The sequence below is a fragment of the Manacus candei genome, unplaced genomic scaffold (assembly GCF_025592945.1).
Source record: "Manacus candei isolate 608988 ecotype Guabito, Panama unplaced genomic scaffold, ASM2559294v1 h1tg000072l, whole genome shotgun sequence".
Lineage (NCBI taxonomy): Eukaryota > Metazoa > Chordata > Aves > Passeriformes > Pipridae > Manacus > Manacus candei.
The window spans coordinates 2,768,314-2,840,402 of NW_026138120.1; the positions used below are offsets into that span (position 1 = coordinate 2,768,314).

The 72,089-nt window shown below is 36.6% G+C and overlaps 2 long non-coding RNA genes across 2 annotated transcripts; one reads left to right on the top strand and one right to left on the bottom strand.

The window, feature by feature from the left end:
• Positions 1-10,735: 10,735 nt before the first annotated feature.
• LOC127480289 (uncharacterized) lies at positions 10,736-26,139 on the bottom strand. Its single transcript, XR_007907821.1, has 3 exons — positions 25,573-26,139; positions 13,537-13,659; positions 10,736-10,781 (listed from the first exon to the last, which is right to left on the bottom strand). It is a non-coding gene; the product is annotated as an uncharacterized LOC127480289 (long non-coding RNA).
• A 123-nt stretch (positions 26,140-26,262) lies between these two features.
• LOC127480290 (uncharacterized) lies at positions 26,263-39,082 on the top strand. Its single transcript, XR_007907822.1, has 4 exons — positions 26,263-26,421; positions 30,055-30,165; positions 37,051-37,169; positions 38,355-39,082. It is a non-coding gene; the product is annotated as an uncharacterized LOC127480290 (long non-coding RNA).
• Positions 39,083-72,089: the final 33,007 nt, after the last annotated feature.

A 72,089-nucleotide genomic window follows, 5' to 3' on the forward strand; every position in this document is an offset into this window, starting at 1 on the left:
ACTCCTCTCCCTGAGCAGCAGCAGAAACAACAACTGACCATAACACCCATTCCCTGCCCCTCTGCAGTGCTGGGGAGGAGGAGGGAGAACATGGAAGGAAGGAGGGGTGGGGGGAAGGTGTTTTTAAGACTGTTTTATTTTTCACTCTTTGGCTCTTATCCTGTTAGGAATAAATATAAATACTATTCCCACTTTAAGTCTTGTTTTGCCTGTGAAGGTAATCAGTCACTGACCTCTCCCAGCTCTTATCTCTACTCATGAATTCTTAGCTGTTTTTTTTCTTTCCCCTCTGTCCAGTTGCAGAGAGAGAGTGAGAGAGAGGCTTTAGTGGGTACCTGGTATCTGGCCAGGGTCAACCCACTACGATGAGCTGCCCCAGTTGCCATGGCACCAAGATCTGCCCCACTTGGGCTGGTGATGACTCTGCCCGAGTGGCATCATTGCAGCTTAGCCCTCAGCTTATGGTTGTCCATCCCATGGGCAGCAGCTGGACTTCACAGTATCCATGCTCACAGGAAAACCTCAGAATGTTTGCACACAGGATTAAAAGCAGCTCTGAAAAGCCTTCCAGGTGAGACAGTGGTACTAGTGGGGATGTGCACTCTTTTCCCCAGAGGAAGGTTGTAAGACTTTTGCTGTGGCAAGTGAAAAGACATGTTGGCATGAGGATGGTAACATCAGTTTTGCTCCAGAGTCTCTTTCTTCTGTTGCGATAGGTGAAATCACTCTTAGACTGGAAACCGCTGAGACATAAAAAACATGGTACAGACTTCCACAAAAACGAAGTTCTGACTTCCTTGCCCTTGTTTACTAGGGAAAACATCATGCTTTCAATTCTTTCTAAATATGTAATAGTAAAACTCTAGGTTCCCTGGGGCAGAAACACTCTTTCATGATGCTTTTGCATAGTACCTTGCAAAATGGGACCACACTCCCATGTAGTCTGCAGGGAGTACTGTAACAAAATGAATAAGTAATGCTTCCAGGAAACACATCAAACATAGAATACACCGCATCACCTACTGCACAGAACATCAAAACTGCTAAAAATGTCAACAGAATAAACTTGCACAGTGCCCTGGCACAATGTAACATGGAAGCAAGCAATACAGTTTCCTCAAGAATGTTGTAAATGTGTACTCTAAAGCACTGAAAATGGCATGTGTTGTTTAGCTGTAATAAAAAGTAAGGCATGGCTTTTTAGTAGTGCATTATTAAATAGGTGAATATTAAAAAGAGACATTTTTATGTAGTACAACTATTGCAGGTATCAACTGAAATCTAAATCTTGCAAATGTACTTCTATAAAAATTAAATTTGAATGAGTAAGTTGTCTGTTTGTAGGTACTTAGTAATGTTCTCTAAATTATAATCATATTTCTTTAATTATGTTTAAGAAAGAGTTTGCTACAAAGAAAGTATTCTGCAATACCAAGTACTCCATCTTGGTCAATTATTCCCATGTGAGTAATAAATCCTCCATATTTGCCAACTCAGCCAACAGATATGCTTGACTGAGTCAGGGGAATTGATAGCCTCTTTGTAAAAAATCTATTACATACCAGATCAGCATGTCCATAATCTCAGGGTTCTGCATCAACTCCTTTTCTTCCTCTGAAATGACCTCATGACTGAAGGAATCAGGCATTTTATGGGATTGGAAAACAGAATTTACACCAATCTTTGTTTTGCTTCTTTTTCTGCAAATTGCTGACTAATATCTAACCTTAGGAAACTGCAGGAGAACTCTTCCCCTCAAAAAAGACCAGGGTGATGATTTTTAAATTGCCATCAATCTCTTTGGTGACAGCCCTGAACACCAGTCATTTAAACCTAGACTGCCTAGAACAGAAAGCCACCATCAGCACAACCCATATAATAAGCAACATGTTGTCTGAAGCATTCAATAGTATCATAAATTATGCAAAACTCATCCGCTGCCACACAAAAGCCCTCCATGAGTGGGAGCTTTTGCTTAGTTCTCTCTTTTGCCATCCCCAACTCTATTACATCTAGATAAGGTTGCTCCCCAAACAAAATGTTGAGAGTTATGAGAAGGGGAACCTGATTTTTAAAAATAAGTAAGCCAAGATACCAAAAAAGAATAACCTAAGACATATAATTAATAGAGTCTACTATTAGTAACATCCTTTAACCAGGAAAGCATAAAGTCCTATGCTACCCTGAAAGGGCAACCTCTGATGACAGAAGTTATTGGCGTTTTCAGCTGCGTAGGCTTTATCACATCTACTCTACTTAGTAAGTGTGACGGACACTTCATGTCAGGGACTTCGATGTCATTCAGGCTGACGGGGTTTAGAGATGATATATCTTTCTTGCTTTGGTTGGGAACAAAGTGCACAAAGAAATTGTGTGGTCACACTCTTCAAAGTTAAATGCAGACCAGAAGAAAAAAAAGTTAATGTGCCTGACTGCAGTATTTGCTCTTAGCATGCAGTTGCAAGGCTTGAAAGTCCCGTTTAAGTATCTCTTTTTTAAGATAAATACCTATTAAGTAATGTATATGCACAAGCTGAAGTGTTAAATGGTTTGTTGAAACCTATTAGAGTACACAAGATGATAAACATAAATTATAGCTAATATACTGCACCAGTGATTTTTAAACATAAAAATTACTGACACTGTAAAAACACACTTGAGTCATCGTAGCAGCATAATAGCACTAATCCATGTTTATCCAACCGTGCACTTTTCAAAAACAACACAAACCTCTAATAAATGCTTTGGCTTCACCTTGACAACTTATATGGGTTATTGCCTCGTTCATGCCTGGATAACCATGTGTTATGACTTAAATGTTCTTTAATATCAATTTATGCCTTGAAGAAAAAGAATTGAATAACATAGTGTACATATGGTTCAATTTATTACAGCAAAACAATCATTTTAGTTTGAAGATATTTTCTCATGGTGCATATCATAGAAATCTTATTCAATAGAGCTCTCAATAAACCAGATTTTTTATGTCACAATAAATGAAACTAAGGCAGCTAATTGTTGCTAAGATTCTAAATAGATGAGTCTATTTGGCTTTCTTGTCAATCAAGAAATAAATTCCTTAACACTTGTATTTCTGGATTCTAATGTCTCTAATTGGATTTTACACTATCTGATTAACGATGTAGTTTATAGACTACTGTAAAAAATGTGATACTTAAAAAGTGGAAGAGGAAATTGTGGGCTGTCAGCATTTATGAAAAAGGCCAAGACAACATTGAGTAATTTAGTATTTTTGCAAAATGGCAACAAAAAGCATAAAACCTGGTCAACGATGCCTCATTTGTGGCACTCTTGTTGTGTGTCTGTGATGCAAAAGAAGACCCTGGAGTGCTATTCTGAAGAATATTAAAATATGTACTAGTCTGTACTGAAAATGGGTTGCAGTTTTAGGAAATTAAAAAATTAAAAAGAAATCCAAATTTTAATTTAGAACCAAAAGCAAAGTATGAGCCTTAAGTCCAGCCGCAAAATGGTCATGAATAAAACTCTTACAGAAACAGGTACAAGCACAAGGCAGAAAGAATGCCACAAAATAACCTTGTTACTTCTATAGTACCAGTTTTTACTGAGAGTCTCATTTTCATGAACTTTCCACATTTTCCAGAGATGTTTCTGGCAATCTTTCAGATAGAAGGATTTACTCACATATGGAGAGATGGCAATCCTTAAAGAATTATGGCTGCAGATATGCAAGTCAGTTTTTTGTCATGTCATCACTATTATAAGGTGAAGCAGATTGGCTAGAAATTCATTTTAAACCATGATGACAGTAGAAGCAGCAATGGCTGTGAGCACTACAGCTCTTGTTATGATGAAGATTTTTACAATATTCAGGTCTTAGAATCATAGAACCATAGAATTGTTTAAGTTGGAAAAAACTTGAAGATTATTCACATTGTGAAATATTCACCTATAGGTCACAAGCTCCTGCATTCTATCTATGCAGATGTGAATTTAGAAAGCTAAGGGGAAAAAAAGTTAGTTCAGCTATTTAGAGTACTCCAAATTCTACATCTTTCATACTTCAGAAAGAATTTCAGTATCCAAATTTGAATAGGTCACTTATCAATATACGTAACATAGTAAAACTCCAATTTGAAGATGGAGGATGTCCAAAAGAAGTAATACCTCAGGTTATTCTGTAAGGAACAGGTTTGATTTCTAAGGGTTACAACCATTGAAAATCCCATCCAAAATAAAATACTGGACTATGCAGCTCTCAGTAAGTAAGAGATCCACTTACTGCAGTACAGTTATGTTACTCCTTGTATTATTATTGCAATTAATATTTTTTTCCTTTCTCTTCAGTATCAAGTATGACCACTTGTCAGACCTCCTCTGGTCCATTTTGGCTGTTACTCCCTGCTGTCCAAGTCCCACAAAGATGGCCTCTTGTGCCCCGTAGCCAAAGGTGGGGAAGGCTTTTCCCCCAGGGTGGCCTAGCCAAAACACAAAGAAAGTAAAATACAATTAAACAAAAAATTAAAGTAACAAGTCAAATAAATTAAAATTAAAACTTACAGTAAAATAAGAAGTAAAGTAAAATTTTAATGTTAATTAAAAAGTAAAGTAAAAACTAAGGTAAACCAAAGTAAATATAAAAGTCAGACAAACAAACAAAAAACAGCCCACCAAAGAAATACATAGAAACCAAAGTAAACCAAAGAAAAATAAAACATAAAATCAAAGTAAAACCAAAAAAATAAAACCAAAGTAAAGCCAAAATTAAATAAAGAAAACAGAAGTAAAAAAAAAACAAAACAAAAAAGTCCTCAAAACTAAAACCCCAAGGTAAGGCTGTAACATAAATAGAAAAATACAAAAGTCAAAGTATGACAAAAATTAAAAAAACAAAGTAACCCAAAATTTAAAACCCCCACCAAATACAAGGTAAAGCCATGATGTAAAACAACATATAAAAATAAAAAAACTCAAACAACACAAAGTAAACCAAAATAAAAGAAAATAAACACCCAGTGTAAATCAAAGAAAATAAAAACCCCACAACGAAACAAGAATAAAACCCCAACATAAAACTCAATATTTAACCTCAACATAAAACGCAGTGTAAAACATAAAAACTTCCAATAAGTAAAACCCTAACAGAAAATAAAAATAAAAAAGTGAGCCAAAGTAATATCAAACAATAAATAAACCACAATGTAAACAAAAGTAATCTGAAATAATTCAAATTAAACAAGAAACCTCAAATAAAATATAAAACTCCATGTAAAACAAATAAAAATAAAATCAAGCTGAAAGCAACACAAAAAATAAAAATACCCAAACAGTAAATCAAAATAAACCAGAGAAAACAAGTCAACAACTCCCATGCCAAAAAAATAAAGTCCCACCATAAGACGACAACCTAAAACCACAATATTAAGGGAAAAAAAACAAACCTAAAGCAAACCAAATGAAAATATAAACTGAAAGAAAAAAGAAAAAAAAAGTAAAAAGTAAAACCATGATGTAAACCTAAAAAAATTAGAAAAAAAACTAAGAAAAACAACAAAAACAAGAGAAGAAAAAAGAGAAAACTAACCCTAAGTAAATCAAGGTAAACAAAAGTAAAGTAAACAAACTAAACAAAAAATAGAACCTAACCAAAATGCCAACGTAGAGCCTCAATGTAGAACCCCAACATTAACCCCTAATGTTAAGCAAAAATACAAAAAACAAAGTAAAACAGAGAACAAATAAAATCAAAGCCAGGAAAACAAAAAAAGGAAAGAAAAACCTGTAAAGCTCCAACATACAACACCAAAAAACCCCGAAACTCAAACTAAAGGAAAACAAAAATTAAAAAGCTAAAGGAGTAAATCAAAATAAACAAAGAAAAAGTAAATTCCTAATATAAAATTCCAATAAACCCCATCAGACAGTGAAATGCCAACAAAAAAACCCAAAAAGCACAACACAAAATAATAAAAAACCCTACAATAAGTAAAACACCAATGTAAAACCTCAACATTAAATCCTTATGCAAAACCTGATGTAAAACAAAAAATAAAAACCCTGAAGTAAACTGAACTGAACAAAAAAAAAACAAGGTAGAAGTAAAACCCCCATATCAAAACCTGATATAAAATCCCAACATGAAAATCAAAAAAAAAAAGTAAACCAAAACTTTTTTCAAATATGAAGTAAATGAAGAAAAGAAACAAGAAGACCCCAATGTAAAATAAGAAATAAAGGAAACAGAAATAAAATAACTCAAAAAAAACAATAAAGTGAAACAAAGTAAAAGAAAAAAACTAACCTAAAACCTCAAATTAAGTCCCCAAAGTAAAAACCAAGGTAAAAGTAAAAACTAAAAAAGGAAAGCAAGCAAACAAAAAATCCCATGAAATTAAACCAAAGTAAACTAAGCAAAAATAAGCAAAAAAACAGAAATAGTAGAACTCCAACATCAAACAGCAAAAACACTGCAACAAAGTAGAATAAAAAAGAAACACACACCAAAGTAAACAAAAATAAACCAAAATAAAATACAAACCACAGTGTAAAACAGTGTAAAACAAACAAAAAACCTAACAAAGTAAACCAAAATAAAAAACCAAAAACCTCAAACAAAAATTATAAGCTCAAAATAAAAAACTAAAGACCCCAAAGTAGGACCCCAACGTAAAACAAAATACAATAAACTAAAGAAAAGCAAAACAATAACCCACCAAAGTAATCCAAAGTAAACCAAAGTAAACAATAAAACACAAATAAAATGTAAAATCCTAATGTAAAACCCCAGTATACAACCCCAACATAAAATGTAAAACAACAACAAAAAAAAACCTAAACCAAAGTAAATAAAACAAGCAAAAATAGAACCCCAACATAAAACCCCAACCTAAAACCCCCATGTAAAACTCCAACGAAAATAAATAGTATAAAAAACCCCAAACTAATGTAAAACAAACAAACAAAAAAGTAGAACAAATTAAGCCAAAGTAAAACAAAAATAAAGTAAAATAACAGAATCACAGAATGGGTGACATTGAAAGGGACCACAGTGGGTCATCTGGTCCAACCCTCCAGCTTAAACAGGGTCATTCTAGAGCAAATGACACAGGATTGTGTTCAGACAGATCTTGCGTATCTGCAGTGAGCGAGACTCCACAACCTCTCTGGACAACCTGTTCCAGTGCTTGGTCACCCACATGGTAAAGAAGTTCTTCCTCATGTTCAGGTGGAACTTCTTGTGCATCAGTTTCTGCCCCTTGTCTTTTGTCCTAGTAGTTGGGACCACCAAGAAGAGTCTGGCTCCATCCTCTTGACACTCTCCCTTTGGATACTTACATACATTTATGAGATTCCCTCTCAGTCTTCTGCAGGCTAAACAGGCCCAGCTGCCTCAGCCTTTCCTCATAAGAGAGATGCTTCAGTCCCCTAAACATTATAGACCTCCACTGGACCCTCTCCAGGAGCTCCATGTCTCATACTGAGGAGCCCAGAAGTGGACACAACACTCCAGGTGAGGCCTCACTAGGGCTAAGTAGAGGGGCAAGATCACCTCCCTGGATCTGCTGGCAATGCTTTCCCTAATACACCTCAGGAAACCATTGGCCTTCTTGGCCACAGGGACACACTGCTGGCTCACGGACAGTTTGTTGACCCCTGAGTCCTTCTCCACAGCGCTGCTTTCCATCAGGTTGACCCCCAGCCTGTTCTGGTACAGGGTGTTATTCTTCCCCAGGTGCAGGACCCAGAATTTCCCCTTTTTGAATTTCAAAAAGTTCTTCTCTGCCCATCTCTCCAATCTGTTGAGGTCCCACTGAAGGGATGTACAGCCCTCTGGGGTATCGGCTACTCCTCCCAGCTTTGTGTCATCAGTGAACTTGCTGAGGAGGCATCTACCCCTTCACTGGTGAACAAGTTAAACAATACTGGGCCCCATATAGAATCCTGTGGGACGCCACCAGTAATGGGCCTCCAGCTAGACACTGTGCCACTGATTACAACCCACTAGTTCAGCCAGTTCTCAATCCACTTCACTGTCTACTCATCTGGTCCACATTTCCCAAGTTTTCTTATTAAGATATTGTGAGAGATAGTGATGAAACCCTTGTTGAAGATGAGGCAGACAATATCCACTGCTTTCCTCTCATCCGTCCAGGTAGTTTCATTATAGAAGGCAACCAGGTTGGTCAAGCACAGTTTACCTGTAATGAATCCATGCTGACTACTGATTACCTTCATGTCATCAGTTTGGGTAGAGATGGCCTACAGAATGAGGCACTCCATCACCTTTCCAGGGATTGAGGTGAGGTTGACTGGCCAGTAATTCTCTGGGTACTCCTTCTTGCCCTTTGTGAAACTGGGGTGATATTTGCTCTCTTCCATTCCTCAGACACCTCTCCTGATCTCCATGTCCTTTTAAAGATGATTATGAGTGGCCTAGCTATGATGTTTGCCAGCTCTCTCAGCATTGCATCAGGGTCCATGGACTGGTGGATGTCGAGTTTGTTTAGGTGTTCTCTGACACAATCCTCATTGACCAAGGGAAAGCCTTCCTCCCAGCATTCATAAACCCTGTTCTCCTGGGTCAGAGATCCCTGAGGGCTGGTCTTAGCAGTAAAGATTGATAAGTTCCACTTTCCATACACTTTAGGTCAATAGAGGTAAGTCACTAAGCATAAGATTTACAGCAACCAACACAGTGACAGAGAAAAGAGCTAAGGCAGGCCATAAGAATCTTGACAGTTGACGTCCTAAAAGTATATTCCATCTGCATTTGAGATAGAACTACAAAATAGCAACCTCTAAAAGTAATGTAATTTATGAGTCAATTCCATTTTTTTCTCTCTCTTTCTCAGAAATTCATCCAGCTTCTCTTATAGGAGATAGTGTTAGGATACTTATCAATTTTCAATGCATTTATCTTCACAGTATCCTTGAGCTATAAAATAAGTATAATTACTCACACTGTACAGAGAAATTAAAGGAACTGCCACAGTTATTCGAGAAGACTATGACAATGTAATAAAGTGGTTTGCTCTATGAGCATTGACAAGAATCTGAACCAAATTATTGCATTTTTTCTGCCTCCTTTTCCACATTCCATGCCTCAGTCAATTTGTCTATTCCTTTTGGGAGAAGAAAGAAAGGCAATCAGAAGTTCAATTGGAGAGATCAAGAGTATTGCATGGAAAAAAAGAACACAAGGAAACAAGTTACTTGAAAGGAGTTTAAGTGAAAGGAAATTTTGATTTCCTTATTTTAAAGAAAAAGACAAATACAGTACCAGGTGAGGAAGATTACACAACAAGACTGAGTGCTTATGGCTGTAGATTTATCTACAGAGAAACTACCTGTGGTCTGTGCTGGCCTGCTACATGACTGAGGAAAAGAAATGACAATAAAGAACATCATTAGCTCAGTGGTGAGCCGGATATATCAGCTACCATGGGGCAGTGCACTTGTTATCAAACAACATTCTTCTGTCCCTTCTTAATCCCAGGCTTCTAAGAACTAGGATAACTTCAGTGACAGCTACTGCTTTAAATCTTTGCCTTTTTACATGGTTTGTTTAAAGACTTTATTTAATGACAGCTTGCCAGTCATAGTTTCACATTCCCTGAAGTTCCTGATGTGTTTTCTGTTACTCTCACATTTTACTGAGATTATAGATTTCTGTCTCTGCAGAAAAACCATTTTGTAGCCAGTTCATTTTGTACTCTACAGGACCCAGAAATGTGGGTGACTTTACAGCCTAAAGAGGAATATTAGAATATAATAATGAAAATGGTAATGAAAATGGGACATTTTTTAAAAAAAGGAAAAAAAGGTATTTTAAAAGAATGGTGAAAGGTTGTTCTGGCACTATTCCCTTTGAACTATGACATTCAGATAGTCATCCTTTTTTTCTTTAGGAAGATAGATTGTAAACCAATTTTATATTTTTGTGAAAACTAAAATAGGGATGAGAATGTTAACAAAGCCTATATTAAGATCTGTATTGCATGTTTAATAAAATTACTTCATAAGATTATGTTATAGTAGAAATACAATTTCTATCTGTGTATACAAGTAAAAGAATTTATTTGCTAGTATTTCTTAATATTTTGGTTTTTAAAAATCATTGTCCCTTTTCTATGTGCAAAATAGAAATACTGACAGGAATTTTCAGTACAAGGGCTGCTTATCATTTATTTTACATTAAGAAATCTCTCTCTTTGGGGGTAGTTCCTGAAGCTGGATTTCTCCCTAACGTTCCTCAAAACAACCATTCCCAACCTAACAGGTAATACTTAAGTGTGCCATAGTAGAAAATTACTTAATATTAAATACTACACAATTATGACAGCAATGGCAAAGTAGATGAAGGAAGAAGCAAGAACTATCTCTGATGTGATTCATTACTTTTGGCCTACGAAATACAGCTTCTAATTTTTACTTGGGATTTTTGTTTAGAATGAGCTTTCCTTGACAAAAGATGGTACAATAGTAGAAATACAGAAGACCACATACAACCTCATTTCAGCAAAACACTGTGCTGTAACCACAATCTTCACACTTCTGATGTCTGCTTTTACTCTTGTAGCTTCACTGCAACTCCTTTTCTCACACACTGTCTGTCATGACAGACACAAATCAAAAGCACACTTAGTTTATCTGCTCCAAAACAGGTGTGTTACTCTATCTACAGCTGTTGTAGATGACAGGTGGCATTAAAAAAAAAAAAAAAAAAAAAAAAAAAAAAAAAAAAAAAAAAAAAGCCTGTTTGAATTCTTCTGCAGCTGCAGAGGATGTGGGACCAGATTCTGACATGGAAAAAAAAAAAAAAAGTAAAAAAAAGTCAAAATTCATTTTACACAAATTCAGGGGAAATTTTTCTGGTGATTAAGAGAGACTCTGTTACCTTTATATCACCTTTACTTTCAAGTCTCTCTTGCAAGTAACTTAGCCAAATAAAAGGCATTCTGAATCTTCTGTTGGAGTATGTTCAACACAGTTATTAAGTCTCACATTTTAGCTCCCTGATAGTGGCATTATTCAGCAACAGTCATTTCTTACACCAGATTAACTCATCCAGACCCAAGTCTTTACCTATTCTTTGTGTGTGGTCTTCCAGAGGAGTCTTCTCAGAGGGCAACTAGGAAAAGCTATACTGCTCAAAGCCTGTTACGTGTGAAAAACTACACCTTACAACACGCCATTGCTTCTCTGCTACTTGGTAGCAGGGTACCTCAAGGAGCTACCTGGTTTTGCTGAACAGCCACACTGATAATAAGGAGATACAGCACAACAAAACACGATGTGAATGACACCCAAACTAGGAATATGGATCATTTACTGGTAGAATTTACTGGTACTGAAGACGGCTACAGTTTTATACCACCTTGTGGTAAACAGAAGTTATTGCAATATTCAGGAGTACATTTTCTTTACATTCTTCAGAGTATCCATGTTTTGAGGCTGTTTAGCCTCAGGACAGGTCCTTGACATTTCAGATAATTGAAGAAAAATCTCAAACATAAAAATAAATTCAGATGCTACCACAGCTTTTGTCTTCACTCTATCCTCTTCATCCAGTGACCTACACAAACGTAACAATAAAACCACTTGCAAGATTTAGTAAGCTTTCCCAGGCAAAAAAAATGTAGTTCTTCCTCCTCAGAGGGAGTCTGGACATTTAATATACAGAGAATAGTATAAAATCAGTTCCGAAATATACCTTTATTTTATTATCACCCAGGTAATCCCACGAGCTTCCCTTGCTACATTTATGTCTTATTCTCTTCAAGAATTAAAGTACAAATACAAAAGTGTCTTTTCCATTGTTTTTATTTATTTATTTATTATAAACTCTATAGAATACTTCTAAATAAGAACCATTCTAAATTGGCGCAGAGGACCGCAAAATGTTTACTCAGAAATCAAATGTTTAAAAGAACATTTTAAATCAGGGAATTACTCTTACGTGAAAGGGAAAGGAAACAGAGCACTCCGTTGGGGTTTTGCTGTTTCTAAGTTCAGATCAGTGGTGGGAACAGAGGCTACAGGGATTTCTGAAGGCTGAAGAGGAAGATTAACAGTCCATTGTAATACTGTGTTAACATTTGTTCCAGAAAATGGTAATTTTGTTTCAGGTTCAAAAAGAACAGGAAGTGTATTTTAAAAGGATATTTTGTATTCTTGCTGACTGGAGTAAATTTTATGTCAACCACAGGGCTCTTGAGTGTAAAGGGTTATAACAGAAAGACTGAGACAAGTTTAATTACGATATGGCAGAGTTATAAAGGAAATAAGTAGTATACCACATAGAAAGAAAAAATGGAGCACTTCTGTAATGAATATGACTTAGCTGGATAAGAGAATCCTTAGTATTTGCTTATTCTTTTCCCAAATTTGGTGAGTTGTGGAATGGACTAAGAAACATGGGAAGTTAGACCCCATTTTGCAGATGTGTAAAGCACTATAAAGGATATAAAAACATAATGGGACAAATTTTTTCAAAACCTCTGATTTAGTAGTAGTGAGCTGAGTTGTTCGATTGTGATGAAAACATTTTATGGTTTTCTTTGAACAAACATTATTTACACAGGGATAAGAACTAGCCCTTTCAATGCAACCATTTTATTTTCTTTATATATTTGATTTTTTCAGTGTTACTACCAACATGAAATTGAAAACATGCTGGGTACATTCTGACTGTGCAGGGGGAAAAAAACCCTAAATCTTCTGAAATGCATACAAACTAAACACAAATAACTGTGTATGATGTGTCATTTCAGTCATAGCTACCAACATACAAGAGCATTAATGTCATTTTTAAAAATTCACAGTAGATTTCTGTAGAATCTTGTGATCACACATAAAAATCTGTTGTATAAATTCATTTAAAAATATCTAACACTTCTGTATGTTCTTGTGGCTTTCTATTAATTATCTAGATTGCAGTAGTTCCTAGGAATCCTTGCAATATAATTCAGACTTTGGCCAGCAGCTTCACTTTTAGTAACTTTTGTCATGTTATTCTACTATAAATGTGAGCATTAAATACTCCATTTGACAAAGTCTAGTCCTACTTTATGTTGCCTTTTCCCCCCAGAATGACTTCAAACACTAAACTGGCACTGGAATATTAATCTTTTTGCCTATGTGATAAGAATTCAAGCTCATAAGAGCTGGAAAACATCTAGAATATAACAGTCACAGGTGTCAATACAGTCAGTGTAATATAGGTAGCTATTAAATTTGAAAAGAAGCTTGCTTGATAAGCAAACTAATATAATTTTATAGGTTGAGTTTACACAAGAATGTTTGCAGTTGAGATCCATGCTGCCTGTTTTCTGCTGTCCTAATTATTTTATCTTTTTCACAGTATGGTTCCCTCTAGTGATTCTTGTAAGGAAAGAGGCTACCTGATCCCTTAATCCAGCTTGCATTTTATAAAAGAAGATCCAAATTAGTTTTGCTTACACCAGATGCTTTATGTGCAATTGGGTATCCGATAGTGGTGACTGAAATATGAAACAGGTAAATTCAATGATCTCCTTTGAAAGAATCTCTTACCTGGGGGAGCTAGAGTGAAATGAGTTGTTTGCATAGTTGCTGCCACTGTGCAGTCCTGTCTCCTCCCCTTATGCAAACCAATGAATGTGTAAGCTGATTGCCAGATATCCCCAGTGCCAGACTCTGTAACAAGAAATGCAATGAGTATTTGACGGAAGAGAAGCAAAATCAGATTTAGCAGACTGGTTACAGCAGGCAAAAATGTTAGCGAATGAACATATTATTCCTACAAACTTGAATGTGCTATGGTAAGAAGTTTGTACAGGTAGCAGATTACAGAAACAGTAAAAAGTACAGTTAGAAAAATATACCAATAATTAGCTGTGCCAATGACTTGCTGTGTGGCCTTATGCAAGTTATGCGACTTCATATTATCTTTCAGTTTAAAATGCTATAATATTTTGCCTAAAGAATCATATAAAATATTTGAATGTCTCATTATTTATAAAAATTCATGTACTTCTATATTTAAAGAACATATGCATGAAGAGATACTATGAATGAGTAAAAATCTGACGATTAGTCAAACTACAGTAACCAGATCCCTGCTTAAAGAAAACAAAACTGTTGAATATACTGGTACTTTTCTATATAACCTGGTGCATTTGGAAAGTTAGCAAAACTCAGGTAGAAGTTTTCATGCAGTCACCCTGTTTTGAGAGATGAGAGCATTGAAGCCCTTTCATACTAGTCACTCTCAGTACCACAGAACAGTAACTGATGTATTCAAGTTACTGTTATGCAATCAGAGCCTATAGGAAAAAAGTGTGGCAAGAAGACAGCAAAGTTACCCTAATTAATTTTTTGTTAAACATTTCCTATGCTTCCACAAATAGTCAGGATGTAAATACTCAAGAGACATGGCTATCTACCCCAGATAATCAGTAAAACACACGCTAAATATCTAAGCCCACATCCCAAGTGATGCAGCCCATCCCAATGTCCTTCTCCAATTGTTATCACAATTTCAGTGGCCAGTGAACACTGAGCACACTTTGGAAATCAATATATGAATGATGAGACATAGTGTGATCCATATTCTCAAAACTGCTACTAGAGTCATAACTAAAGTGCCAATCTGAGCTTTCATGATTACTTTTCTTCCCACTCTGCACTGTTCCTGGACACTGGAGACACTCATAAGTCCAGAGAGGTTGTAAGGAGGTAAATTTAATTCTTCTGCCTACTCCATGTTCTTCTTATAAATGTCCTTCAAAGCTCTTTTCTTGCTACAATTATACTCTACAGGATCAATTTGCTGCAGGTAAAATCATTTCACTCTCATTCTGTCTCATAGGATTCCACCCGCTGGAGGGCCTCCTGCCTTCACAACCTGTGATTTTTCTACTCTGGACAATACTGCTATGTTGCCCAATAGCTGTGGACCCAATCTTGCATCCAGAGGTGCACCTCACCTTCAAAACCCTCCTGCAGACCTTTCTTTATCAGTTACAGCTGCCCTCCTCATCTCATCACACTTCACATTATAGCAGAGTCAAGCAGAAATGGTGAAAAAAACACTTCAGCTTTGAGATGTCACAGGTCTGTTCTGTTATGAAGCAAGAGCATAGGTTTTAACCATGAGTTTCTTACCAGAGGTAAAACAGAAAGCACAGAGGAAGAGATGATTCCTATGAAGGAAAGAAAGACAGAAGAAAGAGGAAAAATCAAGAATAGGGCTTTTTTTCCTTATACTCTTAAGTACAGAGGAATAGGAGAGAGCAGGCCAAGTGGTAATTTTCCCTAATGCCAAGGGGCAGGTACGAAAAAAGTTTGTTTGGCAAAAGATAGCTTTACTGAACACACTTACTAAGTGAGCAGCCAGTTACCAGGAGTTACCTATAGAGAACCACAGGACTCTGTGGTTAGATTGGGACCAGACATTCACATCCCAGACTGAGCCCTGGAATCTGGCACATCTCTCACAGACCAGACGCTGAGATGTGCATGCTACTGTCACAGAGACAGCATTCAGAATTTGGATTGCATTCTGTTCACAGTGCCCTGTATTTTGCTAGAAAAATAATGAAGATTTTTATGTATTCACAAAGGGCAACATTCCCAGGATCCTGGAGTCTGTCAATCTGCTAATGCCAGGCAATAATCTGGCTATGTGATGAAAGTGTGACAAGGATGACTGCAGCAATGTCTCTATGCACTTCAAGGAAAACTGTATGTTAAAAATATGCTGAGGAGCAGATATGTCCTCGAAGAGGCCACAGGATCTCTGCATGGCTATGATGTTCACACCGGGGGTCATTGAAGGTCTCAGCTCTGACACATAAGAATATAAAGCACAGAAAGACAGGTCCATATTTCTACCCAGCTACACTCCTTCATCTCTTCCAAACTATAAGTGGGGTAGGAATGTATCAGAGTAAAAATACCATCTTATTTCCAGGCTATATCTCTAGCTTGCATACATCCATTAATTCCTGCCTTCTAATACTTCCTTCATTGGTTCTCTTTTCCTCTCACCAATAGAAAACATCTACCCTGCTAACCTTGTCACTCTCCTCGCTAGATCCCTCTGCTGTATACCATCAGTTCCTTTCTAAGCTATGTGGTCAACTGCCTTATACTGAGCTATTTCTAAAATCCTATGAAAAATCTGTCATTTTCTCCAGTCTTTCTTTACTCAGATTGTTCACTGAGTCAGCCAACATACATTTGGGTCCACACGTGACACAGATCTTTGAATGTCACTGACACTGCAGGACATTCAGAATGTTTTGTTGTATCACAGCTCCAATAAGTGTGGCACCTTAACAAGACATTGTAAGAGCTTGTACAGATATCTTAAGCACTTGCAGTGTAACAGACAAACATTGGATAAACAGCTAGTGCTATCAGCACATTGCATTAGGTGAAAGGGGTTCAACAGAAAACATGGAGACACATTCTAGACTTTGGAGTCCACATCCACGATCTCCTCAGCAGAAAAATTCAATTCTCATTTATACAGACTTTAAAAATTCGAGTATTTTTTTAGTACAATAGTACAATGATTATTTACAGAGGTCACAACTGAAAATATTACAGTCAAGCTCCTCCTCCAAGATCTTCTCTAGTGTAATTTATACTTTTTCTCCGTATTCCACACAGATTACTGTGCTAGAAAAATAACTTCTTTCAAAGAGAAAAGCCTTGGAAATACTCTCAAATTTCAAGGAAGTTTTAATGGAGTTGTTTCTTCATGCATGCAATACTGTGGTAATTAATTATATGCAATCTTCTTTAAAAAATATTCAAAATGCTTATCTCCTCCAATTATTCTCTCCATGTTACCTATATATGATAAATGTTACAAACCCACTAGGAATATCTAAGCTGAATATTTTTCTCCTATCTACTACTGGAAAAAAATGTTACCTCAATGAACCTATCATATTTTCTGATACAATGACTGAAATGCAATCTTAAGTAATCTCTGTTCAAAAAGTGGTGTCTCCATTCTTTACTATCATACATCATCACTTTTTTGGGTAGTCCTCTGGCAGCTGTGAACAAAGCCTTCCAGCATTTTATCTATTTTCAATCACAGTAGGCCGATTCATTACCATCTCTAGCTGGAGTTTTAACTGTGCACATGATAGATAATACAAGAGTTTGCCAGGAAAATGCTGATTTTCCATCCCAATTTTTAAAATTCCTACTGCAAAAACAGTGAGTTCGCTTGGGATTTTTCATTAAAAATATTCTTGTCTTTAGTCATTGGGAAGGTTTTTTCCTATAATTTCTCTAAATTGACGATACTAAGAAAGAGATTTTGACTTTCATTTAAACTATTCAGAAATAAGAATAGGCGTGTGGAAGATCAGTCTTATCAGGTTCTCCATGTTTCCAACAATAATTCAATGAATTGTAAACCAAAGCAAAACTACATTTTTCAATTTCTGTTGAGCATTGAGGTAGGTGTTTCATTAAGATACACCATTGTAGACATCCCACAGGCAAGGACAAAGAGTAAGATCACTGCACTTGTATTTTCTTGTACTTGGCCTGTATTTGATACTTTTATCATTAAGGGAACCTTTGAAGAGTTAAGAGAAGAAGCCCTTGTACTCAAGTTGTCAAGGTCCTTGCCCCAACTAACTCTGGAACAGAAATTCTAAAATTTAAGTAAAAGCAACAACAAAAATTAAAATACTTCTTGCTTTGCAGAATGAAACTAATCAGATACATCAAAGACTTCATAATCTTTCCAGGTTCCTTACTGAATAGTTGTCTATGAATATGGATATCCCTATCTGTGTAAATGCTACAAGGTATGGTTGAAATTTAAATGGAATTCCAGGGTACTTTGTGGTTATCTTTCGACAGGAGAAAGGAATCAGTGCTAGAAGAGATCACTGAGAAGTTACACGAAGCCTGTAACAATCTTGATACAGGTTTTGGTACTGACCAAATATCTTTTCAGGTGACATGGGGTGTTTGGTTTTTGCTTGTCCCCATGGGAATCGGTACTAAAGACCTCATTCTGCTCAACTGAAAGAATTTTAATTGAAGGCAATGGTTTCTAATGACTTTTCTTTCATCTTCAGCCTTAAGTATATGCTTACTCCTTACAATTTGCTATGAGTATACGCAGTGAAATGGCCTTACCGATTTTTCTATAAGTCGTTTCAAAATACGCAGCAGAGAAACAAGCATTGGGGCTGCAAATGAGATTATGCACCCTGAAGTAGTGGATGTCAACAGGCAGAGGGTTTCACAGACACCAGAATGGTCAGGGCTGAGGCCAGTTCCAATGCTACCCTCTTTGCACCTGGACTGTCTACTCCAAAAGCATTCTGATTGCTTTATCTGAATTCATTTCTATCACAATCACTGCTATGGAGGCTAAGTGTATGCATTCAGAGTGTTCACTAGCTACAGTTTGATTTGAGGAACCCTACGCTTTTGACTTCTTACAAAAAAGAGTTGCATACAGAACTCCTAACTGAAATATGACTACCTCTCAAACAAATTTTTTTTATGCCTCTTCCTATTTGTTAATTTGTTGCCAGACAAGACAAAATTAACACCTGATATTCTATGATTATCAGGTAGCGATGGGTACAGTTCCTTACTTTCTTGAAGAAGTTGCAGATTGTTTCTTGTTCCTTTTCTTTGTAAAAAAAGTATACAAAAAGCAAAGAAAATTGAGTATTTTTTTGTAAGAATAGGGAGGTAAAAATTCTTTACCAGAAAAGTTGAAAAATGTTCACTTAGGATTTCTGAAGAGAACTGAGGCTCATCCTTGCTCATCCTTGCATAAAAATGCAGAAAAGGACAAGATGAACACACAGCCTTAACTACCAAAGCCATTCCACAGCATCAAGCATAGGACACAGATGTATGGATACCAACACTGGGGTATACTGTGCCAAGAAGAAATACAGATTTTATAGTAGTGCTTTTTGGTGAAAAAAAACCAAAGTTGCACCCCTAGTTCAAACAAACCAAAACCTGACCTGGATAAGTTATAATAGTTGTGCTCTAGTCTCTGTACTAATTTTCTTTATAGATCAATTATTTAACACATCTGCCTTTTTAAAGAGGTTCCGTGGCCTCCACTTGTTCATTTGTGCAGAGGAAAAAACATCATACTGAGATCTCAAGTGTTGCAGCAATTAGTAAAATGAGAAAGATGGCATTCTAGGATTTTCAGGGACATTGTACTTCACCATCTTCAATTTTACAATTAGGATAACTTCAAATGTGTTTATAACCTTAAGAATGTCAACATGTTTCCATTATCTACTGTGTACATATTATTTTGAACCCACTTCAGAGTGCAGAATATATTAATGTATTTATCTAGATTCTGATAAAGTGGTCCTTCAGACACTTAAGGACTTAAAGCCTTCATAAAAGTCTTGCACAGTTAAGTATTTAAAAATGTTGAAAAATCATTAAATGTTAAATAACTTGCATATATTTTCATTGGTTCATTAGCATTTTTTGATTAAAAATGGCATGTAAAATTTACAAAGAGAACACTAAGGGTCTAATGCTCTCTGGCACTTAACAGTTCATGAGGGCATATTTTTATACATCTCTTAAAAAAAGAAGTAAAAGAATAAAAGGGAAATAAAAAGCTTAAAAAGAAACAGGGAGAATGAGATTTATTTTATCTTGCTTTGAACATGATGGGCAGACACAATAGATGACAGCTCTTGTATATTCACTGTTTCTGTATGATAGAGGGGTCAGTCTCAAAAAGTGACCTACTATGTAGGGATCTGAAAAATGGATCTCGTGGGAGCCATACCCTTTTACATTATTCTGAAAGTGCCCAACAACCAGTAACTAGTCTCTCTCCCCTCAGCTTTCAGAGGACTTCAAAGTTGATGTGGCTGGCCCCAGGCAGGTACTCACTGAGCCATGCCTGTAAAGCTGCTTGAAAAGACATTTTGTAAAAATACCATCTTGCTTACTCCTCATCTGCTATCTTTTTGCACTTAAAGCCACACTGCGTACTTCTGAAACATTATTTCTTTTTTATTCTTAATAGTTTGATCATTTGCACACAAAGTAAAAAATGGGATTATATTGAACAGTTGCACTGGTATTATGTCAATAAGGGCAATTTGTTCCGTTGCCATCGTAATGCAGAGATCAGATGTTCTGTAGCACATGATATGACCTTGTTTCAGTCATAAGTTCTGTCTCTCTTCCAAATTCAAATATTCAAACCCCGCCTACTTCCAGGTAGATAGTTCACAGGCCTGCAAGGGATTTTAATCACATTGCCTTCCTTTCCTTATTCCAAAAGGAGAGAAAGGAAATCACTGACTCATTGGGCCAACCTCTTTATGTCTCCTGAAAGGGGTAGGACAGAGAGAAGATCACAAGCACACAAAAGAAAATAAAAACAAATCATACATCTTATTTGGAAGCTGAGGACGCTGGATATGAGAATGAGAAAACATGTCTCTACACAATAGCAAACTCTTAAGTCCTGTATCACAATATAGCTACTACATCACTTACATGTGTGATTTTAGACTCACAAAATCCAAAATATTGCTATGATTTTCTATAATAAAGTTTTATAAATGTAAATCCAAGTGAATGATCTACTAGGAATAAGCTGTTGAATATACTTCTCAATTTGTTCAATTAAAAATTAAGCCTTTTTTTCCTCTGAAATCCTTCACCAGCTTTCTTTGCAAACAATTTTCCTTCTGTAGAGAGCAAAAATTGCATATTCTTGTGCGTTTAAATGGAAATTTGTCAGATCCACATAAATAATAACACTTGTCAGTATTTGTCTGTACAGTAAGTAGCAGAGTGGGAGATGAAGAGAAGCACAGTAAGAAAGGAGAGTGCTCACCTGATTCTTTTGATATTAGTTTTTACTTGGCAGAACAAACACCAGTTGGGAGCTCACATCGAATAAAGTTATTTGTAGAAAATAAGTCATGCGTAAGGTCAATAGAAAATGTCTTTATCCAATTAACTCAAGTGCCATAGATTTAAAAACTTAATTTCAAATACAGAACTGTACCCATGAAAAACTGCAACGTGATGTTACGTATTGTTCTGGAGGTGCTGTTTTCTGTTTCTTATACATCTGAAATTAATTATGAGCTTTCAAAGAATTATTTTTACGCTGACAAAGCTGAAGTATCTTCTGCAAATCTTAACAAATATTTCCTCATGTAGGGTACTATGCCGGATGATACTTGATTCATGCAAAACTTAAAGCCCATGAGTAATTACATTCAGTTCATGGTATTACTCATACCCTTTAATGAAGATACACATTTAAGTAACTTGATGACTCTTTAGAATATACTGGGTCAATTAAAGAATTAGGGACTTTTCATGCGGGCTGATCACCAACTTCCCCTGCTCGTCCCCTCCCCCAGAAGTCCATTTTTGAATCACTGAAGCCTCTTAGAATTCTAAGCAACTCATAAGGCAAAAAAATAGTAAAAGACCAGAATGAGAGTGAGTTGCCAAACCAAACCTCTCTACATTGATAGACTACGCAGCAGACTAACGTAATAAGGAAAAAAAAAGGCTGACTGACTTACATTTTCCTAAAAAATCTATTTCACCTTGAATCTGTGTGTGCCCAATTCCCTCTGGAATTTTAAGAATGTGATTGCATGACTAATTTTAAAACTAAACAAAATTACCATGTTTTTTTCTGAATGTAATTTAAGTGTGTACACTTGTGCAAGTTTGGAGCTGTTTATTTTAAATGGCAAATGGAAGATGGACCCATACTGACACCAAGAAACACCAAAGAAATCCCCTGGGAAAGGCCCAACATAGGTCATTACACCCACTGTCCCTCCATCTGGCTAAACAGAAGCAAGGAAGTTTTCTAGTCTGCCACCTAATTAATAAGAGCACAATTCCAGAATTCATTTGCAACTCAGTACTAATGAGTATATATTGACAGCAAGAGTTTCTATTTTAGACATATTAGTGAATATAATTGTATTCCATTCCCAGTGATTGGCATTTTGGATCACACATCATAAAAGAGGGTGGAGATAAAGTTTTCCTCTCTGAAGAAATTCAGTGTTGGATACCAGGGTTCCACAACAACAGCCAAATCAAATTGTTGGAATTTAACACTGTGAAGCACTTTTCTTTCAAATCACTTGATGATTTTGAAAATGTGAATCCATCTCTTACTATCTGTTTTTTAATCCATATGGAGCATCAATCCAAACTAAGATCTAGAAGTAAAACTACTAAAGCATATTAGAAAATCTTGGGGAAATGCACAAAAAGAATGGACAAGAACTAAAGTTAATTCTTTTCAAAAAGAAGTATAATTTTCCCTCTTCGTATTTATAGGACTGCAGATATAGAAACAGTATTTTCCCATAGATCTCTCAATTTTTCCATTTTTTATTAACCTTGGATGAATTTAGATAATGTAATTTCTTAAGTTGCTTCTAAATTTAAAATAACAGACAGTGTTTGACAATTATTACATGCATTTTATATGAATAATTAATTTTTAAAAGCACAAACATTCTGGTAGTTTGCAAACAGAGAGTCTTTACTGATTCCTGTATTACAATAGTCCTTCTCTAGTTCTGTGTATTGTTTTCAGAGGTAACAACACTGAAGGACAGGGAAACAGTACTGCAGCTTGTGTTGTGCACAGCACTAAGAATTTTAAATCCCTCACTACTACAGAGAATTGCAGTACATTCCGGTGGAAAGATATTTTAAACGCAAGTATCGATACAGCATCCAGAAGCCCTTATAAAAATCACTGAGGCCAATACCAGGGATTTTGAAGGCAATGATTCCTTTCATACATGTTTTCAGACTACCTTAAAAAGCTAAGCCCTCTGATAAGCTTGAACTATTAACTGTGATGAAGCATATGTGTGTATCACTTCACAAGTGGCAAAGTTGGACAAAAGGACATACAAGACAGCTGAATATTTTAAGTATATTAATGAAGAAAGATTAGTTAAGGAAACAAAATTTATATGAGTTATCAGCAATAACAACCCTTTCCCTGACAGTCTACAAATTTACGTTAGTATACAGTGCTCATCATTAAAATCTAAAATTGTCACTTAAAACTAGTGCAATTTAAATACTAAGATATTATCACAGTATTTTCCTTGCTTTTCTAAGCAAAATGACAAATGTAAAGTTGTACAGACGTGACCAACGCAATTGGAGTTATATAGCACAATTCACAAAAATGCACCAGTAAGAGAAAGATATATGTTATTTAAAATATTTTGCTCTTACAGACCACTCAGAGTCTGTGACTGATTTGCGAGTGTTGCATCCTCAGTTGTACGTGTGTACAAACAAGGAAGTTTCTGATGAAGTTCCAATTCAAACTCAAAGGGTGTGAGAAAAATGTCCTTATCACTTACCATGGTGGCATAGAGGGATAAGTCTGCTTTCCCTGAACATGGGCAAAATGATGAGTTGATTGGAGGAGAAGACTTCCACGGGACATCCCAGTAAACAGGGCCAGGACCTATGCTGCTTACAACAGTCTGACATGGGGCATCAGTAGCAGTCTGCAGCTGATGATAAGGAAGCTGCTACACTTCAGGTAGGGTCTAAATTTTACTTTCAGCTACTAAATCAGTGTATCACAGAATCAGAGAATACAGTGAGTTTGAAGGGATCCATAAGGATCGTCAAGTACAACCCTTAACCCTGCACATGACCATCCCCAGGAGTCACACCATTTGCCTGAGAGTATCATCCAAATGCTTCTCAAATCCTGTCAGGCTTGGTACTGTGACCACTTCCCTGGGGAGCCTGTTCCAGTGCACAACCACTCCCCGGATGAAAAACGTTTTCTAACATCCAACCTAAACCTCCCCGACACAACTTCAGACCACTCCCTCAGGTTCTGTTACTGGTCCCCACAGAGAAGAGATCAGTGCCTGCCCCTCCTCTTCATCCCATGAGGAAGTTGGAACTGCAATGAGGTCTCCTCCAGGCTGAACAGCTGCTCCTCATATGGCTTCTTCCCCTCAAGGCCCTTCACCATCTTCATTACCCTCCTTTGGACGCTCTCTAAGAGGTGAACATCTTTTTTATATTGCAGTGCCCAAAACTGCACACAATATTCAAGGTGAGGCCGCCCCAGTGCAGAGCAGAGCAGGACAATCTTCTCCCTCGACCGGCTGGCGATGCTTTGCCTGATGCCCCTCAAGACATAGTTGGCCCTCCTGGCTGTCAGGGCACTGCTGACTCATAGTCAACTTGCCATTGATCAGGACCCCCAGGTCCCTTTCCACTGCACTGCTTTCCAGCATCTCATTCCCTAGTCTGTACATACAGCCAGGGTTGCCCCATCCCAGGTGCAGAATCCAGCACTTCTCTTTGTTAAACTTCACATGGTTGGTGATTGCCCGGTCCTCTAATTTGTCGAGGTGTCTCTGCAGGGCCTCCCTGCCTTCAAGGGAGTCAACATCTCCTCTCAGTGTCATCTTCAAACTCGCTTAATATCCCTTCCAGTCACCCATCCCAGTAATTTATGAAGATGTTGAAGAGCACAGGGCCCAAGATGGAGCCCTATGGAACCCCACTAGTTGCAGGTTGCCAGTCTGATGTCACCCCATTCACTATCACCCTCTGTGCTTGACCTGTTAGCCAATTGCTTACCCGCCATGTGATGTGTTTATCCAGCTGTGTGCTGGACATTTTGTCCAGAAGAATCCTGTGAGAGACAGTATCAAATCTTTACTGAAATCCAAAAAGATTACATATGCTGGTTTCACCTGCTCAACTTGGGTAGTTACCTTGTCCTAAAAGGAAATTGGGTTTGATAAGCGGGACTTTCCTCTCATGAATCCATGCTGGCTGTGACCAATGACTATGTTGTCTTTCAGATGTTTTTCAATACCTCCCAGAATAATCTTCTCCATAACTTTACCAGGCACTGAAGTGAGACTGACAGGCCTGTAGTTTCTGAGGTCCTCCTTCTTGCCCTTCTTGAAAACTGGGACAATGTTTGCCAGCTTCCAGTCAGCTGGGATCTTTCCAGGTTCCCAAGACTGCTCAAAAATCGAGAGGTTTTGTGATGACATCAGCCAGCTCTTTGAGGATTCTGGGATGAATCCCACTGGGCCCCATGGATTTGAAGGGATCCAGCTGGAGCAGCAGATCCCACACATTGTGAGGGTCAACTGGGAGTAGATCATTCTACAGTCATGATCCTCCATCTCAGGGCACTGAGACACCCTTGGTCCCTCATCTGTATGGAAGACAGAGGAAAAGAAAGCATTAAACCCCTCTGCCTTGTCTCTGTCTCTGTGAGGTGACCATCCTCATCATGTAACGGGCTGCTGATGTTTCTATACCGCCTATTGCCATTAATGTATTTGAAAAACTCTTTTTATTGCTCCCCACATTTCTGGTAGCTTCCATTCCAGCTGAGCTTAGGCTACATGAACTTTCTCCCTACTGTGGTAAGCAGCATCTCTGAATTCTTCCCATGTCACCTGACCTTGTTTCCACTGGGGATACACCTTCCTTTTTTGCCTTATTTCCAAGAGAAAAACCCTGTTCAGTCAAGCCAGGCTTCTGCCTCACCTGCTTGAGTTCTGACATTTGGGAATTGCTGCTCCTGTGTCCTTAGGAGGTGATGCTTGAAAAGTGACCAGCACTGATGGACTCCAGCACCTGCAAAAATATTTTCACAGGGGACCTTACTAATTCCCTGAGCAGCCTGAAGTCTGCTCTTCTCATGTCTGGAGTTGAGGTTTTGCTGGCACTTTTCCTCCTGTCAACAGAGTTTTAAACTCGATTGCTTTGTGGTCGCTGTGGCCAAGACGGCCACCAATCTCCACTTTGCTCACAAAATCCACTCTGTTGACATGCAGCAGATCAAGGAGGGCATCTTTCTGAGTCGGCTCCCTTAGGATCTGTTCCATAAAGTTGTCATCCAGGTTTTTTAGGAATCTTCTGGCCTGGGTTGTACCAGTTGTGTGATGCACCCAGTTAATTTCTGGCAAGTTGAAGTTCCTTACAAGGACAAGGGCATTTGACTTGGAAGTGTCCCTCAGTTCCTCAAAGAATTATTCATTGGCATCATCGTCCTGGCTGGGAGGTCTATAGTAGTCTCCCATGATGACACCCACATTATTTGTTTGCCCTTTGATTCTTACCCAGAGGCTCTCAGCGCTCTCATTACCCACTGTGAGCTCTATACATTCTACATTCTAATCCTTCTGTTACATACAGTGTCACCCCTTAGCCTTTTCTGCCCTGCCTATACCTCCTGAAGAGTCTGTAACAGTTCAACAGGGCGCTCCAGTCACAAGTCTTATCCCACCAGGTGGTACTTATGCCAGTGATGTCAAATCTCTGGGACTCAGCTAAAGCTTTGAGCTCCTCCTGTTTGTTCCTCACGCTGAGTGCATTAGTGTAGAAATATTTCAGGTATGATACGCTGTAGCCAACCCCTCATGAGGCAGATTGAGGGATCCTGTTAGTGCTGGTTTCTTCAAGTTTTGGCACATCATCCTCTTGCTCATCACTGGCTAGCCTGGTTTTGTCCTCTCCCCCCTTTCAAGCTAGTTTAAAGCTCTCTCAAGGAACCCTGCTAGCTCCTGCACTAAAACTCCTTTTCTCCTCTGAGAAAGGTATACCCCACCAGATGTCAGTAGATCAGGTGTTGAATAGATCATCCCATGGTCAAAAAACCAAATTTTTTCCAATTACACCAACCTCAGAGCCACTCATTGCTTTGATGGATCAATGCCTATTTTTATCAATATTACTCCTTGTTACCAGAAGGATCAAGAAAATTACTACCTGATCCCTGATACCTCTACCAATCATCCCAGGGCCCTGAAGTCTCTTTTGTTTGCCCTCAGCCTTCCCTTTGTGTTTTTATCGCTGCCAGTTTGAACTGGTCCTTTATAGTATGCCAGATTAACTTGGTCACTAAAGCTGGGATTTTCTGAAGCCAGTGTTAGTGCTGTTCAGTATACTGAACTACAGTATACAAAAGCACAGCAGATAAATTCACATAGATTTTTCATGCATTTTGGGTCCTGATTCTGTCTTCTTCCTTACCTGAATCCATACCTACTTGGAATTCTGTTCAGTACACAGACATCCACACTCTCAACAAAACACTACAGTCAAACATAATATTATACCCTCTAAGCTAAGTTTTTTCATAATCCCCTAATACATCATATCAAAATACCAATGCTTGTACATGTAAGTATGAGCATATTGCATATTTGAAGATTTCATTACATGTATGCCAGCATGAAAATACATTATGGTAAAGATAATCAAGGGTACAGACACACGGATTCAACTAGCAATTCCCATTCAATGGAGGCATTTTTTATCAGGTTAGAACCTATGTTCCCTGTGCTGAAGAGAATTTCAGTCTACATGGCTAAAGAACAAATTTAATTTAGGTTTGTTAGGTCCAGGATTTGCTACCAAAGGAAAAATATGAAATTTGTTTGATGCAGCATGGCTCTTTAAAGTGAAGAAAGAAGTCTTGACAGTCATATAAAATATAACATTTATCTTCTGTAGTTTATAAAATAACTGTGCATATAATTATTGATCTGAAATATTTAAAATAAAATATTCAAATTATTTTTGTGTAGGAAAAATGGATCCCTATGAACTTAGAATTTTTAAAAAGCATGTAAAAAATAGTAAAACATTTAGAAGAGAATACTGAAAGAAACAGCATTGGTGAAAGCTGCGGTTTGTAATTGCAAAGTTAATTATCTTTGCTAAACCATCAGTTGTCACTTAGATAGACCAGATTCTAGCAGGCTCTCAGGGGACTGACTTTATTTCATTCCTAATGGCTTGGGACCCACCATTTTGCTGTCTCTGAACATTTGGTCACTGAATGCACCATTTATGGAGTATTGTTTAATTAAGGGCAAATTAAGAGAACTGTGCATAGAATTTAATTTCATATCCTGTGTAAATTCTTTTAAAGAGGGTACTAACTATAGGCATTATAACTTTTCATTATCCACTGTTTCTACAAGGTATTGACAATTTATTGTTTGCAACAGTTAAGAGTTTTGTTTACCCTTTGGGGAATTCTGCTGGCACTGCAGATTTTTGCCTCATCATTCCATTAACCCCTTATATGCCATTTTTACTATTTTGTGATGAGACATATATTTTAAAACGTGTTTTTTTCACATAAGTTGAAATATACTTACATAACAAAATAAAACAAGGCTAGAAGATAAAATGTATTATATGCATGTGCATATAGTGCACACGTGCAACAGGAATTCCTGCAGGACTAGCGTAGACTCCAATGTAGGCAGCTAAAATTCACTGACACTCCATATGCCAATGTCTCTGAAAAGAAAGTAAGAATACACAAAGACCTAGAGTATTCATTGTTGTGCAGAACCTCCTAGTCTCTTCTTGGCAGAGACACTTGCTCAGTTTGGATGTAGCTTCCATGAACTGGTTCTTCAGCTACTGCATGTGACCAGGGGAAATTTGCTTTTCCTTCTCCCTCGTTCTCATCCAGTCCTTCTGCTTGAGCTTCATCATCTGTTTGGACTGTAATGCAGCACAATGGCTGGAATTTCACCAACATAAATAAATTCATGTTTACTGAAATCAACTATAAATTATATTGACTAACTATAAAATTATTGCATCTGGAGTGAAGAACCAATTCCATTTTATGATCATAAAAGCATATAGCTTGGAAACAGTTATTACTAGTCTTTGAAAGTAACAATCTGTCTCCAAAGAAAGCAAAAACATGTTTGTAGGATATTTTAACAATGACAGAAATGCACGCTCTGGAACAAAGGTATTCCAAACAGTACAAAACACAGCTTATATATACTCTGCAAATCTATTCCCAGTCTATCTAGAGCACAAGCATGGGGCTCAAGTAACTCTCAAACATACATGGTGCATTTTACAGAATGAGTAGAAGCAAATAAAAATGAAGGCTCCTATCAGAAAAGAGTTCCTATATGTCCTACTCTCCTGACACCAAATCAGTGGCAATACCTGATTTGTTCAGAAAGATTGTATAAAAATAATCAGAGAGGTTAAGCCAGCAAATGCAATTACAGCTATGCAGAAAAGAAGACTTTTTTTGATCCACAGTAAGCAATCTTTGTTTCAGTTCAAGTTATCTGCTGCTTTTTCTTCAGGTTGTGGCTGCTTTGGCTGAAGAACTTTGATATTCACCCCATTTCTCTCCTCAATACTTCTGTTACTTCTAAGAGGGGAACAGTAAACTGCAATGATTGCAAAGTGACTGCAGGAAATACCAACCAGGCTAACCAGAAGACAAACATTCCATGTTAAATTGCTATTATTTCCATATTCCAAGAAAAATTACTTAACCACTGGTCTTGGATTTGGATACGTCAGAAGGAATCTGCTCTCTGTCTTATGTAAACGAACCTGCCCTAATCTTTCACTCACACCCCTAAAGATGTAAGATCCTTGATGTATACCAATACTGGAAGAAATTAGTATAGTATCCTCATAAAAATAATGTTGTTTACACATCTTTACTTCCTAACTTATTTTTTTTAATGGTGTCAAAGCTGATACTGCAAATCATTAGTATATATTTAAAAGCTCAGAACATAAAGGATTGTTGCTGTTGTTTCTCTCCAGATATAGCTGCCTATTTCTGAGGAAAATGGATCTTCAAAACATGTCTTGCTGGAGAAAGAAGCATTTAATTTTTTTAAGGAAGCTCATTTGTCTGCTTGGAAAAAACATACAAACTCTCACTGCAAAAGCAATTATAAGACAAAATAAGCACTAAGAATTAAGGTACTATCTTAATGATGACTGCAGCATCACTGCTGTGACATAATAATACTGTAAGAATTATACAGCATCCAAAACCTGTCAAATGAGATTTAGGAATATAGTTCAGAAGTTATCCCCCATTGAGTTACTGCCCATAATCCTGATACAAATCCTGTAAAGTGTTCGTGTGTGGTAGCCCATATGCTAAGGGTAGCATATCACTTCAGAGCTGTCAGTTTTAATTTCTGTTTTATTAATTTTCCCATAAATCTACAGACATACATTTCAGAGGATATATATCAAGTAGATTGTATCCCCACAAAGAAGCAATAAAGCGATTGTTTATTCCGACATGCTTCACCATGAAGAGTTCACACATTGGAAGGAGTAAGTGTAAATGCTATGTTATGAGAAACAGGTGGGAAGATTTTGAAAACCTGGAGGACCAGAGATGAGGGATGAGGGCATGAAGCATGGATTCAAGAGGAAAATATGGATTTTCGTGTACATGCAGAGGGAGAACATAGGGGAGATCCTGTATTTGAATAACAGGTCTATCCTGATTCCTTAAAGGAAAACTGTGACAAGAGTTACTTTAGCCCTTTGGCTGAAAAAGTAGCTATGAGCTCACTATCTGGAAAGATAATCCCTAGATATCCTGGTAAAATTCTGTCTGTAATTGACTATGATTTGTTGAAAGAGGAATGATGTAGGAAAAGGTAAATGAAGAACTGGCCCAAACCTTGTCTTACAGCTCAAAGCAATCCAGTAAACATAAAAGTTTGCAGGAACTCACTGCCAGTTGTATTCTTTTCTAGTATGATATTTTGCAGAGGTAGATCCTTTGCTGTGGCAAGGCTGTGAGAACCTGAAATAACCCATTTAACACAAAATCGGTTCTCTTTCTATTACACTGCAGTTTGCACTCTAAACATAACCCTAAGCCTTACATCTAAGGGGCATGACTATGAAGACTCTCTGAACCCTGAATTTCCGTATGCTCTTGAAAAAAAAGCATGACAAGAAAGCTGGATCAGTGGCTGATCCCATATAGACCATCTTTACCTTTATCATACCTTTCTCATCTTTAATTCTCATGCCAAAGACAAGGAAACTCAGACATAACCTCACTAGGTATGTCTACACTGCCAAATTAAATAGGACGACTGAAGGAGAACTGGAATCCTGGTTGTTCTTATTGATTAACTTCTTTCTCACCTTTGACCTAGCTCCGAGTATCATCCCGGTCATAGTTCATTCTCAGTATAGATTCCAAAAGGGATATGATGACACTACCAGATATGCTTCTCTCTACCTTACATTATAAACCACTTTTCCAAATGTACTTTTTTCAGCAAATCCGCCATATCCAAAAAAACCAAAACCACCAAAAATTCATATATAAGGCCTGATAACAGTGTAGTATACTATACTAAAATTACAGAACCAGCCCCTACTCTGATATGATCTTTTCTATTTAAACTAACTCATTAACACAAAAACTGAAGAAAATAATTTTTTCCAATAACACCACTGTGTTTCTACTGAGCATTTCTCATACCAATCACTGAAATAGTTTACTTGTAGAATCAAATCAATTTCTAGATTTCTGTCAATATAACAGAGATGATAAGATCACATCTAGTGTAAGATTGGTTTTAAAATTTGCTGGCATCATGGATCCAATTAATGAAAATATTTATATTTAAGTTCATACCATATGAACATTGCAGTGTGTACAATATCACTGTAAAATAAATTAATGTATTGAAGACAATTAAGCTGCAATGAAAATGTGTCTCAATAATTTTCTAAAAATAAGTGAGGTTAAATCTATTTTTATCAAGTGTAAATTTGAAATCCGATGTTCTTTATTTTAATCTTTCCTGTCTTTCACTCTCCCTCTGATAATTCTTCTTTAGAATAATAGCAGCTATGTCTACATGTCATTTCTCAGAATCCAGATGTGCATTAGACCATCTCATAACCACAAATATAAATCTCAAATCTTTAATCCAGTGGTTTAGCTCTAGACCTGTAGAAACAGTGTTGAACATTGAAGCACTGGCTCTCCATAAGACACCATCTGGACTCTACAGTTAAGATTCAAATGCTGGACATAGCACAATCATGTGAAAGTTACTCACACAAATGGCTGCTGTCATTTTCTTTCTCCATGTATTGAGTTTGACTGCTTGCATACAGCACTGCCCTCTCGCTGTCTCTGCATGTACTGAGACAGACAGACACAATGAATGAGAGCAGTTGCAATTAACACAATTTTCTTTCAAGAAAATAAATGTTTTCTGTTCTCACTCATGCAAACTAATTTCTCTAAAATTATCATTTTCAAATAATCTGTACACACTGGATTCTTCCATCTAAAAGACCATCAGGAAGACTTGTTGGCAATTTACCTCAGTCATAGAGAATTGGATTCTTAACATCAGAAATTATCTGCCATAAAAATTTGGATGATTAATCCAAATGATAATTAATCCAAATGATTCAAATGTCTCATCGCTTTAAAAACATTTAAATAGATATAACCATTGTGAGCAAGACTATACTTACAAAACAACAATAAGGGTACTTAACAAAAATAATGGAGATCTTTCTCATATGTTCTACCACTCATCTTCTCCAAGATACAAGTCAGAATGACAAACTTGTGAGGTGAGAGAAAACTCTGCATTCACACAACCTCCAGGAAAAAGATGAGTTATGCTCTCGGCCTAAGGTGTACCACTGAGAATCCCAAGTAAAAGAGGTGACATTCTGCTTCTTAGATATCTCATCTATTTCTCCAAAGATTCAGGCCTTGAAATTTCACTCTTGTATTAATACTTCTTGTTACAAACTGAGCAGGTTTTTTATTCAGTACAAATGCTTCTACAGATCCCTGTCTAGATCCTGGTCGCCTCCTTAAACAGAGGAACATTCTTGTATCTGTGTAGAAAGGCATCTCAGCTTAGCCATGATTATAAGAACCATTCTGAGACAAAGTTCTCAATGGTATCTCAACCTAAAGCTCATTAAATAATTAAAAAATATATATAATTTCTAATATGATTTTTATATTGTTAGTGTCTTTTTTAGTTAGTGTCTTTATATTGTTAGTGTCTATCTGCAGAAACAGATACAGTAGAGCATTCTTTGAAACAAGTAGAGGTATGGAAGAATTTTAACCCAACTAAAACAACAGTTTACCTGACTGTGTTCTCAGCCACAAACCATGGGAATGCTTCCCTGCAGGTTGGCAGGTGCGATTTGGAGATAATTGCAGCAAAGGGAGGGGGCCATCACTGGCTTGTAATTCTCCTGGAGAGACCGTAGGTCTTTTTTCCTTCTGTGTAACCTTGTATGATAATTAGTCCAATTCCACCTGTCTGCCAAAGTAGCTCTTACAGTTGGGTGTCTGTGGTTAATTGATACTGTTCTGGATTAGTGCATGTTCTGCGCTAGTCACAAGAAATGGGCAGAAATAATTTTTAAAGTTGAAAACTAACCTGGATTCACTTCAATGTCAGTATTTTGCTTCAAAGATTTGTTAAATGGTCAATCTGATTGCTATCCTTTTCAGAGTTCAGATGTGTTGCAAGTTTTAAATTGAAAACCACTTCTCACGAAGAAATACAGCTTTACATACGGCAAAATTTAACACAAAACTGAAAAATAGAGCAAAAAACAATTTCCAGCAATCTCTTGGCTGTGATAAATAAAGATATGATAAAATAGTCAGGGTGACCTTGGCAGCTAAGTGCAAAAACTTGTTCTTAGCAAGTTCATGGATTTGGAAGTAAAGATCTATCATCAATAGCCTTAAATATGTCCACAGATTGAGAATGAAGTTGAATCTTAGATACAGATCCTGTAACTAACCATCTGGATATTAGTTTTGCAAGGAACTTTAGCAGGTGCCTATATTTATATTTCAAGTGTTCATGGACAAAAGGTTAAGAATGTTCATAGAAACCTTGGCTGAACTGCTGGCTGCATAACAGACAATAAATCTATTTATAGACACATTTATATATAGTCCATATGACACCAACAATCCATATTGTATATGCTAACTCAGCTGAAGGCTTCTCAGCAGTGTAGGCAGAATCAGTTTTATGGAAGCAGCAATATGGGTCACAGCAGATGGGAGAAAGAGGCTAAAAAGATTCAGTGGAGGCTTCAGCGGACAGAACAGATGGGTTGTGGGGGGAGAGAATGGGGTTTCTGGAGTAGGACTGGAGCTAGAAAATCAGAGGTCAGTGAAGGTCCATGATATTCTGGGTAGAAAGTGACTGAGAAGACTAAAAAGGCTGGAGAAGATAAGTGAGGATTCAGTGGTGTTGTGTTATCAGGATAGTGACAGCTCTTCTCCTCTCCTTCTGCACTTCTGAGAGCTTGACTCATTTCACGGGTAATCTTCCTCTTCCTCACTTCCCTGAAGCACAGGACTTTTGCTGTCCACCCTTTGCTTGTCACCCATGGACCCACCTTCATCTACTACCCTTTCCCCAATAAGAGGGCCTGCAGCATCCTATTCTCCCACAGAGGCAAGACCTATTCTTAGTGGGATAAGCAGCAGTAGAACATTGAAAGGCGTGGATTTCTCCTACACCTTCCCAAAGGAAAGACAGACAGAAAAGTGACCGTCCTTTCCCTAAGAATCTGCACATCCCTAGGTTACATCCTGTTTGCTCACTGAGTGTTAGCAACAGCAGGAGAGGAAGATGGCTGTATAAAGCAGGAAACAAAGATCTGCTGTTCAGCCTGGAAAGCTGAACATGCCATCTTTGGCATAGATGAAGCTTACAGTCTGCTGCCATAAGCTGCTGCCTACCTTGTCTTTTGGCTTAATACAACTCCGTATGGGACTGAGTGTTGTGTATATATACATATGTGTGTATGTATACAGTCTAATCCAAGAAATAATGATAAAAACACAATAATGAGCTTCCAAGTATTATCAAGCCTATTAAGCTGCAAATAGTTCATTGAGGACCAATTTCTAAGTGCTAAATAGTACAGCTAGATTTTGCTTTTATGCAAAAATCAATGCAAACACATGAATCATTGAGAAGCATGCTGCAGCCTTCCAAAGTCAGTTTCTAATTAGCAATCCATTGATCCAAATAGCTAGTACTACAAATAACACAGAAAAAAAAAGTGTTCTACCAAGTGTATGGAAAAAAGAGTCAATTTTTCTGCCCTTTACAATTAATTTCAATTCTTTCCAGAACTGAGGAAAGTGCCAAAGTTTTGCGTCCTTATTTCCTACATTTAGCAATGCTCCTTGTTTCATTCTGTCCCATTAGTTAGAAAACTTATTCTGATTGTGCATGAGAACTAAAAAAAATACAGAAAACAAATGAGAGAAACCTTTGCAGTAATGTTTTTATTAGTGCAAGATTTCTCACCTCTTGGAACAGGGGAATTTACCTAGCCTTATTATCCCACTAAAATAATGTATATTTGTCCTGATGTTTTGAAAGATATTTAGAATGGTTGAAAAACTGTCATCAGACTGGAATAAAAACTAACTTAGACTTAAAAAGGTTTTATTTATTTGGGCTCAGAATAAAACATGTAAATATGTGTAAATCCTTCATATATACTGCTACTTGCAGAAATGTTTAGCTACATCCTATAGGAAGCCAGGATTCATGCAGCTAAAAGTCATAGGAATAACATTCAGAAGTAAAGGAAAACACAGATTTCACCATGGATATTATTTCAATATGAGCAAGGAAATCCTAAGAACTTCTCTAGTTGAGATCCCCTTTTCAGATTTTCCGCCTTTTCTGTGAAAACAAGAGTATATTCCAAGACTGAACTGAGTCTTACAAAAGGGCTGAAGACGGTCAACGTAAATTTAAATATTACATAGTAGCAGCTCTATGTCTTGCACATTTTCTGGTTAAAGAATGAGTGGTCCAGTTTTGGTTAAAGTTGAGGTCTGCTGCAAAAGAACCATTATTTATTCTGTCTTCAGTGATCTATGGGGCCACCATCAGCCTTCATTTGGTAGTATGTACTTGGTATTTTCCAACCCTCATGACCTTTATTCATCTTCAATTTTCAAATAATGTAAAGGCTTAAATCTAACTGCTACATCTCATGGTAAATTGAACTATTTTAAAAATGTGTTAAAAATGTGGGTTGCATTCTGTAAAGAAAGCCAGTCTTCAGTATTCACAGGAAAGCATATAATGGTGCTATCTGAATAACAGAAGTTATTCCAAAACTCGGTGAAACGCGCCATTTAAATGAAAGCTTGGGATATGCTTTTAATTCATGAGTTCAATATGTGCAGAAAAAAGCCTGGGATTTCCATCTTTATCAGTATCTGCACATTCATCTATTTGTTTAGAAAGAAACAGCTCATTTGAGAATCTTGGTGGGGTATTTCCATCGAAGTACTGAGCTTATTAAAACCAAAATCTTTTTCCTTAAACACCTTTTTTACCACCTCTAAATTACAGATTGCTCAAGGAATTTAGAAAATTATTTTAAAAACAATATTTGCTGAAAATTTTAAATGTTAAATATATCTTTTTTTTTTTTTTGTCATGGCTCCATGTGTCTGATCACAAACAAATTCCAAATCATTGCTGAACAGAATGTTGAATAGAAGTGATTGTAACTCTAAGGAAACTGATGAAACAGTTAACTAACAAGAATGCATTGCTAAAATTATGAATCAGCCCTGAAGCTTAACTGAAAACACTAAAACTAATCCTATCCCTGAATCTTTATTAACACTGTTTATCTCATGTATATATAGTGCAGTTCTATCCTGGACCTAGGGATAATTGCATAGATTGAAAATGGAGGCAAAGTTTGGCAGAAAAAATGCACAACACAACAAAAGGAATCTTAGTTTGCTGTCAATACTACCTGCTATAAATAAAGTCAGATTGATCAAAAGCCATTTCTTTGTTCCTGCGTTCCCTCTTGTAACACAGTTCTTAGACACTGAACATACAAAATACAGTCCATAAAGCATATTTATGAGATGAAATTTGACAAAACCCACAGAAATCCTCAGAAAACCATGATTTTTTTATTAAATTCCAAGACATTTAACACAATTTCTGTACATCCTGGTATCCTTCTTTTGCTTTGTGTAACTTTTCCAATGATGAAATGAAAAACTGTATGAAAGCAGTTTTTATTTTCTGTTGGCAAACATCGTGAATTTAAGCATTTTTTAACACATATTTATTAAATTATTATTATTATTATTGCTCTGAAAAACTCTTTTTTACTTGGTAGGCATTAAAGGAAAAAGAGATGTGTCCCTCCATTTTCATTTGAACTTATACATCCTTGAAAACAGAAAAATGAGGTGCAATGACAAGAAAAGAAGAGTGGTGTCATCAGCTTAAGAACAGGTAGGACACTAGAGTGATAATTAGTACATAGTCATGCAAATGTTCCAGCAGTCTGATATCAGCAGTGATGAAAACACAGCCTACTTCTCTCTTTAGAGATCATTACAAAAATCATCAGCCCTACTAATGCATATAATTCTCTGTATAGTTGTCACACTTCTTCCTATATTTACCTTTCACTCAATGACAATACAGAGAAATTTTCTGTGTATTCTTGTTTTCTATAAAATCTATCAAGGCAATACACTTCACTTTTCAGTTCACTTCCTTTAGTTATCTTGATATAATATGGTCTAACCTTTGGATGTGCCCACAGGACTCATGTATGCTTTCGACTATGCAGGAAAGCAAAGCAGAAACTGTTTAAGAAGCAGCCTGTCAATCTAATGAGATATTTCAAATCAGAATTCTTCCAAATCAAACAATGGGTTGACATTTCTGCTGAAACACATAATTTGTGTTTGGTTTCCTCAACTGTGAACAACTGAGGCACAAATGCAATTAACCCTGAAAATCTACCCATTGAGTAGCATTCCTTTTAATAATAATTCCTATTAATTTAAATTCTTCATAATAATAATAATATTAGCAGTCCTATTCCTCTAGCACTCAGCAGTGTCTTTTGATAGTAGAATTGCAGTGGTCACTTTTCAAAACTCAGGATTTGACAAAAATTGCCAAGTAATTATCTACAATGAAGTGATGAAAGCAATAGGAATCAAAAGCTTTTCATTCCCGAAAATGTGGAGAAAACTATTTCAAATCTCAAAACAAATGGCTGTTCCTTGCTTTAAATACATGTAAAAGTGTGAGAGTCTCAAGCACTAAACAAATTGTCGGTGTAATCATGTTCAACAGTGAAAATACTTGATTACTTATAGAACATTGTGCCTTTAAGTGTTATGCATGTGTCTTCTCTTCCAAGTTCCCCCAAAAAATTATACTAGGTAAGATTTTGAAATGAAATTTAGAAGTGGTAGCTGGAACTCAGCAATAGTTGACCCATGTGAAGTTAAATGAACTTGTTGTGTGTCTTGGATGTTATTTTAGCAGTAATCCAGAAAAACAATCTATAGTTTCTTCATCTGCATCTAAAACCTATGTCTCCTGATTGTCAGGCAATGGTTCTAGTCTTAAGACTACTGTACAAAATATGAGTAACTAATATCGCCATTTTTTGGAAAGACACAGAGCCATAGTGAAATCACAGAGGACATCATGGACATTTAAGTCCACAAGAGAGTTCTGCAAACCCTGATCTTATGCAGTGACAGACCGCAGCAGAGCAGGGAGAGGTTTCTCCGAGTATGATGTTGTTTCAGGCACACTTGCTCCCTGAACATTCCTTCCACGTTGGCTTAGCTGACTGCACTTTGTTCTGCAGGGTATTGTAATACCACATCTGGGTCAATTAAAACTCTGTTTGCCGTAAAAAATTTTGTTGAATTCTGCTCCTGGACATCTCAACTATATTTTGTTTTCTAAATTTCTTTTGTATTAGGCTTTAGTATTTATGAATGTCCTAAAGTTCCACTGAATATAGGTTATTTGATGCTTACATATAGGTCTGTCTCCCCACTGAACATAAGCAATGAACAGTGTTAATCCAACTGGAGAATATGTCTCACAGGAAAAAGGATTTTTTTTTCTTGTTTAGAAAGTAAAAAATAAATAAATAAATTCTATTAATAAATAATGCAAGGCCAAATAAATGCTCATGTGCCTGATCCAAAACACATTAATTTTCTGTTGAACATTTTACAGGAAAACAAAGAAAACAACTTCAGGTGTGAAAGGGAAAAAAAATAAAACTAAACAAAGTTTTCTTTAGAGACATTTAAACATTAAGATCAAAGAAAGTGCCTGGTACTCTTACTAAATTACAGGCAGCCAAGACTGTTTCACAAGTACAATATTCGCAATGGAATTTCCTCTATTTTTTTGCTCTGATTCAGTGCTCTAAGAAGCTCATTATTTCAAGTCCTAGCTAGCTGCAGAGAAGTTATCTGAGAGTTAGGCTGACATTGATAATACATTAAAAAGCTTAGAAGCACATTGCTACAGCACCTACTTACAGTAAGATATTTGTAACATGAAACAAATAAAACTATTAAAGTATTCCTGCCTTTGACATCTTTAGCCATCCAAAGCTGCGAGGAAAAGGAAAACAGAAAATCTTGTCATGAAAATAATATTTTAAAATGTCTCTTGAAGAAGAGGCTTTGCATTATACCTTTCCCTTTGCTGCTGCAGTCATGAAGGAGTAGAAGCAGTCAGTCCAGAAGTGGGGAAATGCAAGTTATGGCATATGATTTATTTCCCAAATCTAAGGAAACATTGCAGCAATTGTAGGGAAAGTTAATATTCCTTCTCCAGCTCAGGTAACGAATGAAGAAATGGTTCTGTTCTTTAATAAAAACGTTAGTCAAAAGTCCCCAAATGTCAAAGGGTTTTTAATGATTGCACACTCTGCACAGTACAATCTTTCTTAAATTTGTATTGCTGATGTATCCAGACAAACTACTTCTGTGCTTCTGATAAGTATATACATCTTCTAACATATACTTTTGGGATTTTGATTGAGTAGCGATATTCAACAAGATGTTGCAAGTACACAGAAAAGAAGAAAGATCCAAGAATATTCCATAATTCATTTCAATGCATAAGTTTTTCAAAATGTTTAAATATCATCGTATAAAGATTTGCACAAGCCTCCTCCCACAAAGTACTAACATTTGATCAGTGAAAAGAGGTGCAGTGGCAACATTTTCTTTTGTTTTTTGTAAAATTTCAGTGGACAAACCCCCTAGGACTCTTCAAAAGTCAAGTATTTCCTAGTCTCATTTCTTTTATACTTTGATTAGGCAACTTTCAATGTATTTTACATGAGCCCATCAAGACATTAATTCTTTGCTTTCATAGTAAATAAAAATTAAAAGAGGACAAGAACCTATACAGTTGCTGTACTTTCATGTCTGCAGCGTTCTTGGCCTTACATGGGTGTAGATTCAGCTACCATTCAGAAGATTTTCTTTACAGCCATAAGGGTCAGATGCATTTATCTGAAGTTACTTTTTCGTTAGGAGTTAATAACAGGGTAGCAGTTGTTCTCAGTCCTCAGATGTGCTAATAAAATTTGTGTCACTAGTCACATCTAAACTGCAGTCTGGATAGGTAGTCAGTCAGAATTTCAAGAAGGCCAGGACCACCATGTAGTGTGTTGCAAGGCACAAGTCTCCTGTATCTTACCTACAGCCATTGTGATGCAGCAAAGAAAAGGTAAATGTAAGCGGTCAGGGGAAATGTGCTGCAGTCAAGGTACTTCCAGAGCAGACAGGGAAGTGACTATATATTGGTAGGATCTTATGTGGAATACCAAAAATATAAAATATATAAAATTATGCTCACTAAGACAAAGTAGAGGGAACTCAAACTACGAAAGACATAGATAACAGCTATGCAATAAGCAAAAAATATGGGAGAATGCTAGAAAGGGTTTCTTTGCTTATCCTAATGGAACAAAAGCTGCAATCAGTAAATACAGTAGTGATAAACACTAAGAATGAATGTTAAAATTGAGATTGTCAGAAGAATAAACTGGCATGATCAAGAGTAAAATTCTTTGGGCAATTAAAAGGCATTTCAAGGGGTTACAGCAAGGAGCATCTGGAACCATCCTTTAAGTAAAGCAGTGATGGTAAAAATATATTTGATAGATCTTGATCCTTTTATTAAGCCATTATATTATGCGTTCCCTTTGATAGCAGGAGAGTGGTCCTAATGCTCAACCTTTCTTCCTTTCTGCCACTACCTTTCCTTCTTAATTTCATTCAGCTGAAAAATATACCAAAAGCCCAAAATACAGTTGCACGGCTGTGTTTGCCACTGACATTGCCTCTTCAGCAGTGTCTTGTATATAAGGCAAAACAGAAATAATGCAGACAGTTATTAGAACACAAAAGTTAAAATAAATGCATTGTTGTTCTGCTATTAACAAGCCTGAGAAAACACTATAGCAAATGACAGCCAAGAGGTATAGGACCTTTATATAGCTGTATTTCTTAAATGAGATATTGAGATAGATAGATACATAGATTAGATAGATAGATAGATATGCACACAAGATTTCAGTAAGCATCAGCTGGCACATCTATTTAGACATTCAAATGTATTTTATCTGACAATGTTGATTTCTCACATTTATTTCTATTCACTGGGCATAGAACTGACTGTGTTATGCCAATGTTTGCCATGTTAACTACTTCTAAAGGTTACCAACTACGTAATCATATATGACTTGAAAAAGTAGTTGAATTTCACTCTCTAACAAACTGAGTTCTGAGTCATTGGTACTTCTTTCTGCTGCAAGATGTAAGCAAACCACCCCCCACCCTACCCCTAATATACATGTTGGAGAAATAAAAAAAGTCAAGTAGGTATGCCATTCTCATTCATTTGTATATGAAAGAGTTGTGAAGATGTTACTCCCTTTTGGTTGCAAGACAGTGCTCGTATGCCTTCCTGCAAAAACTTCACAGAAACATCCTGACCTCTTCAGATGCTTTTTGTTCAAATATTTTCAGTTGAAAAATAAAAGCCAAAGGCTTGTGATGCATCTCCTAATTAAGACAAACAGCATTCATTTCCATTTTTAAATGCTATGTATTATTTTGCCTCCATCTTTCTTCTTTTTCGCTTTTCACTGTATCTCAACCATCAAATATAAGACTTCTGATTCTCCTGCAAACAAAGGCCTGCACAGCTGTTACTTTGCAACAAGCACATTGTGGGCCCCATCCAAAGCTCATTGAAGTCGCAGTCTTTCAATTGACTTCAAAAGGCTTTGGATAGAGTCCTTTTTTAAGCTATATCTTAATCTGTGATGCATTTTTAAAGCTGGAAAATCTTAAATGCACTGATGTTTCTGCAGTTTATTGTAACAGAAGATACAAGAAACATGTGCAAACAAAAAAAATGAACTAAGTTAACTCTGCACAAAATGTTAATATGAAATGTACTCTTATGATACTGCTGCCAACTACTTTTAATATCCTAATAATGTATTGTTACTCTGAGACAATACAGAATAATTTTAAATCCCCATTCATAAGGACTCCAATTATAATCTAATTCAGCTCAGATTAACTATGCTTTGATGGCAATTTCCTTATACAAAAAAAAATTAGTCTAAGATAATGTGCTGCAAATATAGTTTCAATGCTAATAAGAGGCAGTTTAACAGCATAGAGAAGTTCATTCTGACTACCTTTTCATTGCAGTGATAAACAGTACATAAAGCACTTCAATTACATATTTAATATAAAAAATGAAGTTGTAACATACAATTTAGGTAAACTACTGTTAGCTTCACTTTAGGTTTCCAAATTCTTCAATAAGTAAAATTGTAATTTTGCTACTTCTACACAACTGTGACAGAGTTGAGATCGGTGTTAGCAATGTCACTACAGATGCATCTGTTTCATACAATAATTTCATTGCTATGAAAAACTGCAGCAGCTGTAAGTGGGACATTTCAGTTCATTACTGCTTCAGCCAAGCTTTGCACTGAAAATTATTCAGTAAACTTTCATGACAGCTTTTGATTTTTCCTATATCTTACAACACTCTTTTACTGCCATGAGTTGCTTTCTTGCAATAAATGTAAAATGATATGGAGCTACATTCCTTATGCCAGCTGAAGATTTGATCCAAAAGCTGATTCTGACATCAAGGCCCTGGCACAAGGGCAAAACATAAATCTAAAGGAAAAATCAGAATAAAGATATCTGCTGAAGGTTTTAATCTCGGTGAAATACTGAGTAATTCCTTTCACTAGAGCGCAAGGATTACAATGCCTATAATCTTTACTATTAACTTCTAATTAACATAATTTTCATTCATCTAAAACCCAGTAATTATACTCCAACCTTCCTCTGTGTTTTTTTAACTACTATTCAAGAGGAAACTTATAAATGTGTGAAATTTTTTGACTGATACATAGCAGAGACAACCAGAATTTCACTTCAAAAAAATTCTGTTACTTTATTTTGTATTTCAGAGCAAACAAGAAAGGGGTAAAAGGGAATTCTTCTGAAACTCTTTCATTGAAACAAGAGTGACCAGAGAGCAGCCTAGCTGAGACTGACAGCTTTGATTAAAGGGACCTGCATGGAATTTTGTAATGTTTTATATCAAGCAGACTAGTGCACTCGTCTTCTTTGTCCCCAAGTAGTGCAGATAACTAATTACAGGGACAAAATCTCTTCTAAGATGTTCTGTTCATTTTCAGAAACAAATATTGCTTAAACCAGATTAATTCTATAATGGTTGTAAAGCAGGTCTGAAAATTGCCCGCAGAAGACCTAGAACTGAATTCCCATTTAGGAGCAGAGACATAGAACAGGATTTTCAACTTGTATCTTCTCTGAAAAGCATCTTAACCACTCAAATTAGGATGAATGTGTTCTTTCTGACACCACAAATTCTGTCACTGACAGATATTTTAAACATATCTAAGTATAATACTTTTTGCTTTTGAGGACCCTAACCAATCCAAACATAAACAGAACTTTTTAGCGTAAAAGACTCTCAATTGTGACTCACCGTGAGCCTGTGATACGGTCAAGATATGTTTACACATCTTTTTTTAGTAATAGCTAAAACTAATCCCTTAATCTGCACAAATCACTTTACTGAAATTATGACATTTTGAATAAACATTGGCTTTGATTAATCTTTTTGAATTGTTGATTATCCCTCTTGCTTTTTGAACACTTTCTTTTCTTAATGATTTTACTGAAATGAAATGTTGCAATTTTCTCCAAATTTGAATTGAATCAGTGACTTCCATTGTGGGTTTTTTCCCAATGGAATAAATCTAATGCATTTTGAGAGGAAAATGGAGATGTTAACGAACCAGATTTTAAAGGAAAAAAAATATTTATTTATGCTGTAAACTATGGAGTAAGTCCCTTTGGTTACTGTCATTTTCAAAGTCCTTTTAGTATCGGAAATGAGATTCTTCAAACTAATTACCCACTGACGACAAAAGAGAGAACAAAAGCCTCTTGGGCTTTGGTTACTACACCCCAGGTCCTGGAAGGCAGAGGGTTATACCGCTGACCAGCAGATGGAGACACAGTACTCTTCTTGGATGTTAAATTCCATATCAATGGAGTCATATTTCCTAGGTTTTCACTTGCTCATGGTTTTGAGTGTAAGCTTCATAAATTCAAATACCTGGAGGTTTGGGGTTTTTTGATTGGCTGAACACTACTAAATAGTTTTATCTGTAAATCCCAAATGAATATTTGGAACTGCATTCAGTGTGAGAAAATCCACATGTTCCAGTTCAAAATTCCACTTCTCTCAATATTCCTTAACCATAAAATATTTTCCCACAAATATTCCCATCCATAAATTCAATAACTTTAATTTTAATTGAAAACATGAGTTTAAAAATTGATTAATTGAAAGAATTTTTTTAAATGAGTAGTGAAAGAATAGATTTCCCATGAATTACAACCACAAAGAATCTTGAAATGATTCATCAACAAGCTCTGAACCCTGTACCTCCCACTGCTCAACAGAGTTGTGTCAAACAGCACCATCATCTCTCTGATTTTTCCCTTGACTCCAGAGAAACGCACAGGCTGGTCACTCTCTCAGAAGAGAAATACTAAGCAAAGACTGCCATGTTTATTCTAAAGAAAAATTGGAAGTGGTGCATCAATTATTCTAGCCACTTGTTTGTCTAATATCTAGAACACCAGAATATTTTGCCCCTTTTTGTTAAGAGTTGCAATACGAAATTCTGAGTTTACTTATATGCTAAATTCTGGAGAACAGCAAGAATGTTTTCTCAAGCATGATATTGAGCCAGAGTAAATAACCAAGACTGAAGAGAAGAGAAAAAAAAAGCACAGTTTACTGTTATGCAATGAATCTACCAATGACTGTTCCTTTTATGGTTGGAACAAAGTGGCTTAGCGAGGTGAAGGTTTGACAGAAGTCAGAAAACAGCTAAAAACCTGCAGGATCAATAACAAGAAGGGCTTTTCAAAGTAATCAGATTGAAATTCCAGATTTCTGTATTTACAGAGGCTTGATTCAGCTTTAGAGCACAAGAACTCAAACTATCCATCACTAAATAGATCATACTGGTAGGAACTAACAAGGGTGAGAGAGTAGGATTTGCAATTAGGGACACAAAGGGATGGAAAGCTTCGAAACATGTGGTAGAAACTTTAACTTTCTCTCTCTATAAAACATTGATTTATTTCATGACACAATAGAAAAAGGAGAAAGGTCAAATAGGAAAAGTAATATTTTTCCAAAAGTGGCATTATCAAGCTCTCATCAAGAAATGGTATGTGTAATCTGGTTGCAGATGATTTCCTAAAACAGTACATATTATCCATCATGTTTCCATGACTCAGTATAATATCAAATACAAAACTACATGTGATTGAATGTTGTTAGCTCCTACAGAGTCCTCCTGCAGCATGCTGCCTAGAAGCAGAAAGTGTAATCATAATGAGCTCATGAGTTAATGGTAACTTTGGGTAGCCTGAACTGGTTTTTTTTCAAAGGAAGGGCATGTGCATAGTACTTGCTTTATGTTGGAGAAATTAAGGTTTCAAAGTTGAAACTGTGCTAATAATAATATCAACTTTCTAGAAGTCCTTACTAAGTGCAGAAATCATGTTCATTAGTGGATACATTTGTTCCCAAAATGAACACAGGTAGAATTTTTTCTAACGAAATTGAAAACATTATTTTATTCAAATCATCATCAGTCACTGAATGAGTTCAGTTCATGTCCTGATAGGTCATAACAACAGACATTCCACTTTTAGACCCATCATATTAGACACTATTATTATTATTACTATCCTCTTAATTGAAAAAGTTAGGACCACTGCCAACCAACACAGCATTTTAGCTCTTCAGCAGATACTGAGGAGTATTAAAGTGTAATAGGAACTATGCTGTTTTGTACTGTGTGTTTTCATTTTAGCTTCAGTCCTAATACTTCGTCTGCTTTCTGATTTCAAGTATCTATACCAGTGATTGCTTTTCCAATAAATTCTCTACATATATGAAGAGAAAAAAGTAAGTATAAGAGCTATGACAGTGTTGTGAGTGACAGTCATCCATGAGTTCTCTAATGGTAGGGAAACCTCAAAAAACTAGCTGTCGTTGGAGTGGAACAAATCAGACTTAAAGGGATGGTGAATCTGATTTTATATTTGCTGCATTTTGCCTTCAGCAAATACTACTGAACAAACCCTTTTTCCCCCCAAAGGGATGGCTAGAGTTGGTTTTGGTTTGAATCTATGTCAGTATTTTTACTTCAGGCAAATAAAAGTGATTAAGCTACGGTTTGAATAAGTTTGTCAAATCAGTCTTAAATAACAAAATTAATTCTGAGCTATTCAAGCAAACACATGAAAATAGAGATAGCAATAACTTCTCGCTTTCCTAACATTTCAAGTATCTTTTTAGCTTTTTAAAAATATAAGGAAAATGAGCTTTGCTGCTGCAGTATGTGGAGTACAGGCATACTTATATGTACATTTTAACTCTTTAGAAAGGGTTAAGGGTGAACATTATGAGCAGTAATGTTTAAGAATGGTATAAGTTAACCTTTACAACTGTCAACGCAGGGGTATTTCTTGTTCTGTGGTCACACTTCAGTTACAATAAAACATGCTTATGGAACACACAGTCAAAACTTGTTGTCAATTATTTAGTATTCCCATAAACCATTAGATGGTCAAAAATATCTTTAATTGATTCCATCTCTACCTACACTACTTATTATTTATTAGTATAACAAACTTCTCCATGGGAACAGCTAATTGTACCTCCCTAGTGGCCACTTCAAGTGGAATAAGCATTGCATAGTGCTGCCTAAGATACTGCTGAAAGGTCTTCAGCATTTGGGATTTGATTAAAACTGTATTAGATGTACACATCAGCAACCATTGCTAAAACAAAACACTAATTTAAAAAATCCTTCTGCTGTACTGCTTAACACAATTGAAAACACAATTGCATGTATGGAAAGAGGAGGGTTGGAGAGTTTACTGTCTCTTTCCCCTCACCCCCAACAATCATTTTATAATAGAAATAATACAGCATTCTCTTGTACAAATGAGTGTAAGCCCTACCAGCTGCACTGTGGGACAGACCTTTTCCTCTGACATACATGTAGTACAGCTAGCGACTGCTGTCTAAGCTGTATGTTTTTGTTTCCCTTTTTTTTTTTCCTAAAGACATAATTGTTAATCTGTTCTATAGTAGAAAAGACAGATGTTATGGAAATAGTAAGGCACATTGTGTTCAGACTGTTCTGTGACAGAACATTCCATAGGCAATGTTTCACAAAGGAAGGTTTGGTCAATAAAGTACACATGAGACATGCAGGTGAGTTGCAAATACTACTGAATGATATTAACATAAGAGAATCTACAGTATATAGACCAATATAAACCAAGATTTTACAAACAGATATTACACTGATAATTGGATTAAAATGTAACAAAAAGTGAGCAGATATTCTTTTCAGTTAAATTAGTGTTCTTTCGTCACATTCCAAGACCCTTTGTTCAAATGAGTATTCTGCGAAAATCTTCAGAGATGCAATTCAAAATATACCTGGCTGATTCAGATTACTCTCACCCATTTTGTGGGGTTTTATTTATTTGTTTGTTTGTTTTAAGCCAAATGGCATATCTCAAGATGATCTTTCACACAACTGCTAAGAGACATAGTTCAAAAACTGGATTCTAACCCTGCAGAAAGGATTCTCAGACCACTTATCTGAAAGTGGTTCTACACTGTAAATGCAGCACTGGGTTCAGGTCACAGGAAGAGCAAAACAAGGAAATCATCTTATCCAGAATAGTATCCTGATTTTTTTCATAATAGTCATGGATAACACAGTCAGTTCAAATGACCTTAAAGGCATTAAGTAGAGTGTCAGTAGCCTTAAAGGTAAAAATAAACTCCGGGAAAATACTAATGAACCTACAAACAAAACCTCCACCATGGTTTGCAATTGGAGGTGTTATGCCCCAAGCTAGATGTTGACCAATAAGCAGAGCACTTTACTGTCTACACAGTCCTTTAAATCAAATTGTCTTCCATTTGAATTTTCCTACTTAAAAAGCAAGAATAACTTTTTGCTTTTCTTTCCCTACATTCTCTTTTTACAGTGTTTAGGAGGAAAATATAAAATACTGATATCTTTGAATAATCTCCAAATATAAAAACATTTATAAAAATGCAAATTTTTGATAAATATTCTTTCTTATGAAATTAAGGATTCTGTGATTTTTTTTTTTCTTTTCTTCAGCAGTAAACTAGAATTAAAACTTCCAGGATGCATCAAACATTAAAAGTAAGCAATGTGGAGCAACAAAGAGATTAAAAATGAACAAAAATTCAAGTTAGAGGCACCAGCAGACAAAGCAGCTGAGTTACCAGATGTGGTGGACAAACATTACTGAAGTAGAAGTAAAAACAAAACATTAAATTTTAGACAGAGAAGAGGGAAACAAAAGCTATTTAACAGTCATCAGTGTAAAGTGACAGGAATAATGAAACATTATTTTGAGAAAGAAATGTCTTACTTTCTGCACATGCATTTAAATGCAGTGTTTTGGTGCAAACATTTGTTCCATATGTTAGATCAATGGCCTGTATTTCAAATATATAGTCAAGACCTGTAAAACTGGAGAGTTAGGGTCTCAGCTGTTAGACGCTGACGCTGCTTCACTGGATTTGTTGGTATTTGCCTGTTGGAGGGTGTGGCTCTCACTATTCACAGCACAACTGCTCACCGAGACTGCAGTAGGTATCTAATGTACAACACTTGCCACTCAGCTGTGACTGTATTAACTATTTCCTAAGTGCAGGAAGGCTCATGGAGTGGCAAATGCTGAGACCATAATGGTTTGCACAGTAATGGAAGTAAAATCTGCTTTGTGTGGAATCCTTGCTAATACCAGTAGAATAAAACTGAAATGAAACAGGATGCTACCAATTGTTCTTGCAGTGGCCCTCTCTGACTGGGAAAGCTGGCATACCTGGATTGTGATGACTGATATTTTATACTACCTACACATCCAGGTAGAGTTTCTGCTTATGTGCAGGTCAGCCTCACTGGATGTATACCGCAGAGTTGCTCTGCACATGTGTAAGGCTACCACACAAAACACCTGTAATGAGCTGCCCATACACAGCATCAAACTTTCCGCATTGACTATGGAGTATCCTTCAAATTAGCCTCTCCAGCCACGAGATCACATTTTGAGGTGGCAGAGAGGCCAATGTCCACTGCAGCAAAGGGATCTCAGGGGATGTTACAAAGAGATAAGGTTCTTAGTATTGCTAACACAGCTTTAAATGTAATTTTATGACTAATATCACACTTTATGCCTTTAACCATTTTAGAAGAATATCAGGCATTTAGATCACTCCATTAGCTTATTTTCTGAAAAAACTTCCAGCCTAATATTGATCCAACTTATTTTTCTTTGTATGAGAGGCACCAAATAATAACATTCTCCATGTCCTCGTGTCCACACTTGTTGCTGTTTTTCTGATTTCTCCTATAAGAACAGCAGCAGAAGTTATTAGGAAAGATGCATAAGATGCATCTTAATGTATTTTCACTCACTGTAATGGGTAGATAGCTTGCATCAATACAAATCTTAAATAACTTTCAAATACCTTGGTATTCACCAGGAATTAATAAACTAAGGTAAGCTTAGAAACTTCCCTACTTCATAATTGCCTTCTCTTTGTGGGTTTTATCTACAGTAAACAACCTTTCTATTAGCTTCCAAAAATGTGTGAGATATATAAAAACCTTTTAACAGAATTGGTTTTGAATGGCAGTCAGTGTTTTTTCAACATTTTTAGTAATCACTTTTACTCAGTATTTTATTTCAAAATCTGCTAAAATCTGCTGGTTTATTTCAATCATTTTTCTCTTGAGAGAAGGAGGAGCTATAACACCAGTTTGTAATTGATCTCACTATTATTGCTAGGAATATTGTTTTGACAACAGCAGACTGACTCCACCAATACACTTACTGGATGATCTTTGCCATGTCTTTCAGTTGCCATATGACTAAGGCAATAAAAGTAGAAATCTTTTATGAGGTGTAATTTTATTAGCTTGTTGTAAAAGTAGAATTAATCAAAAAGATCGGAATATTCATCCTATAAAACACCAGCATCTCAATGTATATTTTAACTCTGTAAATATGACAGTGAACTACAAATACACAAACAATTTATGAAAACAAACAGTTTGACAAATTCAAGATACCCATAAACCAATGTGATTTCCACTGAGAATGGAAAAAAAACCTTTGAAAGAGATGATCTTTAGAGAATGTTATCCTCATTTTGACAAGAAATATAAAAATAGAAATTCCTCCAGATTATTACTTCACCAAACAAATTTGCTTGCTTGACCCATCACTTAAAAACTTTCCCATCTAGCATGAAAAATGCAACTTTCTGTGTTCTAAATACCTAATAATAGGGGAAAGTCTCTGTAAAACCCAGGCAAACCACTTGATTGTGTACAGATTAACATAGCTGGCTCAGTCATAATGGTAGAAATATGGAAACCCAGAGGGAATTATTCTGCTGTTATTAGGACTTGCAATAAATAAAATATGAAGCATATATTCCAAGAACAAATCTCTATTATGATTACAAAGAGGTATCTAAATGAAGAGAGAATTCTCTTGCTCACAGAGCATACTGAAACAGAAAATCATTGTAAACAAAAAAATTTACCAATATAACTTTTTTCTTAACATGTTAATGAATTTTACAATAGAATAGTTTTTTCATCTTGAAAGACTCACACCCAATCAATGCTCCAGACAGTATATATATTACTTTGCTCTAATGTGTGTTTTAATAAGGATCATAATACCTAGAGCAAGTACAAATATGTGCTGGGTGGAGAATGGATTGAGAGCAGCCCTGAGGAGAAGACCTTGGAGGTGGTGGTTGACAAGAAACTGGACATGACCTAGCAATGAGCGCTCACAACTCAGAAAGCCAAACGTGTCCTGGGCTGCATCCAAAGGAGTAGGGGCAGCAGGTCAGGGGATGTGATTCTGCCCCTCTACTCTGCTCTGGTGAGACCCCACCTGGAGCACTGCACCCAGCTTTGGGGCCCCCAGTGTAAAAAGGATGTGGACCTGCTGGAACAAGTCCAAAGGAGGGCCACGAAGATGACAAGAGGGCTGAAGCACCTCGCCTGTGAAGAGAGGCTGAGTTGGAGTTGCTCAGCCTTAAGAAGACAAGGCTCCATGGGAGAACTCTGAACAGCTTTCCAGTGCCTGAAAGCAGCTACAAGAGAACTGGAGAGAGACTTTTTACAGAAGCATCTAGTGACAGGAGAAGATGGAATGGCTTCAGCAATTAGAGTAGGTTTAGATCAGATATTTGAAAGAAATTCTTCACTGCAAAGGTGGTGAGGCACTGGAACAGGTTGCTCAAAGAAGTTGTGGATGCCTCATCCCTGGAAAGTTTCAAGGATAGGCTGGATGAGGCTCTGAGCAACCTGGTCTAGTGAAAGATGTCCTTGCCCATTGCAGTGGGGTTGGACCTAGATGATGAACTGATTTTCTTAAAACTTTTTAAAAGCATGGGGGAGGTTGGGATAACCAGAAGCTAGCAAGACTAATGGGCACAAAATAAGAAAATGTGGTTTTTCAAAATACACAGAAAGTCTGCTTAAAAGCTGTAGTTGAAAGTCCTTCTTAGGTTTAAAAGACTAGCTACTAATACAACATAATGAAAAGTTGCAAGAGGTAAGCAGTTCATGAATAACAAACAGCTAAAAAAAGAGTTAATGTTATTTAAAAAAAAAATAAGGATTTTTTAAAACTAAAGGCTGATATTTTTATACATAGGAATATTTATATTTATATTTACTATACTGTACTACTAGTAATGTAAAACAAATTGAAACCCATCTTTTTGGTACAAAGTCTTAGCTATTCCTCAATAATTGTGCCAAAATCAAAAAGTCATTAGTAAAACTTTAAAAAAAAAAAACACAAACAAAATAGATTTCCCACAGTTTTCAGCTTTCCCTACCCAGTGACCTGGTATGTCTGAGCAATAAAATATTGTGCCTTATCAAATTAGAGACTCAGTTATGACCAGGACAAATCAGATATGCCTGTACAGAAAGCCCTCTGTAAATAGAGCAGTTGTTTCGACCTATTCTTCCTCTCAGTGGCAGCAAAGTCTCCAAGGATCTTCAACTCTCTATCAATGTCCTTTCCCTTCTCTGGGCAACTTTAGAGCAGTTAACACTTTCTTCTCCATATTCTACAAAGCCTGAGAAAGTGCTAAGTTTACATTTTTTTCCTAATCCCAAATTTCTTATTTAATTAATTTTGTGCTTCCTAGCCTAGCCTGGGGTCAGATTATTCATCCATTTAATCCCCAAACCACTATTTTTGTCTGCCAGTCATTTGTTTGTCACTTTTACCTCATCATAACAGAGCATCTCCACAACTTCTTTTATCACCTGGAAATTGGATATAGCAGGGCTTAAAATATTCTCATTCACATGACAGGAGAAATCAACACAGTTTTTTTCACATAAGTGCCCTTTCCTTAATAACACCTCAAAATCCCCTACAAAGAGAGAAAACAGAGGTGAGGTGACCTTAGATGAAGAATACTACAAGTGAGACAGAAGCTGTCTATCTTTCCATTCTGTACATGGCACAGTATAGGGATACATTAATGGGTTTGTTGAAAAATAATAATTGCTGATAGCAATTAAAGTAAGAAAGATAGCGCGTGGGCTAGGTTGAAAAGTGCTCATCATTAAGATCAGAAAAAATTAGTGCTAGTATGTTTCTTTTATATATATATATATATATATAAAATATATATATAAAATGTAGAAACAGGTCTATAAAGATGTAGTGATGACTGCCATATTAAGCTAGCTTTTTTATGATTTCAGAGTTCTATTATCATGTTTGAATGTATAATTAAGAGTTTACTGCTGCTCAATTCTTATTCACTTTAAAATATTATCTATCCTTTCCTTTGGAGGAAAAAAAATGTGAGATCACCATTATTTTTTATTTTTTTGTACATGTTCTCTAAAATATCTTATGTTTAGTCTTTGATAGTATTATTTTAATGAAAAATCAATCAGTGAAGTTCTGCTTTCTTGTGTGTTTCAGCTGTTTTGGGAAGTTATTCTTGGATGGTAAGCTGTTATTATAAAATCCATCAAGTTTTTGATACAACAAAGTTACAAAACACTGGCCAACAGAAAAGACTTCTCATTTTTTAGCCTTTAATTCTGAAAGATAATGTCTAAAAGGATTTCACAGATATGTCTCATATTTACCCTGAGGCATCAGTTCATATTTCAGAAATTATCTACTTTAGAAAATTCAGTTATCCCACTGTTCTGGTGCAGAATGTAAAAAGGAATATCAAAAATATTCCATTTTGGGAAATTTTACCCTTTTAAAACAATGCTCATAAAAGAACATTAAAAATGTATCATGTAAAAATATTTATACATGCCTATATTCATATATAGTTGTATATACACACATGTCGTGTATATGCACACATGTATTCCTGTTGAATACTAAAGTTTACAGTCCAAGTGTTCTCCTTAATCATGATTTACAATGAAAATATTTTCATCTTGACTGTCTCATTTCATTGACTTAACAGGCACCTCAGCTGGCTAAATGGCTGCAGAGAAACAGTGTGCGGACATTTCAGTGCCCATTATTTTTCTGCAAATTCAGCTGCGGGGAGTAACAAGAACAAATTTGCTCCCATTGAAAACAAGCCACATATCTGTAGACAACTCGTCTCACTGATGGTTTCTAGAGGATATAAAAAAATTACAATAAACAAGACTGAATTAAACTACAGAGAGCACTAGGGAAACTGGGTACAGATAGACCCCTTGATGGTAGCAAGTGTTGTCTCAGATCCATCCATCCATGCCCACAGATGATACAGCTCACACATACTTTAGCTGATTCAGCAGATTTTGGTAGATGGTATCATTATCAGTTAGACTTGGAGCCAAAAGGTCTTCTCCATTTAAAGGAATGCTATACAAATAACATCGCAAAAAATGTTAACCAAATAATGCACAGTAGTAATAAGAGGTTAAAAACTACCCTTTCACCTACTTCTAGAAATACTACTGTTTTTAACGGCCTAAAATGTATCAAGGAATATGCCTGTGAAGACTTCCACACTGACCATGAAAAAGGTATCTCTGTTATAAGAAAATATTGGTAACATTCTGTCTGTTCTATACATGTGTTGACCTCTATGCCTGCCGTAAAACAAAAACTTAGAGGAGAAAAAACAGAAAGGTATAACAGATGAGTAGAAACAACTTTCTACCTTCTCACCTCAGAATACTCGCTGACTGCTAGAGCTTCACAGTACTGGAAGAGGGAAAAGTTATAATTCTTTTATAAATAAAGTAATGACTGTATTTTCTTTTAAAGGTTCTGAGATCAGTGGTTATCCAGCTAAGCATGTTTATTAACTTATCTGATGAGGTGATTTCCTGTCCAAGCAGTAGTGGGGTCCAACTAGAGAAAGGCTGACAGAGTCAATTTTTGACTACCTGACCAACAATATTCACCAGTTACAGTCACTTATAAGCAGTCACTCTGCTTATACTCTCTTCTACTTTATTTGAGTATATTTTCTAAAAATTGTGATTCTATTGCAGGTTTATTGTTTTTTACCCATCTACCACCTTGATTGCAATGCCAGGGACAGATCCAGCCATTCTGTAAGGGAGCAGTGACGCAGAAATGCAGCTCTGATCAAGCCAGGTGACATGAACAATACCATTAGTGCTAATGGGAGGGGTTGTGACTGTCTTATCCACCCCAAGTAAATCTATCCCTGAGTAATCCTTTACTTTATGCCTGGCAGATAGGATCCTGTGCAATAACTTTTAAGAGAATCCCAAGAGAGTGAGGTAGGTCTAAGGAAGATATTTTGTTGGTTTTATTATCATCAAAACATTGCTCTCCTGGCCCTACTGCCTTCAGGAAGGACTTTTTATTGTGTAATGTTTTACTCACTCTGAATATTGGTGGCAGAGGCTGATCCAAGGGGATTTAAGCAAACTTGTGGGTTTTCTTATTGTTTGAGTCACGTTTTTAACGCTTTCCCTTTTAACACTAGGTTCAAATTCAAGTGTCATTTCCAAAGAAACAGCTATGATAATGTGTGGTGAGCTGATTAATAGCACTTACGCAAATTTCAATGACCACAAAGTTGTGAATGTGTCTGTGTGAGCGATCTACTTCTTATAAAGTAAATGAGTCTTCTTTCACATATTTAATAATACTCAGAATTCTCTTCTCCTCCCCTTCCCCTCTGTACTCGCTCTGAAGTTCTCTTCTTCCCTCATTTGTTGTTGTTGTGGCAAAGTTATTTTTTTCTGCACTATTTCCACTCACCCACAGTTAATCATTTATGGTCTTTTCCACTGCAAACATGCAGAAAACACGTAAAAAGGAAGTCTGTTATCACACAATCAGCAACTCCGATTATAGCTTGATCAGAAGTGACATCATTGTGGTTTCATTAGTGATATTAGATAAGTGCAAACTATTTTCAATCTCTTTTTTTCTTGTCTTTTGCAGTGTCAAAAGAGACAGTCACTCTGCCCAAACTGGTTCTGTTTGACAGTGACAGGACTGTATAAAAGATTCCTTTCACTTACCATCGCAAGATCATTTCACATGCCAAACAAATCAAATCTACATATCTCTCACCATCTTTATCAACCTGCCCAGGCAAATGGTCAGAAGCATTACAACCTTTGGCTTGCTAACTTATTTTTCTCTCTTTACAGCCTTAAGCAACTCTTAAAATGTAGAGGATGTACGTGCAAAAAACTGAGTTCTGCAATATAAGTACTGGGGCAGAGAAATTCTCCCACTGACAAGATCTGCCAATGCAGATAATATTCTCCCCTTGTGTTTCATGTTGCACATTCTATTCTGTGTTCGGCAGACATACCTAAGGCAATCTTTGCGGTAAAAATAAAATAAGTAGATATCCCAGGATATTTTTATTTTATTCTTAATATTTTTTTGTTATCTTTACAGTACCAATAAGTGAATGAGAAAAAGTGCTCTCAAGTGGCGAATCCAGAATTCCTTAGAAAAATAGCTTTTTGCCTAGTAAAAACAGCATTATTAATTTTATGTTATCCATTTTTCATGATATAATGCTTCTACGGCACTCTTAAAAAGAAATGGGCCAGGTTCTTGGCCACAAATAGGATTCCTCAAATTTGTCCTGTAAAAATTTTTTTTCTGCTGTTGACATTTGTGAAAACCAACACCATCCTGAGTTTCTGTTTTTAAATCAGATGTTTCCAGCTAGACTGAATAAGGAACATACTTTCACAGAATCACAAGAAGCAAGGCATTCTTTTTGAGAGGAACCTGAGAAAATCCAGAAATCCTGGCAAAGGAAGATGAAACTTCATGATCTTCTTAGAGCAGGACCTGGGGGAAGTTTTTTAAAGCTGTATGGGTATTTAAGAGTGCACCTACGGGAATGTTTGGATAGTGAATGTAACAATTCAATATTTGATGGCTAAATTAAGCTATTGTTTGCCATGAGCTGGGAAGATCAATAAGGAGATTAAACATTCTGTACCTTGACTGGCTTCTCATCTCTATCCTTGGGTACTTCTAACTGTCCCTGTCAGAGACAGCATATGGGATTAGATGGAGCAGGTATAAGATAGTGTGGTAGCTATTCTGGGCTTAGTCCACTTGGACTCCAAAGTACAACATCACAAGGAAGGATATTTGTAGCATTGCAACATTGTACCCTGAAGTTGTACCTTAGAGACTCAGAAGAGTAATGGATGTTCTTGTACCAAGCTGGCTGGGAAGTGAGTGGGATCCCAAGACAGGTCCAATTTAAATATGGAAGTGGTCATGCACTAGGCAGTCAGCCTCATCTATGCTACTTATATCAGTAATAATTACACTTTTAAGTGAAGAGGCTTTGGAAAAGAAGACAGACTGGATGTAAGGTAACATTAAGTTTTCATATGTATTATTTGGTGTAATATTCACAGTGAAATGCATATGTTAAATCTTTCATAGAAGCTGTATTCATTCTACAAAGAAGAGAGGGATGGAAAGTACTTTCTTTTCATAAAAGGAAGGAAAAGAATTTAAAGAAGATGAAACACTGATTCTGGATAATTATAGAATTCAGTCACATATGGAAATTATTTAGAGATAGATAAATATGCAGTCTGGATAGGTAGCAGCATGCAGAAAAGCAGCCCTCCTTCACAACAGCTCTAAAGCAAAATAACAAAACACGGTCCAGCTCATCCTGCCTTGCCAAGGAGGAAGGCCATCTGGAGATTTCCCATGGGAATATCCTTTTCTTCAAAATGAGGGACTTGAAATACCAGGAGGGACAAAGAAAGGAAGTAGAGAATCCAAAAGGCAGAGTAATGGCAAACACTGCAGCCCCAAACAAGCACTGGTCAAAGTCAAGACAGCACTACCAAGACCTCCGAATAGAGGCAAAATGAGCACTCTCCTATTAACTTTAAAGTCTCAGCCGGATATACCACCTGTGCAGACACTGCATCTCTTCCTTATATCTTTTCATAATCACCTCCTTTCATTTACCTATAACCTTCTATTCTCATACAGACACACCTATTCTTTGATCTTTATTCAGGTCTTTCCCCCACTCACATACACATTAGCACAGAGAAGATGCATCTGACAAGGAGAAGGGTTTCTGTCTGAAATGAGAGCTCAGCTATGTTAAGGAAGAGGCTGGGTCTTTGGAAGACGAGGAGATTAAAATTTTTTTAACAGTACAGTAGCTTTGGGAAACAGATAGATGTCTGAGTGGGGGAGGAGGTGGGAACAGTTAAATGGGCAGAGCTACAAAGATATTTTCATACAGGTGAAGATAAACACAGTAAAACCATTAAAATCTAATTTTGGAAAAACTTCTTAGAAGCCATTCCCGGCTAATTATTCTCCAGTAATAAATGAATAGAATAGTAAATGTTATTAGAATAATTTACTATTCATCAAGAATAATAAATTAATAGAATAATTCATTATTCCCACATTCTTCTCCTTTGCAAGTTCTGGCAAACTAACTAGGGCACTAGGAGGAGTGTCTCAGGAAGAACAGGGAAACGATGCACTCAAAACCCGGAAAAGAGGTTTTACTTTTAGGTGAAAAGTTCACATACCTATCAGCATTTTGTAACTGCACTACTGACATGAACTATCACATTTGAACCATTTGAACCATGCATCTTGCCATACTGTGTAAAATCTACTAGGCTAGTTATTGGATAGAGAGCCAGAATGATGGAATATGATCTTTTTATATTGGTAGCATTTTTTTTCAAAGTGATTCATTATTTCCTGGTCATACTTTTGTTGCATGAACAGGTTAAGCAAATTGATACGGCATTTGCACGAGTAAAAGAAATTATAATTAATATAGCCTACATTTGATTACCTTGCCCAGTTTCTGTCACCTCATATTTTATACATATATATAAAGTATATATTTTTTATTTTCATATACATAATAAACCAAAATCCTTTCTTCCACCAAATAACATACAAAGCCTTTTTTCTCTCTCATGCTCCCTACACAGCTTTGTCTGCATCACAGGCCCAGTTATCTCCAAAGACTTTCCAGGTGCTGTTTCCGAGAGCTCCATTTACTTCATGCTCCATTTGCTAAGCATGCTACTCTCCACAAGCAGTCAAAGGTCACAATATACTCACATCAACTCAATTTGACTAAAATACCTATGTATGTAATACAGATTCACAACAGTAAGTATGTTTCTATTCTTTCCATTCAGAAATAGTTTAATGGTAAGAGTCATGAAAGTGCTCCTATTAAGGCCTATATTCTGCTTTTTACAGGTTCTGAGGTTTTTGTATCACTAGGCACTTTTCCTGTCAGACTCTGTTTATTTGGCAAGATCTACATTTCTAAGTTTCTCAAGGGGTGAAACTAAATTCATTCAGAAACAATTTAGGCCAGAAACATGCAGTGAAAGATTTTTTCTGATAGGGGAAAAAAGACTGTCATACTGGGTTAATATTGTGTATTACAGAAGAGTAAAACAATAAACTGAGTGTTGATCAGCTTAGGGTAGGGCACTAAGCATCCTTATAACCTTGGGCAAGTTAATTAATCTTTCTATGACTCAGCTTCTAAGATGTAAAATGGAAAAAATCTTAATCTTACTACCTATCTTCCTTTTTTGCCCTTTGTTTAAACTCTAAGTTCAGTGAGTTCAAGACTATCTCTTAACATGCATCTTGTAAATGGACAGTCTTGCCAGGCTTCTGCGTGGAGCACAGCACTCACCTCTGTCCCAGGATGTGTCTGTGTTTTGCAATCTGTTTTACATACCAGGTAAGCAACAGCCTTGTTCCATTCTCAGATCTCACTAGACTATGGGAAGAGATAATAAGCAGGCCTAAGATAATCCATATGCTTTGACTCATATTTATAATATACATTGATCATTTAAAAAAAAAAAAGAGAGAGAAAGAGGTTGGGACTCAGAGAGTTAAGTGTCCACCATAATTCTTCTGTACCATATATGCTGGGTGACATTGCAGTGTTCTGTCTCACTTTTTGCTGTGTGTATGTTTTTGTAACTCTACTGAACTTCTGAACTCATGGAAAAATCTCCTGTCCTCCCTTCAAATTTTATATATAATAGTGATCCAAAGAAAATCTTGCTGATGTTGTGGCGTAAACCAATAATTTTGGACTGTCCTGGTCAAGCCAGGCATCTTGTTACTGCAGTTGAAAAAGGACAGATAGCAGAATGATGTAAAGAAGAGGTTGAAGACAATTTCCAAACCAGTAGCCTTCATTTATTTTTTTCTTAATTGGATTTTGCAAAGAAACTGGCACACCTAATTTGAAGAATTTTTCCAATTTTGAGAAATGTTCCTATTCCAAACCAGGACAAAAAAAATTGTTCATTAACATTTTCATGACCTAAGACACCAAAACCATTTCATATTAGTCAAAGTACTGTGCTTAACCTTCTCTTAGAAAAAAGAAAGAAAGAAAGAAAGAAAGAAAGAAAGAAAGAAAAGAAAGAAAGAAGAAAAGAAAGAAAGAAAGAAAGAAAAGGAAAAAAGAAAGAAAGAAAGAAAAGGAAAAAAGAAAGAAAGAAAGAAAAGGAAAAAAAAAGAAAGAGAAAGAAAATAACATAAAAGTTAACATTTTTAGTTAAAAATGTAATTTTATTTCTATCTCTTTAATAACATTACATTTTTCAAACGTAAATATGGGATGCTACAGTATTTTATTATTTAAAATTTTGAATTGGGAAAGTATCTAAGCAGACTGCTTTGTAGTTTGTTTTCATAAATCATCACCTTTTAGGAAAATCAAAGTTGGCCAAAAAATTTCCCATTAATGGAACTGTTTAGCTAACTTTTCTTATCTTTCTGCACTGTCTGACCTATATTTTTATTCTGTGCTTCACCAAACTCCCTGCCTAAGTGTAGACCAATAATCTAATTGATGCTGTCCTTGATTTTCTGTCTACAGGGATATCAAATTTCATACTTCCTCTTAGAGGGCAGGGAGGCTGAGAAGAAGCTTCTTGTACAATCACTGCTAGTCTTGGCATATTCCATAATAGTTCTTATTACTCTCCTAAATACGTGAAAATATTAGGGGATATAAAATAAGACCAAAAACTAAGGAACATCTCAAGGATTTAAGCTGATCTCATCTAAATCAAGATTCTCTTAGTTAAAAAAAAGAACTCCTGATATGAACTTAATAATTAACTAGCACCAGAAAGTATAAGAAATTAAAAGTCTCTCACATTGTCCCTGGAGAGAGATGAAAGACAAAAAGAGGCAAGGTATGAAGTGTGCCATAGGTGTGGTATGCTTGCAGGTGCACTTCATACAGTCATTACACCTGAGAAGGCAATTCTCATAACTTTCTTCTTGGAATGATTCTCAACAAATTTGTGGTTAAAAGTACCTACAAAATGGGTGGGAGAGAGTGGGAAATTCCATCTTTGGCATCTGATGGTCAGTCGCTACAAAATCAGTATGTTGCACATTGCTTAATGAGTATCTGAAGTTTGAATTCAAAAACCAAGGCTTGGTGCTGACTCCAGTTTTTGTTAATTCAAGTGCCAGTACCAAAAATGACACTTCTTTCTGTATTATGGTTCATGCACGGATGAAGTGCATTTTTTTTTTTGTTATCATTTGAGTAAAACATGCCATTTCTACTTTTCTTTCTTCTCTTTTTTTTTTTTCATTTTAATAGAGATATATTTTGCAGTCATCAAATCTACAAGAAGTAAAAAAATAAGCACTACACCAACTTGTTTATCACAGTTATCAGTGCACTTGTTTGTGTGAGATTTCCTGTGTTAACAGAAATGAAACATACTAATAATAGATGGCAAATACATGTTTTTTAAATTTGTGCAACTGGGATTACTACTTATATTTCATACAATTTAAGTTACTGTGCATTTGGACAGAAAACGCTGAGAAATCCAAATCTAAAGTAAACAATGTGCCTGTCAATACAGCCAACTTTTCATCACAACTACACTTTAATCAGGACAAAGAGAACACATTTAGACTCTTGCAACCACAAGATAAAAATCCATTAGCTTTGAGAAAAGGTCAAAGATGTTCTTCAATAACTTCAGAGGAAAATGTCTTAAAACAAACTTGCAGTTTAGCAGCAACAACAACAAAACACGTACACTAACTGCAGGAATTATTTCAAGCTGCTGTTTGGGAATAAGTCATCAAGCAGTCTTTTTTCTTCTCTGATATCTCTGCATATTTACCAACAAAACAAGCTTATTTACTGAACACATACAGCATTCCCTTACTAAATGGTTCCAATAAATATTTTGTTTCTTAAGTGCCACAGGTTTATTTAAGTGATTATAAACACTTTCCAAGTAAGTGTTTTCTAAAAGTGCTCATGTCTAACAGTTTTTATGAGGAAAGGTTTATCATCACACCTATATTGCTTTCAGTACATAGCAGGACACTTTCCTCTTGAAAGTCACCTTGATCTGAATGTTAGCAGCCTTCTGCCCCATACCTCAGATGTTGTTTAACATCTCCACAATCCTTTGCCACTTATCTATTCGCTCCTGTTACCAAATTCCCTTACAATTACCTCCCTTTAGTTTTACATGGACATGTTTGATCTTACACACACAGAACAGATTATCCTAATACAGGCTGAAAAACTGCTGTTATTCACCTGCAGTTAGCCATCCAAGGATTTTATTACCTTCAAGGGGGAATTTGGGAGTAAAGTATCCTTCATAACTGCTCACTTCTAAACAAACACTTCCTAAGCTAAATCAATGACAGCAAAGTCAAAAGTCATTGAAGGTTTCTACACTAATTATCTGAGAAATAAATAAATAAAATTTTCTCAGACTGAAAAAATACCTTAAGCCAGATTTTCTATTTTAGACATGAATGCCTCATACATTCTTGCAAATCTATGATATATGCATGCAAATCAGATCTTTACATCTGCCTACTTCAGGGTGTAGATATTTCTCTATATACGTGCAAATAAGCAAGTGTCTTTTACTAAAATTGAAAAACAAGCAAATCAGAAAGATATCCTTGCTCTTAAATCTGAAATTATTTTAAATGTGCTATCTCCTGTATTTTGGCCAACATTAAAAAGCTGATTTGCAGATTTTAACCCGGAACTGAGGATAGATTGTGGGAAATCCTGAGTCTGGCTTTGCTGTTTGGACTCTAGACCATATTAGCAAGGTGAGTCTTGACTGCCTTGTCCAAGGGAGAATTGAAATCTGTGGTACCAGATTGAAAACCAAAGGTATTAACCAACAAAAAAATAAAAATAGATTCCCTCTGCTCCGTGAACTGTAGCAAATTCTTTTCTGATTACAATAATCACCTGAAAAGCCTGAGGAAATGTAGCGATCATAAAAGTGACCAGTCAGGGTACTCGGAAAATACAGATTATTGTTTTAGAAATATTTGAGTTTTCAGAATTTTTTGAGAGAAGATAAGCCTTTTCACAAAATCCTAATGAAAATTATGATAAAAACTATGCCCTAAAACAGGAATAGAAAAAGAATCTGTACCTGACAGGTTAGTGGACAAGTCTGCTGTCAAGGCTATGGAATCAGTCTTTCATTTTCCCCAATAATTGTTTATACTAAGTATTTCACCTGCTAATAGCAATTAAATTTCTGCTCAGCAGAAACCTCTTTGTAAGGTATTTTCAAGAGACAATTTCTGCTTTCTTTAAGGTTTTCACTGCCAGTTAAAACATCATCAGCATGACTAAATTCTGCCTTCAAATTTCTGAGAAAAAGGGAAGACAACTCTCTTTTCCCTTTAAAAATTGAAATCTGGACAGTGGAAATAACAAAGTTTATTTCTGGACTACTCAATAGCCTTTCATGCCAAAATAGTCTTGTTCTATTGCTGTCTGCTTCTTCTCTCCTGTTAGTAGTCCCTTAGCCCAGAAGAAATGACAATGGAAAGGTAATAAAAATTAAAATCAATTCTCAAAACATTTGAATAGTAAAAATGGCATTTGAACAGCAATACAGACAGAAAAAATGCTTCTGAGATCTATCTAACTGTGGCAAAGGCTTTTTAATGAGAAATGGTGTATGTCTGTGCTGTTTCATAATTCACTGTGCCATTCTGGATGCCTCTATAGTTCAAATACAATAAAATTTTAGTAGGATTTTGAACACTCCCTAAGTTAACAGGTAAGTCAATTTAATGCCATAAAAATAGATGTAACTCTAGAGATTTTAAATAGTTTAATCAGGTGTAGCCACTTCTTCTAAAGTGCTGTGATATTTTCTATCATGCTAAAAAGCACTATGGCAGAGTTAAATGAGTGGCTACAGGCAGCTGCAGTGACTGACTTTATTTCATGTGCCTGTTGCTGAGCAGTGAAGTCATTCTGCACGAGCCGATACAGGTTTGGGAAAATCCACAGAAAGCTCTGCACTGAAGAAAAACTGCTCAGATTTGGCTTTTGTGACTCTACTGTAGCAAAACCACGTTCTTTTTTAGGTAAGCTTTTAGACTTCTTCCAGGCAAAAATAATATTTTGTCTACACTTTCACGCCTACAGCTGAAAGTTTGCCATTAACAACATGAATACCCACAAAAATCATACCTGTTAACCCTTTGATTTGGAGGGGAAAAAAACTTGATCAGATTCAACCTGCTCACCTCTGATGGGACTACCATAAGCCCCTTTATCAGCTGCCTGCCTTTGGTGATGGACAATAGATAAAAAAGACTCTGAGACTATTCTTCCATTTGCCCTGCAATATGTTTTACAGTATGCAAGAGTTATTATCAGTGCTGCTCTAGTCCTTAGGCCATACTCATTGTTCAAGGCTCACTAAATATAGATCAGCTTAGGGCTTTTTTTTCTCCCTCAAATAAAATGACTCTGTATTTATTTTGTACTCTGTTGTGTACCCTCCTACATCCCCACCCACTATCTACCCCATGTGGTAAAACAGCAGAAAAACAAGGTTTGCTCTTGTCCTGGGAATTTATTTTATGCTAACACTAGTTTGCATTTTATTAACTGGGGCCTGGGGGAGATATGGCATTGACAATATTAGTGATTTTATTGTAAGTTTCACAATATTTAGCCCTCTTTTTTTGTGAAAGAAAATAAAAACAAAAAGGGGTAAAAATAAAAAAAAGAGCTTGGGAATTATAAAATCTCAAATAGTGGATGGTTAATCTCAAAGAATACATAGGCATTCATACAAAAGCAGATATATTACTTTTTAAAATAATGCAAAGACGATCCCATATTTAAAAGCCTGATTTGTGATTTTTAATACTTGTGGTTGTTAACAGGGGGTAGTTTAGCAGACATTGCCTGGGTTATATTTCCTTCCGGTGGTGGTAAAATACAGTAGAATGATACATGTAGTAAAGTTAATTTGGTTCCTTTTATAAACCCACTTTTTTCCCTTATTTTCCATATTATTCATTGTTTATCCCTGTTCTAATAGATTCTTGTCTTTTATTTGCAGCCTTAATGAAGGTAGGATATTAAAGTAATCTTCCCAGAAACCCAATCAATGAAAATAATTTTACTGCTTTCTTTGCGTTGCTCCAACTTTCCTATTCTTATTCAAGCTTGGAAAACTCTAAAGTCTCCTAGGTTTACTGGGCCCTAAAAATTCATTATCTATACTGAATCAAAGTTAACCTGCTTTTAAAAGGTTACTATACAAAATGGTGGATAGCCATATTTTACTCATACTGATACCCCTCCAGTTTCACATTTAGAGTTTTTTGCCTTTACATGTTACCTTAATCACCTTTGATGAAACAATTTTCCAGCTGCAGATGCTTTGCTTCTTTAAAGAAAGGGAGTTTGATTGGCATTTGTAAAGGAAGGTAGATTTCAAACAATATTTAAAGAGAGAAAATGTCTGTTATGTAACTACAAAATCTAAAAATGGAAACAGTTTTTAGTTATTAATATGGAATTTTTAGAGCATGAAACAAATGGATCCTATCATGCATGAATCAGTACGAACTACTGAACATACCTTTTTATTCACTGCTGCATAAATATTCTGTGACTGATTATGATTTATAGTGAATTAAAGAAAAAATATTAAATGGCTATAGAAATAGAAAATGATACCTGGACCTACTGGTAAGTCTTATTTGCAATGAGATGAGAGGAAGCAGCACTGATACTGATTTTGTAGTGCTGTGGCTTGATGAAAACCTACAAATTTGACAAAACACCTAGAAAGTACTACTTAACCATTCTAAAAGACTTTCCCATGACTGTTTGGATGCTGTTTACTCATACCCATATTTGTAAGTTTTGTCCTGAAAGCTGAAGTAATGAGAAAGTGAATGAGAAAGTAAATCTATAGCGATAAGCCAAATGCACTCAATACCAGCTGCACAGAGCATAGGTGTAACACGTCCACTGAGTATATCTATGGGACTTGTCTACACTCTTCTGTCAACTTTCTCTTGAGAGCCAAGATTATCTTTAGTCATAAGCAAAGTGAAAGTGTCCCAAGGCAAAAGGACCCTGTCTGTGTCTGTGCTGCTTGACCCAGGCACGAGTTGCTTCAGACATGCTGATTATTCTACAAGCCTCTCTAGCAGCCCTGAGAAATCTCAGGTAGCCCTTGAGTTGTGCCCCACTTGTGAATCCCTCAGGCTGTTTGCCGTAAGTAATTGTCTGCCTCTCACCATTATCTACCAGCTCTTCTGATTATCAGGAAAATGTGGGAAGGAAGGAGAGAACGTGAATCCAGACCCCTAGGCTATTAGCCTTCTCCAGTTTCCAAAGAGCTGTCTATACCTGTATCTGGCACTGTGCAATAAAACAGGATAACAAGTACCTGTCACACAGGCTTAGCCTGCCTGAATCCTTGATGGAACATGATGGCCTTTCCCACTGGAGATGGGACAACCAACATATCCCACAGTCACCCTCCATCCCTCCTGACCTGAACATACTCTGGAAGAAAGCTTTGCAGCTTGGCCTTAGAATAGCAGAGTCCACAAGAGTCTTCAGGGGAGAGATGGAAAACCCTCATGGAGCTTTCCTGTGGAGATAAAAAGCATGAATTTGGAAGCAAGGTACCTGCAAGAGCACCAAGTTAGTAGATAAGCCACTGATTGTGGGAAATTGTGCCAGGATGGCCACTCAGAGCTGTACAAGAGGGAGGAATAGGGAAGTGGCTTGGATAATAGGGGACAAGGTGACAAGGAGGGGCCACGTGGCCTTCTATCCCAGCTGCTGTTCTCCCTCAGCACATCCCTGCTACAGGCAGGCCTCTCACCAGTTGGGAAGAGAGATGTGTGAGCATGCCTCTGCTGGGTTTTGAGAAAGGCTGGGTGCCAGGCCCAGGCTGATCCCCCACACCACAGGCCCGTGGTCAGCCATCACCAAGTGAGGAAATGCCAGCCCGGTTGCTGAGCAGAGATCTGTCATCAGCTGGTGCAGACACCTGTCAGGGGAGGTGTCACCAGGCAGAAGAAGGTCATCTGGCAATGCAGGGCAGGGAGGCAGAAGCCCACCACCTCTCGAGACCAAAGGACAGAGTTTGTCTGTATAGATGCCCCTTCCTGGCTCTGGCTGTGGTCAGTCACTCTCGTAGACTATCCCCATGGACCATCAGGAGAGATTCCCAACAGTGGGGAGGCAGGCTATCCTGCTCAGCACATAGGGTGGCAATCCCAACAGGTGGATAAATTTCCAATGTAAGCATTTTTATGAGGCACTATATGCTTTCAGGACCATGGAGTAACCCACATTGCTCTGTGAGGCAGGTGGCAGCATCCTCAGACAGGGATTTGGCCAGGGAAAGAGAGGAGGGTGCTTCTCCAAAGCACCTCACCCACACAGCTCTGAAAATGTCCCTCAAGACCATATAAGACTGAGGTGAAGGACACCAAAGACCAAAGGGAGCTGGGCAGTCGGCAGCTTGGCATCACTGGGTTGGCTGTGGGTTGATCTACACAGAGGTAACCACAGAAATGAAGGTATTAAGACTAGAAATCTGGGGGTGTTCATATTTTGTGAGTATGCACAGACATTGTGAGAAAATATCTTCTCTTTCAATGGTGTATAAAAAGCAACACAGCAGGTACCACAGAACAGTATACAAAGTTTCCTTATTCCTTTACCCACTGACAATTTTACATATGTAACGTAATATGGTGTATGCGCTTGCAAAACATATATTTACATCATTAGTCATTCACAGAATAATGAATTAATTCACATCAGAATATTTCTGATTTCAAGATGAAGCAGTCCTGTTTGCGTTTTTTTGTTTAAAGGGAAATGCATAGGTCAGACATTATATCTGGATTACCATTAGTCTCGTAGTTTCACACATAGATTAAAATTTTAATACTTTGCAGCTAAATCTCACTATCTCGAAAGAAAGCGATAGAAATGCACTTTATCCAGGCTTATTTGTCCATCACTGCTTTTTGATGAGTATCCTGCTGTTACCTGCAGAGCACCTAGCACCATAAACAAAATTCAGACCTGGGACTGTCTGTTGTGATTCCTCTGTTCAAAAATTTGAAAGTGGAAGTGAAAGAGGAAAAGATGATAAAGAGCAGCAAAGAGGAGCTTTCCACTGGTAGTTACATGACACACTCCTATGAAAAGTTATGCCAGGCTTCAAAATAGATGTCAACACTTTTCTACCACTATGAGTGAGAAGAAGCATCCATCATCTACATATTTCTATAGGGAGAAAAATGTGGCACATACACAACTCCACATTGTTCCAATGAAATATTCCTATACTGTCAACCACTCTAGCTGTGACACCATGCCACTGTTTCAGGTTTTTTCAAACATTTTGTAGAGAAAGTTCATTCTCTTTAGTACAGCAAATTAACATGGATACAGTAGCAACTCATGAAAAATAAAACCCTGCCAAACAAAGAAATTCAGAAGCATACTTTAAAAAAATGCAGTAGAACTTTCATGCAAATCAAAGAAATGCAATTGCTAATAAAAACCTAAAAGGAAGGCTTTTAGAGCAGTAGGTAGATCAAGCCTTGAAAAGGAAACAAGTAGACAGGAAATGAGCAGAAGAGTTGATTTCTCTTGGCTTATGATCAGGGTATTTAAAGAAATTTTTTCTTTCCTGAAAGTCAAGATCGAGAAAAAATATGGAGACAAGATATAGCCATTTCAGACAAGGCTTTTAGAGCATCTTTTGCTCTGTAAGCATATGAGATATTAGGCTGTTGCTGTCTTGAAATACCTACATGAACCCAACACTTTTGCCCCTTATATAGTGGTTATCTCAGCTTGATACTTTTTTTTGTAAAGACAACATGGCCCAATATTCTATGTGTCAGTGGTGTGAGCCTTCATATCTGTGCCTATCTGGATTTAGAGCATTAACAGTAAGTTAAGTAAAAGGTTAGGAAAAATAAACTGAGTTTTGCTTCCAAAGTGTATGCTGAATCACCTGTTTCTGAAACAAAAAACTTTTATTAACTGATTTAAATAAAATCAAGGGTCTAAAATCCCATTGGAAGCTAAGTGTTAAAGACTTTCCAAATTTGAATTATTTTATTTGTTCATATGTGGCAGTAGTTGGAAAACTTCAGGAGAGATACAGTTTGCTACTTCTTCTTGTTAGAATTCCATTATACAATAAAACCCAGATATTCTTATCCAGCACAAAAAATGATATTGCCATTTTCCTTTAGATTCCATGTATTTATCTTCTTCTTCAAGTTCTAACCTGAATTCATTAATGCTATTAAGGAAAAACTTACAGATTTATTAATTTCCATGAATCAGCTTTTTCACCATTCCCAAGTATATGCATTGTATCTGTCATCACTTCAAATTATTACTGCCAGCTTGGTAATATTTAGTAAGGGTCTTTGTTTTCACATCTAGAATTATACATTTGGGGCTTTTTCAGAATCAAGGGATAGGTGCTATGTGCTACTCTCAGCTGGGAGTTCAGTAATCTCCTGAAGTTCCCGGTTCTGATTTCCCTATCTTTATTCAAACCATTAATCTTGCTTGTAGTCCTGATGGTTAAGGTAATCTCCTAACTTAAAACAAAGCACTCCTTGCACTATTGGAGCCAAATCCAGATGATGGGCTGTCTTTAACCCCAATTCCTGACCGTGCAGTCCACCTTTCCTTTCCCTGTTCACATCTGCTTTGTATAACCTGAAGAACTTTTTTTGCCTGAAGATTCTGCCTTTGGGGCAGATAAAGATCCAAACCACCGCAGAAAGCTTTGTAATGTATGCCAACACCTTGAACTACACTCAGGAACTAATTAGCAGTTGATGTAGTAACAAGTCAAGAAGCTGTTAATTCACACTAAAAAAAAAGTCAAGTTTACTTGAGTAATTCATTGTCAACACACTCATTTAGACAGATGTTTAGAACTGGCACCCATACATAGTACATATGTACACACACATTTGTCATGGACTGTATATATACACATGCTTAAGTTTACAGGTGATACTATCTCACTAAAGTGCAACGAAGTACAATTGCTTGAGTAGGACTTTCCCTGGTTTAAGAAAGCAGCACTTATTTCACTGGGAAAGATGTACAGACAATGGACCCATTCATTGCTAGGATTCTGCAGGGATGACTGCTTGCATGTTGTTGAGGAACACTTAGACTTACTGTAGATCACAGATCCAGTTTGTGTCTTTATTCCCAGCAACCAAAGGGAGTCAGTATTCCCTCACATCTCTTTAAGAAGAGATCCTCTCCATGAGCAATGCATGCCAAATGATATGGAGATAATAGATAACAGGATTTGCTGCATTAGTATAAAAAATTGAGTTTGGTCATGTCTTCTCATGACACTCCCAGTAGGTTATGCAGGTTCACTGTGCTGTAGTGCTTCACACATAGCACCGTTCCTGCTTATAATTTCAGCAGAGCTTTTGATAGGTCCTGGGCACTGCAGCTGGTCCCACAAGTGTCCTGCTCTGCTCCCATGCTCTCTGCTACTCCATAGACCCTGGGGGTTACAGTGTATAGTATTCCAATTTCCATTCAGAAAGTAATGCAGTTGCATGGCTTGGGATCAAGACAGATATTTCCCATGGTTTTTTTTACTTCAGCTGTGCTAGGACCATTTTCAAAGAGTAGCTAAGTAGAGTGGAGAGAACACCAGTGAATGTCGTGGTCTCCATGAAATAATATAAACAGATTGCCACCAGCAAATCTACAGTCATATGATGGCCTGTACAACAGGGCACTGAAGGTTTACAAGATCACTAAAAACACATTCTTCTTCCTCCATTTTTTCTTCAAGTAAATGTATTGGTATATTGCTTTCAGACTCAAGTGGTAAAATCTGACTAGTGCTGCAGGTAATCAGTCTCAGATATTTAGAATGTCAAAAGCCAATTTGTTCTGGGTTTCTCTTGGAGTGGTAGCAACAGAAATCTGTGTATGAGTTCCCCTCAGCATGAAGAATCACATGGAAAGCTCTCAGGAAATATTTTGCTACTTATTGGTAGGTAGTCAGATGCTAAGTTTGGTGAGGGCAGATAAACTTTCACATTTTTTTTCAGTGACAATGAGCACAGTTAGACACTTGAGGACTTAGACACCTATTAGCGATTCAGTGACAAAGCTGTGAAAAAAGCTTGTCACTTTGCACCAGGTCAGTCTAGCCCACATCTCAGTAAACCTATTTTCAAACTTTAGTATTTTGCATTAAGCTGTAATAGAATTTGCAACAAATAAGCATTCAATGTGAGGTGAAAGTGTTTTAACATGTGAGGACTGAAGCTAACTTGCCACAAATATGAATTGTACAGTGCTTACCACAAATCCAAAGTATACAGTGGATCTCGCAAACCAAAACTTAATTTTTCTGTTTTGTTCCCATCGAGAACCTGCCACACAGATGTTTTGTAAAAACAGGTAGGTAGGTGTGTGGTTTTCATCCCCGTTAGAGCGTAATTCCTCTTTCACCCCCAAAAAATTAAAAAATTAAAAGTAGTATAAGTAGAAGGGCATATTTGTCTGTATGGCTACCTGTATACTGGGTCAATACAATATTCCCTTTGTACATGTTAGCATCATTTGTTTCCTTTGTTGATACAATGATTTTGTTATTGTTGCTGTCAGTAGCAAGGGTGATAATGGATTTGTTATTCATGGAATTATCTATCTATGACTGGGAAGCAGACCTGACTGTAGCACTCGTATTTCTATAATATATCTGTAATTATGCATTCAAGA